At 43.1% G+C, this 71,544-nt stretch overlaps 3 protein-coding genes across 4 annotated transcripts; 2 read left to right on the top strand and 1 right to left on the bottom strand.

The window, feature by feature from the left end:
- The first annotated feature begins 16,334 nt into the window (after positions 1-16,334).
- On the top strand, positions 16,335-20,497 carry LOC116835510 (tubulin beta-2 chain). Its single transcript, XM_032798390.2, has 4 exons — positions 16,335-16,443; positions 18,352-18,460; positions 18,805-18,915; positions 19,210-20,497. The coding sequence occupies exons 1-4, from the start codon at positions 16,387-16,389 to the stop codon at positions 20,268-20,270; spliced, it is 1,338 nt and encodes a 445-aa protein (XP_032654281.1). The 5' UTR covers positions 16,335-16,386; the 3' UTR covers positions 20,271-20,497.
- Positions 20,498-40,178: 19,681 nt separating this feature from the next.
- LOC116835511 (tubulin beta-1 chain-like) lies at positions 40,179-43,429 on the top strand. Its single transcript, XM_032798392.2, has 4 exons — positions 40,179-40,388; positions 41,272-41,380; positions 41,666-41,776; positions 42,156-43,429. The coding sequence occupies exons 1-4, from the start codon at positions 40,332-40,334 to the stop codon at positions 43,214-43,216; spliced, it is 1,338 nt and encodes a 445-aa protein (XP_032654283.1). The 5' UTR covers positions 40,179-40,331; the 3' UTR covers positions 43,217-43,429.
- Positions 43,348-71,048, bottom strand: BPHL (biphenyl hydrolase like). Of its 2 annotated transcripts, XM_032798393.2 has the most exons (7): positions 70,875-71,048; positions 60,010-60,113; positions 57,751-57,917; positions 52,628-52,781; positions 50,063-50,194; positions 46,459-46,582; positions 43,348-43,921 (listed from the first exon to the last, which is right to left on the bottom strand). In XM_032798393.2, exons 1-7 carry the CDS (start codon positions 71,009-71,011, stop codon positions 43,834-43,836), a joined length of 906 nt encoding a protein of 301 aa, XP_032654284.1. In that variant the 5' UTR covers positions 71,012-71,048; the 3' UTR covers positions 43,348-43,833. The 2 variants fall into 2 exon arrangements, with proteins under 2 accessions (XP_032654284.1, XP_032654285.1); XM_032798394.2 differs by lacking the exon at positions 50,063-50,194.
- Between the last annotated feature and the right edge of the window lie 496 nt (positions 71,049-71,544).

Here is a 71,544-nt window from a genome sequence, read left to right as displayed (position 1 = left end):
ACCTTCCCAGAGCCTGTACCCCAAACACCATACCACTCCCAAAATCCCTCCCAGAGCCTTAGGCAAGTGTGGTGGGGGAGAGGACTTGGGCCTATACTCGGCACCACCAAGAATTATACCAACCTACCACCCCGTCTGCTTGGGGATTCAGTGTTCCCATTGTATAGAAGGCTATGGACTTTTAAAATCTGAGAGTAGTAGTATGCTAGTATAAACTGACTGATAACCTCACCAGAGTTAGCTGGCAACCAATGTTCCATTATAATGCTCATTTTCACCCTCCAACCCCACCATGTGTCTCTGGAAATCCACAGCTCTGTGTTTCTACATTTTAAAAGTTAACTTCCAGGTTGAGGCAGAATTTTTTTCATCATTACATTTAAGGAAAATTCATAAAAGACTTTGAAAGTTTTCAGAGTAGCAGCCGTATTTGTCTTGTAACCCTTCTGCCCGTCTGAGTTGGCAGCAACAAGGGCTGGGTTCAGTATCTAGGGGTTCTGTTTCAATAAGGCAACGGAAAACTGGCTCGAGCCCCCACCTAGTGATCTGGGACACTTACATACTACTCCCCGGGTGCTTCTAAGAGGCAATACTTCCCCTCTCACAAGCTCAGAGTCTGAGTGTAGCAAAATGCTTTTAATAAAGGAGGGAAACAATGCGGCGCTATGTTGGGGAAACACCACAAACAGGCTTCATAATACAAACCATGAGCAAAACACCCCCCTCCCAGTAAGTTTGACAGTGTTTTTTTCCCCTCAGGGTCTTAAGTCCAGCAACCCAAAAAAAAATCACCCAAAGTCCAACACCCCAACAGTCTCTTGAGTCCAGCAACCCAAAAATCACCCAGAAGTCTAACAACCCAAAAGTCTCTGTCCCTGGTCAGTGCAGCCCCAGAGTTCAAAAGTCTATCTGCAGAGTTTTACCTCCTGGGTGGGGGGCAGCAGCACAGCAGTGTTAAGGGGCACATTACGTGGTCTGAGGCCAACTGCCCTGCCTCTCCATGGTGTTCTGCTGCAGCTTTCACAGTGAACCACTCCACCAGCAAGCTGCTCCAGTCGTCCTGCAAACTGCTGTGCTCCACCAGCTCCGCAGCATATCTTCAGGCCCCCACCCCAGCACTCAGTGATTTCAGCTCTCAGTAATTTCAGCTCTTTAGTGATTACAGTTTGTACAAGGGTAGTCTCAGTGCTGGTGCACTAATGGCTCAAAGTGAAGTCACCTGAGCAGCCTGCAACTAGACTCCTAATGAAATTAAAATTAGCTTTGATATTCTACAGTAGAGAGAGGAACAGGTACAATTAGTATTTCAGACCCTGAAAAACAGCCTATGCCCTCAGGTACACATACCTGTTTTCCCCCCTTCACTGGGTTTTGGAACCCAAGTCGCTTGTCTAGCGAGTGTTACTTAGTTGATGGAGAGTCCCCCTGTCATAAAACAGTTTCATTGTCCTTGATTCACATAATCAGGGTAACAACACTTCATTCTTCCTGCCCCAAAAACAAAGAAACTGGGGCTCCCACAGCAGCCAAAGTGATGATTTTGGGCTGCTGTGGGCTCATGCTAGGCGAGGTGAGTGTGCCTATGCAAACAAGATCAGCCCCTGAAGTTCTTTTCCACAGCTTGCCACAATTCACCACCAGATGTCAGGGTAGAGCTCATCCTGACTCTGCTTACATCCTGTATCCACCCTTAGAAATAATTTATTTTTTAGAACCAGATCCTCAGCCCTGCTACATTATTGTTCTGCTACAGCATGGCTGAGTGTATCCATGCGTGGGAATCCTCAGCTTCTGTAAAGCTGAGATAGCTGACCCTGTCTCACAATCCCCAACCTCAGCATTAGGAGGAGCAGCAAAGGCAAGGCCAAGCATGATGTTTCCTTGGATGTCTCCACCAGCATAATGGCCCATAGCGGCCCATTACAACCTGACTCTGAACCAGTCCATGGCAGCTACGGGGATAAGGAAAGTGGAAAGGTGGCAAAAAGCCACCTTTGCCCTCCCTCCTAAGTGCATTTAACTCTGGCTCAGCCTGCCTGAGGATCTGGCTCAAAATGGGTAACATTTCTTTGTATCCTTCTGTATTATTAATGTGATCACATTAACAAACTCTGAATTTAGTGGGGGGGTTTAGTGTCAAAAGATTTATCCAAAACCAGGGGAAATAAATTGTTTTGCAAGGTTGTTTCAGGATAGTACAGAGACAAGGTGTGGGAGGTAATACCTTTTATTAGACTAACTCGGTTCAGAAGTTGGTCCCATAAAATATATTACCTTGCCCACCTTCTCGCTTCATCTTCTAGGGATGAATTCATCACTAATGCATTAGTATCTGTCACTGATGCAGAAAGAAAAACTGTGACAGATCAATTTCCACCTAACGGCAACCGTACAAATGTACGACTAGAGTGTCCATTGCATCTGAGTAGAATCTGGATGCAGTGGAATGAGGTGAATGTGGTGGAGTGCAGCTTTGGTCCCCAGTTGAGGATCTGACATAGCAAAGCTGCACTCCACCACACCCCTCCCACCTCTGACATGCCACCTTACGCTGAGATGGATGGACATAAGGACTACTGATATGCTGGCTGGGGGCCAGAGTCCTCAGCACCTTGCAGGACTGAGCCCTAGATCTTCCAATGGCTCTCCCTGTTTCACTGCATCAAGTTCAAACTTCTTATCCTCGCTTCACAGGCCCTTTACTATTCTGCCCCTCCCTACTTGTCTGCTCTTATCTCCAGGGATGCTGGAACAATTGGTAGAGTGGGGGTGCTGAGAGCCATTGAACCAAACTGTAAACCCTGGGTATGATAGAAACCATTTCAAGCCAGGGGTGTGGCAGCACTCTCAGCACTTCTCGTTCCAGCACCTATGCTTATCTCTGATTGTGTTGTCCTCATCGCCTTTGCTCCACCAACCGTAACAGCCTGCTACACCCATTTGCCACTGTCTCATACACGTACTATCTTTTGTAGGACTCCTTAAATATGAAATACCCTTCTTGAACTGATTTATAAGGTCCTGTAACCTGCTGCTTCCTATCACTCCACAATACCCACTTCTGCTGCACTTACCATATATATAAAAAGCAACAAAGGGTCCTGTGGCACCTTATAGACTAAAAGACGTATTGGGGTATGAGCTTTCGTGGGTGAATACCCACTTTGTCAGACGCATGACATTTACTCACGAAAGCTTATGCTCCAAAACATCTGTTAGTCTACAAGGTGCCACAGGATTCTTTGTTGCTTTTTACAGATCCAGACTAACACTGCTACCCCTCTGATACTTGTTACCATATTTAGTTATAATAAAGCAATTGCAAGTGTGTATGTATTAAATCTTGTATCCCTCTCCCCGTGCCCTTCATATTGCAGCTGTCTCCTTAAGCTGTAGGTCTGTCAGGGTTGGGTTCATGTCTTTATGTGTTTGTACTGTGCCTATGGAGACCTGATTCAATACAAGTGACAATAAACCAATAGGGAAATTTAGTAATGAATCCTAGGCTCTAAAGATGGAGATCCCATTACGCATGTTCATCTCCTACAACAGTGTTATATTCTCTGAACGTTTCCCTGTCTCATTTTCATTTTAATCTAATTCGGTGTTGCCCTCTCTCCTATGTGAGCACCTTCAAAGAAAGCTCACTCGCTTGGAACTGCGCCTATCTCATCATGTTGAGACATGTTACTCTTCAGCCCATCCAAGATTTGATTTTCTTTCAAAGCTGCTGAGCACTGAGCACCTATTGACATTCATTGGCATTACAGGTGTTCAGCTCTGAAATTCAGGGTCATAACAATCCGCACAATGAAAAATCGGGCACAGAAATTATATATTCTGCCCAACCACAGGTGTCTATCTCAATACATCAGACTTCTGTCTATAGACGGTTCTGCATATTTAAAACATCACTTGGCATACAGCTGCTCTATGTGGAACATTGCACACTCCTCTTTAAGACTGAAAGAGAAAAACACCCATCCAGAGAAATGGAGGTAATTGTTGCAGTGGGTTGGAAATGCAGCTATGAAACATGCTGCAGAGTGAGTGGACCTGTCTTGGGGCAGATCATTTGGTGTGAAATGAACATGTCCTTGACAGTGCTGTAGAGGTATAAGAGTCAGAACACAAACAGAGAGAAAAACTAACTATATAACAACCTACACCACCCATTACCTTTTTAACAATCTCATCTTTATTATATGGCAATGAAAGTTTAATGTAATTTATTATGTTATGTCACAGTTCTGATTTATGAGACTGCAATTAGTAGGAGCTGTGGTGTAAAGTTGGCTATCACAATACCAATACAATAGATATAATGAAGAGTATACACTACTTGTGAGAGTGAATACGATGCTTGCGTAGTACTTAGGCCATGTCTACACTAGCACCGTTACACCACTGTAGTGAACATTGACAGAAGGTGGTTTTCCATCAATGTAGTTGCTCTCTCTTTCCAAGAGGCAGTAGCTAGGACATCAGAAGAATTCTAATGTGAACAGCGTAAAGTATCATCATCTTTCCAAAAAAAAAATCTTCTTTGATGCAGTTTGTAACTCAATTGTTCAAATTTCTCTCAGTAGCTTGGCAGGGAGTCTATGTAGTGAGCAGATTCTCTGCCTCCCACAATGCCATTCTGCCAACATGTTCTGTATGCACCACATTGCTGTGAATTATTTTTAACAGAGCTCAGCTGATGACCAGTGTGGTCCAATGATCAGCACACAAATCAAGACTTCTAGATTTCATTCAGGACTCTTCTACTGCCCCGTTACGTGACCTTGTGCAAATCACTTATGCTCTTTGTGCCTTATTTCATCTGTCTGTAAAATGGGATAATTAAATAATACTGACCTAGTTCCCAAGGCTTTAATGAGGATTAAGGGGTGGATAACACATTTCATGTCAGTGCCTCTATATTTGCAAAGTAATAACATTTTCCCGTTGTAGAATGAGACATTCTTTTCCTGTTATGTGAGTCATTGGATTAGCTTGTCTTTGATCTGGCAGAATATTCACAATGTCCAAATTCATACACAGGAAGTGCAATGTTCAGTGACTCCCTCATTCTCCACAGTGGTTAGAAGAGGTTTTCCCTACTAGGTTCATTTAATAGTATTTTGCATGGATATAGCTCCTTCCACTGTAAAGGATCTCAAAGCAGCTTGCAAAGTTTGGCTCTAATGCCCCCATTTTGTGCATTAAAGTGTCTATTGAGACTCATAGTGTCAAGAAGTGCACTAGGTTACATACCTGTGACCCACCTTGTAAGGCTTTTGGGAAAACAGGCAGGAAATGGGGGTGTCAAATGGAAATGAACATTGGAAAGGGTGAGAAAATCTAGGAAGATAATGTGTGAGTAAGTAAAAAGAGAGGGAGGAGAATATAGTAGGGAATTTCTCACTCACCGTATTTTAAAATTATGTCCCTGGCCTCAATATAATATATGGCAGGGATGATGTATCCTGCTATATTTTGTGTCAAAAATAGCTCTGTGTAGCCCACTTTGTAAACGTGTGTTCTTTGTCTCCATCTACAGAGGATGAGAGTTAATACAGCCCCCAGCTACAAAGACTAGCTCTTTTGCTCAAGTTGCAAAGATTTGTGCTTTCTAACTTAGAGGTCACTTATTCAGTCCGTGCTGTTGACCAAGATGGTGGCCATCACATATATGGGGGCTTGACTAGGATTCAAATTGCATCTCAGATGCTTGGGATGAGCTTCCTTTGTCCAGAATAAAATATGTAACCCACTGGTAAGATATGTGTGTTATTGTTGTGATTACAGAGTTAGGGGCACCTCCGTCACCTACCTGGTCTTGCTGACTTCATCTTTTCAGGTTCAGCTTTGTGCATTTACCTCTCCTAGGGCAGAATTCTGCCATTCTCCCACTCTTAGACGGGGCCCTGGGCACCAGCACTCTGGGTAACAATCATGCTTATCCAGTACAGGTCGGACTGAGTTCTGGTCCCACATTTCTTTCCTTCAGGAGTCTGTGACCAGTGGTATCCAGTGACAAAACAGCCCTCTTAAAACAAGGTATTGTTTGTTTTGCAGTAGGAACAAAGCATAAGAGGTTAAAAAAGATTTTAAAACAAAAACAGCCTCCATGCATGTCTACCTTTCCTAAAGGCTTAACATCCCCCAGTGGTAACTTAGGCAGGCCTAGCTTCTTCAGACGCAACAGGACGTGGCTGCCCATCGGTCTGGGTCCCCCAGACAAACCTCCCGTTCTGGAGAGGGAGAGACCTTTCTTAGATTGGCAGAGTTCCTTTGTTCTGTGTTCCCAGGCTTCGGCCATTATGATTATCAGGGGAGGAGAAGGTAAAATTTTCAAATATTCTTAGCTTTTTCCCTTAACAACTCTCAAGTGTTTATGATGGGATTATCTTGAGCCATTCATATATATTCATGCAGTAAACATCCCAGTAATCAGGTCAACCTACAGCAGTCGTAATTTGTTCCAGGGCAGCACCACATCTGTCACAGTTTTGTGTTTCCCTCTGCATGCCTGATCAACAAAGGACATGGCTCTTTAGCTCAAGCTCTGGAGGTTCCTGGTTCAGTGCCTCATCATCTAATCAGTGTATCTGCAAAGTGTACATCACTCATTATTACCAGAGGATGCTTTCCAGAGCCATCACTTATGGACCATGTTCCCAAATCTAAGGTTAATTGATAGTAAACAGTGCAAAATAATGTTTAGCACTCTGGAGTAAATCCATAGAAGTCAAGGGAGTTGCTATCTATTTAAGCCAGCATAATGAGAGAAGAATTTGGTCTTTAGGCTATCTCCTTTAAATGATTAATGGGCAAAAATCAAACAGGTTTAGTATGGCTGCATGTCTCACGTCAAAAATCTTGAGTCACATCATTGAACTCTTTGCTGATAAATATGATTTTCCCTTTTGCTGCACAGAAAATGCCAGAAATCACCCTCCCTCCCCTTTTCAGCTTGTCTTCTTGTCTGCAAAGGGTGATGCAGCAAGCTGCTGCCATAGCTATGGAATCACAGAAGCAGCTCTGCTCAGCAGGAATTTTAATGCATGTGCATGCACTGAGTTCCATGTGACATGCATCTGTTAAGCATTTTTCATGGAGCAGACACAAATAAGGCAGAAATTGTTCTGAAATACAGTAGTGAATGACAAATAGAAAAATCACGATAAGAGGTATTCACTGCATTTGGGAATTCAGGACCCAATCCAACGTCCATTGAAATCAATAGAAAAATGCCCATTTACTTCACTGGGCTTTGGATCAGGCCCTTAATAAGTAACTATGCACATTAATTGTACAGAGGGAACAGGAAACACTGCAAATTTGGACTCATGAGTTTCTGCCTGATGGATCATTCAGTTACACAGAACCGCACCAATGGGAAGACAAGTCTCCAAAATTCAGTCTCCTACTGAGACTCAAATCTATCACAGCAAAGGCCAGTCACATATAGAGGCCCTGTGTCTCCACCCTCCTCCCTGCCTCCTTCTATTTCACCCCAACCCTCCTGGAAGACCTGCTCCTACAGCATAAAGAGATGGTCTGGAGATGACTCTTCAGATCTGCTAGCAGTTTGAGGCTATGCCTACACTAGAAGTGCTATAGTGGCACAGCTACAGCACTGCATCATGCCGCTGTACCATAGCCACTTGCTACAGTGCTGGAAGGGTTTTTCTCTGTTCTCTGTAGTAAATCCACCCCCTCGCCAGGTGCTAGCTAGGTCCACAGAAGAATTTTCCATCAATCTAGCAGTGATTACACACACACACACACCTGCATGGTATCAACTTACCTAGGTCAACCTAAGTTTTAGGTACATACCAAGCCTCAGTTTGATTAGGACTCTGCCAGCTTCTATAAATCAATCCCAGGTAATGGAAGACCTAGCTAATACCCTGGGGCTGTGGTGGCATGAGACTGCTATGCTCAGTACAGCAACACCTGCTCAGTGGCCCCTGAATTCTTGCCTTTCTCAGCTGCAGCCAGCCTGCTCCCAGATCTGCTTCCTGCTGCCTCAGGCTGAGTGACAGGTGGTAAAACAGAGCTGGGGAGCCTTCTCTCTATGTGACTAGGAATATGGGTCAGTTCCAGGAGAGGAAGGGGAAGCTGTGGTATTGTTAGGGGTGAGGGAGGACATTGGAGAACTGTGGAGGCAGAAAAAGGAACCACAGGGATAAAGGGAAGATCATGGAAGAATCATGGGTAGAAAAGAAGGAACTGTGGGGCAAAGGGAGAAGCTAAATGTTTTTAATAGATGATTTCTTTTTAATAAGCTGGAGGGTTATGTGTGTATGCTAGTGAATTGAAGGTTAGTTTTCACCTCCTTATCAACATCACCAGCATGTCCACACATTCTTCTGCTGGATGCACCTCATCAGCAGAAGTGTCCCCTTGCAAAACTGCTAACATGTGGCTGTGGTGGGTTGGATCACAGAAACCCCTTTGGGGCTGCTAACTGATGTGCCAAGACTACTTCTGCCCCTGCTTTCCTGCCCTGGCAGCTTAGGACTTCAGTGCCCTGCCTGGTTTGAGCCAGACCCGCTAGCCTGCTGCTAACCAAGACCTGGGGTCTGAACCATGGCCCCTAACAGCTGCAGGCTTGACTGAAAGCAACTTACAGAAGTGTTTTTGTCTTTAACACTCAGATGTCCAATTCCCAATGGGGTCTAAAACCCAAATAAATCATTTTACCCTGTATAAAGCTTATACAGGGTAAACTCAGAAATTGTTTGTCCTCTATAACACTGATAGAGAGAGATGCACAGCTGTTTGACCCCCCCCCCCTCAGGTATTAATGCATACTCTGGGTTAATTAATAAGTAAAAAGTGATTTTATTAAATACAGAAAGTAGGATTTAAGTGGTTCCAAGTAGTGACAGATAGAACAAAGTGAATTACCAAATAAAATAAAATAGAACATGCAAGCCTATGTCTAAGAAACTGAATACAAATAAAATACCTAGTAAGCTTCCTTTTACAGACTAATCTCCTTCTAGTCTGGGTCCAGCAATCACTCACACCCCCTGTAGTTACTGTCCTTTGTTCCAGTTTCTTTCAGGTATCCTTGAGGGTGGAGAGGCTCTCTCTTTAGCGAGCTGAAGACAAAATGGAGGGGTCTCCCATGGGCTTAAATAGACTTTCTCTTGTGGGTGAAGACCCTCTCCTCTCTCCTATGCAATGTCCAGCTCCAAGATGGAGTTCTGGAGTCACCTGGTCAAGTCACATGTCCATGCATGACTCACAGTTTTTACAGGCAGAAGCCATTGCCCGCATGATATCTTGAATGGCTCCAGAAAGATGTCTTATGTGGATTGGAGCATTCCAAGATGCATTGTTCCTTAAGTGCTTCTTGCCTGGGCACTTAACTTTGCAAACTCCTTTCTTCAGGAACTGATCAAATGCTCTACTAAGGTTATTTAGAAATCAAGCCAATACACAGCCAATATTCATAACTTTGAATAAAAAAATAATACATGCATACAAAGAGGATTAATAGATTCAGTAGATCATAACCTTTACATAGATATGTTACCCGGCATGTGTAGCATAGAACATATTTCAGTTATGTCATATGTATTCATAAGTATATTTCCATAAAGCCTTATGGGGGTCACCATCACAGTGGATAGCTATACTCTTCCTGCAGCTAGCTGAAGCCACCCAGGGCTGGTGCAAGGATGTTTTGTGCCCTAGGCGAAACTTCCACCTTGTGCCCTCCCCCCCAGGGCCCCCCCCCCCCCCCCCCCCCCCCCCCCCCCCCCCCCCCCCGAGCATGCCATCACTGCTTCATTTCCCCCGCCTCCCAGGCTTGTGGCGCCAATCAGTTTAGGTGCCACAAGCCTGGGAGATGGGAGAATTGAAGTGGTGACGGCGTGCTTGGGGAGAAGGCAAGCCAGGAGTGAGCTGGGGCGGAGAGTTCCCCTGCGTGCTGCCCCCACCCCCCCTTACTTGCTGCAGGCAGCCCTCCGCACGCTCCTCTGCCCCAGTTCCCTCCGCCTCAATGCCGGCTGTGACTGGGGTGGCCGAAGATCCGGCCGTCGCAGTCACTGCCAAAGAAAATGGTGCCCCCAAATCCTAGCACCCTAGGTGACCACCTAGGTCACCTAAATGGTTGCACTGGCCCTGAAGCCACCCCATGCAACAAGCAAAAGAAAAGGGAGGAACTTCAGAAAACTGAAAAATGCTTCATTCAGCTCAGTTACAAAGATGAGTGTTTCAATAGTATTCCTAGCTCCTGCTGGCCCAGGGAGCAATGGACCAAAAGTAGCCCTGAACTTGAATGCCCAGTATCACAGTATTCTGCCCATGTTGGACTTCTTGAGCATTTTGCATATGAAGAGAATCCTTGGGTCAGAGAGAAATGAGGTCAAGGCCAGAAGGCTCCAATCACAAAGAGTATTTTTCTTGTGCCCAAGCATTCTGCACCATTATGACCACATGCTTTGACCTGATGAATTCAGTCCATGTCTCCTGTTCCTAAAGTAGTTTTATCCAATTTCTCAAGCCATGCAGAGAAGGATCAGATTTGCCCAGTCTCATTTAAATTACAAACAAATACCTGATCATGAGATATAGCACCAAGAATAACCCAGAATAGCAGGTGAATGTTGTTATTACTTATGCCTTGCTTTTTTGCACACAGCAAATTTGTTCCACAGGAATCTAGAAACAGCTGTATCAGCAGCTCATGTTGTATTGATACTGGAACCTTAATCATATTTATACCAGAAGAGCACTGCACAAATAGGAATAAAAAAATTGCATTTCTTCTATAGACTGGTACACCACACCATCCATACAGCTCCTCACTGTGCTTCATGGTAAATTAGGCTACGGGATTTATTACAGCAAAGAGTCATTTGTCAATGGGAGGCCTAGGGGAAACCATGGAAACTCTGCCCCTAAACTGTCTGCTTTCTGACTCAACTGTTCAATAACTGCCTAGCCAGGGAAAGCATTTCCAATCGCTCCTAAACATTTTTCTGTGGCTCACTGTATGTTCTCATTTGCTAAATATAGACTGAGCCATTATTGGACCCTTGCATTATCACCTGCCCAAGTAAGGGCACTTATTTGACACTTAGTAAATAATGGATAAACAAGTCGATAAATAACAATCCTGTGTTGGACTCAGCACATTCTGGACAGTACTGCGTTCACTCTGTGATCACATCCTGGGCGATGCAGAGTGCCCCTGTGAACCCCAATTGGCTTCTGCTGCACACCTAAATCTTCCCAGTGACATCTGTGTGTTCTGCTTCTATTGACAAGGAGACACATGAGAGCTTTTCAAGTGAGATTGGGGATGCCCACCTCAATGGATATTGGATGGGGTTTTAGCTCAGAGCTTTGGCTGGGCATTGGCAAGGGAGAGAAATTCTGTATTGTTATCTTAATGCAAAAATTTAGTGAGCAGAGGTGTAATAGCTGGAGCAAAAGGTTGTGTTTATTTGTAAAAGTAAAGTAATTAATATATTGTAAACATTAATAGGTAGAAATTAGGCACAGAGTGACAGTAAAACCTATAATTTCACAAGGTGTAAGTTAAGGTTAATTTATATGTATTTAAATTTTAAACCTAAAATCACCCTAATGACTTAAGCTCTGCAATTTGATCCACATGGGCAGACCATTATTCACTCATGTAGTCCCATTGAAGTCAATGGGGAATTTGCACAGACACAGAAGATCAGATTTCAGAAGTGGGGTCTACGCTTGCATGTTTTGGACCATTCCCCCATCTGTCGTATGTCATACATGTTTGAACAGTAAGATTCTGGGAATACAGGCTGTTTGTTTGGGGCAGGTCAATGTTGGTGGCCTAGCTCAATGGGCTCCTGATCCTCCTGACTTTGGGCATTCCCTTAGTACAAATGTTAAGAAATAAGTTTTTTTAAAAAACAATATGCGGTAACTCAGGACTGTTCCCTATATTAAAACACACAGTCCACAGCCCGGGGACCTTTGTGTCAGCTCCCTCCTTTGAAGAATTTCAGGAATGCATCATGGCATAAGAGGACAGAAATATATTTTCCCCAGTAGAGGGAAATGGAGCTGTTTCTGACTGACACTGCAACATGCACCACAAACTGTGCTGCTGTGTGAGGCATGGATTATTTATTTACTATGAAGTAAGATTGGTGATCTCTCCTGAGCTTTTATTACCTGGACCAAAAGGGCCTTTGCAACTCTCTCAGAATCTGGAAGGGACAGTCAAGTGTCTCTCTCTCAACAGCGAACATTTCAAGAGATGAAGGAACAGGGTCAGAAAGGGATCACATCCAGCCTATCTCAGCTGGAAGGATAGTAGCCATGGAAGAGAAGGGTAGGGGAAAGGGTAAAGTGGATAAAACCAAGTTGATCCTCTGAGCTTCATTAGGTAGACACTCAAGTGACATCATCTTAGTCCTCCTTTCATGAGTACAGTGGGGATAAAAGTATAACCCCATGGCCAGCCCTTTGCTTTATACTGCAGCAATTTTTCCACTCCTGCAGTTGCAATGCTTTTAAATGATGGGAAAAGAACGACATGAGTGAAAATGTTGCAGAGGTTTTTTTTTGTTCCCTTCCTTTTTGTGCGGGCTGCTTCTAAGGCTATGTTGGTTGCCTAGGAAACTGCAGTAGGAGGAATTTGATTGAATGTGTGGCCAGACTGAACGTCAGAGCTGTGGGAAGAGTTTCGATTGAGAGAGAAACGAAGTCAATGGAAAGATTCTCATTCACTTCAATGGGTTTCAAATACAGCCCTTACATAGAAGGTTGTAATATCTGGTATTTATTTCCCTCCCGTCCAATAATCCGAGTTTATTCTTATTGTTCATTTTTAGGAGTAAATATCGGAGTGGTTCCCCCCCCCCCTTCCAGTATTTACTAAATTGTTGTCTTGGATTAGCTCAAAATTTGGCCTCTGGCTGTTGGGGGATGAACTCAAAGTAGGTGTGGGGGATCTTAAAGGTCAGCATTTCCCTTTGGAATTTTTAGCTCAGAATTTTTAGCTCAGAAATACTTGTATTTGGCTGTATTTTTTATGAAAACCTAGGCAAAAATGTGTGATTCAGTAGGGTTGTAAATAATCAGTTTGACCGTAATACCGAAAACCTGTTAATGTGTCTATGCATACACATAATTATGCATACACTAATAGAATGTATATACTGTACACACTTCTGCACATTCAAATGTGGATAGTTCTGCCAGTAGCTAGCCAATATGCCATTTATGGGATAAAAGCATAACGTTTAGCTTTGGTAACACAAATACTGCAAACTCAACCCAATTATTCAATTACATTTGCACTAATTTTGCTGCAAGGTACAGTCTTTTTTAGTACACTATACATAGCTACAATGCAGTGTTTACTGTGAATAATCTATGTAAACATCATTCTGAATCCTCACCTGAAGCATCTAGTGGTCTGGTGAAAATAAGCTTAATAAAATGGAAATTATTTTTAGGAATGTATTTATAAGAATTAGATTTAGATTATATGCTTAACCTGACACAAAAATGTTTGCTTGGAATTAAAACTACGCATAGTTTGGTAAGTGTAGTCAACCAGATAATTAAATTGCTGCTAGTTTAGACTAGTAAAAGCAGATTTTACAGGGAATGGAAGTGATCTAATTGTCCTGGAAATCACTTATTAAAGGTAAAACCTTACTCAGCAGCTTTCAAGCAGACCAGTTGGGAAGTTGAATGGCTTTTAAAGGAAAGGATGCCAAAAGAAACAAGTGGATATCCTAACAATGCTCTGCAGCACACTACTTCTGATCTGCAATATTCAATATTTAGGCGTACTGAACTAAACTGTGTAAGGGAGGTTAGGAAGGATTCGTAGTTGACAATGATTGGAGAGCAGAACAAAGAAAAGAAAAAAGATCTAGCAAAAAGCTAGTGTGAATTCTGGACTCTGCTGCATTTTGTTTATTCCCGTGGAATATCTGGCAGATTTATTAATATAAAGATTTGCTAAAATCTGAGAGAAAAGGCTATTCCTAATCCTACAATATTTAAACAGTGTATGCGTTTGGGCTCTGGGTTTATTTAACCTCTAAAATGGCAATTCACAGCAAAATAACTATACATGTAGACATCAAACGAAATGCAAAGTGAAATAGACCATATCGTTGGTATCCTAAATGATTTGCTGAGCAAAGAAAAACATTCCTAGTGCAGCTGCAGCATAAAGAATACTGCTCCCACACGCTTTCATAGGTTCGATGTCTGTCTTCCATTATCACTTTGCTCATCCTGACATATTTGGAGTTGTCCGAGTAATCAGGATATTGGTGTACTGTGATAAAAAATAAAAGCAAGCAATCTGATGAAACAATTATAGATCACAGTATCACACACATTCGACTTCCCACCTTCTTCGGCCCCTCATGCTCTGATAACATAGTGTAAATCTGCAGCAACATGACAAACCGCTACAGCTTTGGTATAGTTTGATCAGTTTTGCTGCAGAGGTCAGATAAAGCTATGCAACAAGAAAATGTAGTCTATGTTTTGTGCACGACGATCGCAAATAGCTGCATGGCATGTGGACAGAGGTCAATGTTACACTGCTAGGGAGCAGCTAGGAGGATTAAATGCAGACTCTGTTGTTGGAATATGAAAAGCTGAGCTCATCACCTAGAAAACATCAGGCACCATTACTCATGGAATATCTGGAAATAAGGCCAAGGTTTGCAAAGGAAAATAAAATAAAAAGTAAAGCCTTTAGCAACATAGCCTCTGCGGAGGAAAAAAATCCTGCTTCGTATAAATGAACCGGTTTAAAGTCTCACAGCGGTTGATCCTATTTTCTGCAGGCTGTTTCAAAGTGATCCAATGTCTCATTCCATTAAGGAAGGTCTAATAAAAAAAGTATATTGCTGTTAATATTTTTAAATTGATTGTATGCAGATCAGTTTGCGAAGTTTTTTGTTAAGTTTAGGTACAAGAATCGGTACTGACAATGGTCTCTGATCTCCTTGCAGATCCCTTAGCTCCTCCTTGGACACACCTATCGGCAAACAGTTAATTGCATATATGGTGTATGTGTGTATTTGTGGGGACGGATATGTTAATAAGCAGCAATGTTTCTTTCTAGTATCCTTTTTAATCGTTCTTTTGTTCCACGAAACTGACGAGCTTATTTAAACTCCCTTAATCTGCTCTCCTCTCCAGCAAAAATCAAATAATCAAGTAATAGTAGAGTTTACATTTAAACAAAGTCATTGAAAAACAGGCTGGGTATCACACAACCGCATGCAGCCTATCCAGCCTGAGCCATGTCTCAGGAAGAGCCCATTTTCCTGTATTGATCTTGGAGCGGTCCCTGTTTTCCACTGGGTAGGAGAATGGGTCCCTCAAGAATACAGGATTTATATTACAAACCACTTGTAACCCTCACACTGTATCTACCGGCTCTTGAAGGGTCCGAGTTTGGTGATCACCCCCACGGGACTACGAAGGACATTAGGGGATCTGGTGTTCCACAGCCATTATTCTGTAAACGCGTTAGGCTCTCCGACGTGGAAGGGGTGTGTGGAATTGCAGCAAACTTGTCTCCTTCCCCCTCCCCCAGCACCTTGCAATGTTTGATGCTGCAGCAAATGGAGCTGCTTAAGAAACAAAAGGCTGAGGAAGGTGGCTGCGGATGGATCGATCTATGTATGAAACAGGCTTACGTCTTCCATTCGCACAGCCTGACTTAAATTCACTCTTTTGTGTAAGCGCCAGCAAAGCGCTTACGCTAAAAAAGGCTTCTCTTGTACCGCAAGGGAGAGATTTCCCTCCGTCCAGTTTGCCTTGAGCTACCTGCCCGCAGGGTGCCCTTTGATCCCCGTGTTACATAGTGTCAGTGACTGTTACTAGGTGGAAGGTGCAGAGGGTGGGGCTGTCTCGCTCGCTGCACTTAGCCAGGGCTGGGGGAGAGCAGGGCGCTGCTCCTCACCCTGCTCCTACAGCGCTAGTCTTGCTCTGCACAGGGGCCCTGCGGGGCTCGGGGAGCAGGAGACGCTCGCTGCCCTCACGCTGTGACAAGCCCCCTCCCTGCTGCTGAAGCTGCAGCTCCCCACTCTGCCCCCCGCAACAGCTCCCTCCTGGTCCCCCTGCGCGGCAGACAATGCAGCACCCGCCCCCCCCAATCCCGCGCGCACTGCTAGGCCCAGCCCCGACATTACATCACCCGCCAGAGAAGGGCTGCGGGGAGCCGGAGAGCACTGGAGGGGGCGGGGCTCCGTGGCGCGAGGGGCGGGGCCAGCAGCCCCCTCTATAAAAGGAGGACCAGGGGGGCCGTCCCGCTCAGAGCTCATTGCTGCAGGTGTGGGAGCGGGTCGAGGAGGAGCAACCAGCCGGGGACAGACGTGTTTGTTGTCGTGTGACTCGGGCGCCATGCGTGAGATCGTGCACATCCAGGCTGGCCAGTGCGGGAACCAGATCGGAGCCAAGGTAAAGAGCGGGGCCCCCGCTTGTTGTGTCCCTCGCCCTGTGGCTGGGAGGGGGCAGCTCAGTTCTGCGCACGCGGGGGCTGGAGTTAATTTAATGCTCCACTAGTGTTCGTGCCTGCGCTGTGTTATGTCTGGCTATTGACTGTCCTTGGCAGCGTCTCCAGAAAGCGGAGCCTCCTTCCCAAAGGCGGCTGCTTTAGTACTTGGTTGGTGTCCAAACAATGTGACGCTTTAGGGCTGACCTGGGTATTCTGCTCGCTGTCTTCATGAGAGCCACAAAGAACAGAGGCGATTCCGGTAGTGTGCGGGCGGGCTGGGGGAGGGGGGGATAGTCCTGGCTGTTGTGCTCTGAATCACAATTCCTCTCGCTGGCGCAGCCGCAAGCTAGCAGCGGGTGCCTCCCTGCAGGCTCCAGCCGCCTCGCCCTTTGCACAAGGGGATGCGCCTTCTCCGGAGTGAATCCGATCCTCCGAATGCTCGCCACGCCCTCCTTGTCAGTGTCAAAGCAGTCGGACAATCCGCATAGCGAGGGCATTGCAGCCCACCAGCCCCATCTGCCCTTGACATCCTGCAGCTGTGTTCTGCGCCGCCCAAGCCCGGGGTTCTGCCCTTAGTCTGGATAAATGGCACTCGCGCTTGCTCATGACTGTTAAAAAATCAGTTGCCACGTTGCTGCTGTTCTTTCCCATCACTGAGGCGCTATCATTGTAGCTCTGCACCTTCTGGCGGGGAAACGCCTTGTCTGCTGTGTCCCTCATCCTGCTGCAGTTATTGATTAGGTGACTCCACTGGCAACTCTGCAGGAAGGGCTGCAGAGAAGGGCTCAAACTTGAGCAACCTGAGGATCCCCATTATGATTTAAAAATTTTCAGAGACCCCCAAGCCTCCCTGCTCAGCTCTTGCCAGGTCCCCTTCCCCACACCTTCTGAGGCCCTGCCCCACTCACTCTATCCTCCCCCACCCTTAGTCACTTTCACCAGGCTGGGGGAGGGGTTGGGGTGTGGGCTCTGGGAGGGAGCTTGGGTGCAGGAGGGGGTGAGTGATGCAGGCTCTGGGCTGGGGCAGGGGATTGGGGTATGGGAGGGGGTACAGGCTCAGGAGGGAGTTTGGGTGCAGACTCTAGGCTGGGGCAGGGAGTTGTGGTGTGGGAGAGGGTGCAAATTCTGGGAGGGAGTTTGGGTGTGGAAGGGGGTGCGGGGCTTACCTCAGGCAGTTCCCAAAAGCAACTGGCACATCCCTCTAGTGGGTGGGGGAAGGGATGGTCTCCATGCGCTGCCCCTGCCTGCAGGCACCACCCCCACAGCTCCTATTATCTGCAGTTCCTGGCCAATGGGAGCTGTAGACTTGGTGCTCGAGGAGCAGGCAGCATGTGGAGACCCCCTGGCATTCAAGAAATGGGGGGGAGCCAGGACAAGTGAGCCTGTTCCTTGGCATGCTGGAAGTGTGCCAGGGAGGAGATCTCAGTGGGGCCTGCAGACCCTCTGGAGTCCCTTTGAAGACCCCAGTTTGAGAAATGCTGCTGTAAAGCATTAAAAGGCCTGTTGGCAGCAGGGCCGGCTCTAGCAATTTCGCCACCCCAAGCACGGCGGCACGCCTCGGGGGCGCTCTGCTGCTCGCCAGTCCTGCGGCTCTGGTGGAGCTGCCACAGGCGTGTCTGCGGGAGGTTCACCGGAGCCATGGGACCAGCAGACTGTCTGCAGAAACGCCTGCGGCAGGTCCACTGGAGCTGTCTGCCACCCTCCCAGCAACTGGCAGAGCGCCACCCACGGTGTGCTGCCCCAAGCATGTGCTTGGCATGCTGTGGTCTGGAGCCAGCCCTGGTTGGCAGCATGTGGAGGGGGGAGGGGAAGGTCACACTGCTGACAGCTTAATACAATAACTAACTGCCCTTTTCAAAACCGCATTTCAGTTCTGGGAGGTCATCAGTGATGAGCATGGCATTGACCCCACTGGCAGCTACCATGGTGACAGTGACTTGCAGCTAGAAAGGATCAACGTTTACTACAATGAAGCCTCTGGTAACTATTTTTTATTTTGGCTGGGTGTCCTCCTGAAATCAAAACTAAATGTTCTAAAGCATATACATGCATCAGAGGTATATGTAATTAACTTCAGTTCATTCTATACTTGGTAAAACACTCCCTCTGAATTACTATTAAATCCTTAGCAAAGCCTTAACACCTACTTGAAATTCAAGTCATAACTTCACTCAAGGCTGTTCTTTTTAAATACCATTTCTTCACTTGTCTGGGCAGCAGCAGTCTGTCTTCAGTGAATTGTGATGAGGTGGCTCCAAGCACAGTAGCCCACTTGTTAAATAGCTGACTGCAAGTCTGTAATCTGGCTTTTGTTCCTCCCACAGGTAATAAGTATGTACCCCGTGCAATCCTTGTTGACTTGGAGCCTGGCACAATGGACTCTGTCAGATCTGGGCCATTTGGCCAGATCTTCAGACCTGACAACTTTGTCTTTGGTATGTAATTGTGTGTGTGTGTGTATATATGGTTTACTATTGTCATAAAGCTTTAAACTGAACACCCACTCTGTGCCTAACACTAACACAAAATAGACTTCGCTCCATGAAACTAGAGACTTAAGTAGGTAACTGAGGTTTGCATTCCATAGTACTTAGCATAATGGGGCCCTGATCCTTGCTAGGAGTTCCTAGCATTGCTGTAATATAAATACTGTTCTGTCCTAAACAGAGCATGTGAAACATCTTCATATTCTGGTGATTAAATCATCATCTTTCCGCCCCACCTTTCAGGTCAGAGTGGTGCTGGAAACAACTGGGCAAAAGGCCACTACACGGAGGGAGCTGAGCTAGTGGACTCTGTCCTGGATGTGGTAAGGAAGGAATCAGAAAGCTGTGACTGTCTACAGGGTTTCCAGCTGACCCATTCTCTAGGTGGTGGCACAGGGTCTGGGATGGGAACTCTCCTCATCAGCAAAATTAGGGAGGAGTACCCAGACCGTATCATGAACACCTTCAGTGTAATGCCATCTCCAAAGGTGTCAGACACAGTAGTTGAACCCTACAATGCCACCCTTTCTGTCCACCAGTTGGTGGAGAATACAGATGAAACCTACTGTATTGACAACGAAGCCTTGTATGACATTTGCTTCCGCACACTGAAACTCACAACCCCTACCTATGGGGACCTCAACCACCTGGTCTCCGCCACCATGAGTGGTGTGACAACCTGCCTCCGGTTTCCTGGACAGCTGAATGCTGATCTTCGCAAGCTGGCAGTCAATATGGTGCCTTTCCCCCGTCTGCATTTCTTCATGCCAGGGTTTGCCCCTCTAACTAGCCGTGGAAGCCAGCAGTACCGGGCTCTGACGGTGCCAGAGCTAACACAGCAGATGTTTGATTCTAAAAACATGATGGCAGCCTGTGATCCCCGCCATGGCCGCTACCTGACTGTGGCAGCAATATTCCGTGGCCGAATGTCCATGAAGGAGGTGGATGAGCAGATGCTCAATGTCCAGAACAAAAACAGCAGCTACTTTGTCGAATGGATCCCCAATAATGTCAAGACGGCTGTCTGTGACATTCCCCCCCGTGGCCTCAAAATGTCTGCCACTTTCATTGGGAACAGCACAGCCATTCAGGAGCTGTTCAAGAGAATCTCTGAGCAGTTCACGGCCATGTTCCGGCGTAAGGCTTTCTTGCACTGGTACACTGGTGAGGGCATGGATGAGATGGAGTTCACTGAAGCAGAGAGCAACATGAATGACCTGGTCTCAGAATATCAGCAATACCAAGATGCCACTGCTGATGAGCAGGGAGAATTTGAAGAGGAAGGCGAGGAGGATGAGGCTTAAGATTAAAAAAGGTTTAGGAAAATCTTTAGTAAAGGCAGGCAAGTGCTCTGACTGAAGTCTGTTCACAGTTGTGGTGAAGCATGCTTTATTATGTCCTTTGGTGCCCTCCACTGTTGCCTCTGTCAGCAGTTTTGTAACCTTGACAATGTAACAGTAGTTGCAAAAATAACTCAATCTTCTGTTTAAATGGCTAACTTCTCAAATATAAAAGGCATCTGTGTTCTAAATGGTGTCTTAGACTTATTTCTCTCCTCTCAGACCAAGAAAATCAGAGCTGGAACTAGCTCCCTACTTGCAGTCTCACATTAAATTATGGGTGACTGGCAAATAGCCTGAGAAGTTATGTACCAGTAAACAAGGGATCGAATCACTTTCCCTGACATTCTAGTAAGTAAGCTAGTTAATCATTTTTTGGAGATCATATTAGTAAAAAATACTGTACCCTGGTGTAGAAGTCAAACCACCAATCTATTGTTGGGGAAAAGTTCCTTTGACCGAAACAAGACACTTCACTCAAGGATCTTGTAACTTCTATATATGGGAATACATGATAGTGAGGTCAGCTAGGCAGTATTAGCTTGTTAAAACTGATTTCAGTGTGACTGCAGCCTTCTCTTGTCATTCAAGAGCTCTTCTTAATGGACTTGTTACAGGGCTTCCAGCATGCTGGGCAGCTTCACCTCCCCATGACTCCAATGATCCTGAGCAACCCAGTTCCCATTTGTGAAATGGGAAAACTGTATGCAGAGAGGCAGGAGGTTAGAATTGCATTAGCAATATTGTAGTCATGGTTGAGAGGGTATGTTATGCCCAAAGAGCTGTTCAGGCAATTAATTCTTATTGTCAAAGGTGAACACTTTCCAAAATAGCAGCTAAGCCAACTCACCAACATGCTACGCTTCTGGCCAAACTGGATCAATCTAGTATGACTTGCTTGAAGGTTAAACAAACATCAAAACGGAGAACTTAACTACCCTCTTGCAGCAGACTTTTTTTATTTTTAAAGAACTCTACAACTGACTGTCCCACACTAGATCTAGGCCTCTGCAGAATTCCTGCTGGCTGTAACTTTAATAGTAAATGCCAAAAAGAATGCAGCTTGACTCTCGCAGGAAGGTCAGAGGAGCCAGGAGCCTTCTAAATTATTCTCCACTTGGGGATGTGTATAGCGAGGAAGAGTTAAAAGGCATTTGCTCCCAAAGGCCATAACTAACCTGAGGATGAAAATTTTATTCCCTTGCAAGGGGACCAGTGACCCTATAACACATCTTAAGGCTCTCCAGTTAGAGGGCCTTAGGGGGGTTCCCTAAATGAGAGTAAATCTACCCTAGCACAGTAGGATGGTGGAGAGAAATAGCCACTCTGGGCAGGTTCTGACTTCATCTGTGATGCCCTGGCCTATCTGATATTACTGCAGGCAGCAGCTCTTTTACACATTAAAACTTTTCATGTCTAATTCTCACTAATGTAAGTACAACAGTGCACTCATGTTTTGTTTCATTGTTTCTCTTTATTCAAACTTAACTTGACACGGCCTTTCTCCTCAGGGAGAAAGTCAAAATAACAGTGGTAAAAAAGTGGGCAATAACAGAAACACTAACTGTGGCTTAAGGTTGAGCTCAACCTCTGCTGAACTTAGAGCACATACACAAAGGCCTGCTTTCTGGCCTTTAGGTGAAATGATTGGTCAAGTTAATATTGCTTGACTGAGTGAGCCCACTATGTGTATTTAATATTTATTTTACCCCAGCTTGTCTGCACACAGCTCTATTGTGTTGTGCTGATTTATACCCTAGGTTATAGTGCCTCAAGTCCTAATCACATTAAAAAAAAAAAAAAAAAAGTAGGCTGCTGTGGTTGTCAAAGTAACTGTCCTTTTGAATTTCCTGATGGGGCTGCACTGAAAATCTTGTCCGCTTTCATGCCTGTTCTAACAGTGCTAATGTACGGTGCTCGAAATTGGGGGTGGTGTAGCAGGTCCACCAAATTCCTTTTTAGGCACAGTTGCCTTGTGGAAGTTAGAGAGCATAAGTATGCAATGGGGGCAGACTATTCCTCCAATCATGCACAGTCTAATCTCAAACATCCGTGTCACTCATATATAGGTGATAGTACAGTGCTGCTTACAGCAGTCATGACTGTTGCATCTCCCATTCACCCTCAGGATGTTTCATCTCCTACTCTGTTTTAGCATCATCAATACATCCATGAGATGAGGCTTATGGAGAATTAACTCACTAAGTACTTTCAGTATTGCTCATTTGCTGGAAAGCAGGATGCCTTCCTACCCCTTTGACGGTTTGCTGTCTGTTCAGGTTTTGTCAGACCTCCCAAAGAAGAGAAGCATTAAGATATATAATAGGATAGTTTTGGGTAAAGTATTTTCTACAAAGCTTAGTAACCTGTCAATCAATCCATGCAAATATAAGGTTACAGTCTAGGAAAAATAATCTCTGGGCCTGAGGTGGGAGAAAAATTGGATTTGTAGGGGTGCAGGAAAAATAAATCATAAGCTACAGAAAGAAGATGGGTCTCACATTGGGAATAGGTACAGGGCTTCTTAAGCTTCATTGCACCGCAACCCCTTTCTGACAATAAAAATTACCATGTGACCTCAGGAGGGGGAACGGAACGCAGCCTACCTGAGCTCTGCTGCCCCAGGTGGTGGGGCCAAAGCCCATAGGCTTCAGCCCCAGCTTAGGGGGCTTGTAACCTGAGCCCCACTGCACAGGGCTAGGGCTGAAGGCAAAGCTTGAGCCCTGTGTCCAGGGCTGAAGCTCTTGCGCTTGGGCTTTGACCCTGGGTGGTGGGGTTCAGGCTTGCACTTTGGCTCCCGGGTGGTGGGGCTCAGCCTTTGGCTTCTGCCCCAGGCCCAGCAAGTCTAACTTCAGCCCTGGTGACCCCATTAAAATGGGGTCCTGACCCACAGTTTGAGAACTGGTGGGATAGGAAGATCAATGTCATCTTATACCTAGAACACTAGACTCCAACTGAACCTTTAATACCCTGGAGACAGCCAATTACACAAATCTAAGGATGACAGCCTCCATGTACGTAATGAGCAGATAATAAGCAGATGTGCCCTTCACTCCCTTACTGTGGTTACACCTCTCCCTCACAAAGAAAATTTATGCTTCTGATCAGGATTCCAGAATAGAATCTGCCAGCCCCTCACTGCTGTAAACAATCATTTGACAGAGGCATCATAAATGTCTAGTTGGAGTGTATCATCTGGAGCCTTGCTTTCAGATTCAACTGTGATAAGTGTAGAAGGCTTATGCATTCTAAATACCTCAGATAGTCTCTATTTAGCAATAGTTATGGGTGCAATAGAAAAGATTTTGGCAAGAACTATACAACTGAGACTTAATGCCAACCCTTATTGGTGGTTTCCAGTAAGGCCTCACACATTAATAGTCAGAACCAATGCACTCAAAAATAAGGAAATGAGCTCCTAGCATGTAATTGTACCAGGTGGATATTTGCAGAATGTACCTAGAGGATATGAATATGTACAGAATATGCTTCATAATTCATGCAAACAGCACTGGCAAGAAAGCTCACCTTTAATGGTGTGTAGATACTACACTACTGTGACAGGGCTGGATAATCCCTACATAGCTATGTAAGGTTGATTTATTTAAAAAAACCCTCAAAACCCAAGCCCCAGAGGTGAGGGTCTGGTATTGGTGAGATTGCCCCCTCTTTTCCTTTTGTTAATTACATCTGGGTCTCTAGCCTTTCCTTGTGCTGACACTATACCTGGGGAAAGCTGGACTAGCTCAGAAAGGATCAGTCACTGGTTACAATGCTAGCCGTATTCTTGGAAAAACCAGGTTCAGTTCCCCGTTCTACCATCAACTTTCTGTGTGACCTTGGGGAAGTTAGTAAGGCCCAGAACCTCAAAGCAATGTAACTGGAAAAATAAGGAGATTTACACAAGAATGAAGGCAAAGTTATCCAATATCATTGTGATATGCTTCTGAAACTTGGCAAATGCTAGAAACTCACAACAGGAAACTTAAAGCATTCCAGCAGAGATGCTTGCAAAGAGTAGTTGGTGTCCACTAGCGGAACAAAGTAACCAATGCTGATGTTACACAAAGGTCTGGCCAGCAGACTGTACAGACAATGATTTGAGAAAGAAGGCTGATGTGGTTTGGACATGTTATATGGGAATATAAAAAAACAGCATTCCTAGCCAAGCTCTTCACCGGATATAACCTGGGGGAAGATGGAAAAGAAGAGGACAACGTATAAGAAAACCATTGGAAAAGATGTTGCTGTTATGCAAACAGACTATAAGGGACCAAGAAATGTGGCATTAGATAGAGGTGGAAAGACTGGGTTACCTGATGTCACAAGGCATGAGAGCATCTAATAATATAATAATAGATCCTCATAGATATTTAGGAGCCTAGTTATGTGCCTACATACCTTTGAGGTTCTGGGCCCAAGTCTTTCTGAGCTAAATCCACAAAGGGACTTTAGTGTTACAGTGCCTAACTCCTAGGTGCCCTGCCATGTAATTGAATCCATAGCCAGGGATTAGGTGCCTAGGCTCCCTATACAATGCATGGGGAGAGTTAGGCACTTAAGAATGGGATTCAAAGAAGCCAGCAAGCTGAGTGGGTGGCTGCCTAAGCTAGCCAGTAGGAAATCCAGAGAAGAGTGTGGCCTAAGCCCTCTCACGGAGTTAAGTGCCTAATTCTGGGCCAAATGGATTTTCACCTGTGATCCGTTAAGTCAGGTCAACCCTTTCTTGTGAAAAACAGTGGAGCGGGGAAGGTGTTGGTGGTGATGCTGTTGCTGTTACTCCCTTCCTCTTTCTATCCAATAACACCATGGTTAGAGTACTCACCCCAGGTATGCGAGACCAAGATTCAAATCTCCTCTCTGCTTGATCTGGCTTGGACCCAGGTCTTCCATCTTCCAGGTTAGTGCCTCAGCTGTTGGATATAAAGGTGGTGCCTCTCCCTCCTTGATTGCCTTTTATGTGGGCTCAGTGTGCTCTGTGAACACCTACAACCGTGCCCCACAGAGGCACCCAGGTGGGGCAACACCTCGTTTGAGAATTCAACCAGGGCTGAGGCATTAGCTAAGCATCAAGCAGCTCAGTGATGTCAAAACTTAGGTGGCTGTGCACATGTTTCAAGCAGAAATTTAGGGGAATTTACCAGTGGAGACTTGGGTGTCTAGGGATTTTAAGCATCTACAGAATTTTTTTTGAAGCCCTTAATAGTGCCTAAATGTTAAAGTTACACACCTAAGATGGCAGTTAGGTGCTTCAGGGCCTTTGTGGATCTAGCCCTCTGTAAAATAGGTGTGTGATGGGTTGGATCACAGAAACCCCCTTGGGAGCTGCCAACTGATGTGCCAAGACTACTTCTGCCTTTGCTTTCCCTGCCAGCTCGGGACCCCAGCACTGTCTTGCTGAGCCAGACATGCCCATCTGCTCCAACACAGACCCAGGGTCTGAATTACTTGCCCCAAACAGCTGCAGGCTTGACTGAAAGCAACTTACAGAAGCGTTCTTGTCTTTAACAAACACTCAGCTGTCCAACTCCCAATGGGGTCTAAACCCAAATAAATCTGTTTTACCCTGTATAAAGCTTATTAAAAGGTATTAATACATACTCTGGGTTAATTAATAAGTAAAAAGTGATTTTATTAAATCCAGAAAGAAGGATTTAAGTGGTTCCAGGTAGTAACAGAACAAAGTGAATTACCAAACAAAATAAAATAAAACATGCAAATCTAAGCCTAATACAGTAGTACAACTGAGTACAGGTAAAAATCTCACCCTGAGAGATGTTTTCATAAGTCTGTTTCACAGACTGGATGCCTTCCTAGTCTGGGCACAATCCTTTCCTCTGGTACAGCCATTGTTCCAGCTCAGGTGATAGCTAGGGGAGTCCTCATGATAGCTCTTCCTTTGTTCTGTTCCACCCACTTATATACCTTTTGCATAAGGCGGGAATCCTTTGTCCCTCTGGGTTCCCATCTCTCCTCACTGGAAAAGCACAAGGTTAAAGACAGGAGTACTTGTGGCACTTTCGAAAACTTATGCTCACATAAATTTGTTAGTCTCTAAGGTGCCACAAGTACTCCTGTTCTTTTTGCAGATACAGACTAACACGGCTGCTACTCTGAAACAGGTTAAAGATGGATTCCAGTTCAGGTGCCATGATCACATGTCACTGTGAGACTTCATTACCCCTTGCCAGCACACACATATACAGGGAGACTTACAGGTAAAACAGAGCCCTCTCCAGTCAATTGTCCTGGTTAATGGGAGTCATCAAGATTCCAAACCACCATTAATGGCGCATACTTTGCATAATTACAATAGGGCCTCAGAGTTATATTTCATATTTCTAGTTTCAGCTACAAGAGTGATACATTTATACAAATAGGATGAGCACACTCAGTAGATTATAAGCTTTGTAATGATACCTTATAAGAGACCTTTTGCATGAAGGATATTCCAGTTACATTAGCAACGTTACAGGGGGTACTGGTGAGGATCAACACATTAAAGAGCATGGGATGCTCAGATACTATGGGAATGGGGGGAGGACTGCAAAAGCACCTCAGATAGACTATAGCGCTGGTGCTATGTATGTCCTCCAGGACTCAAACCCACATGGCCTATTCCATTGAAGTCAGTATCAATCTTTCTAATGGTTGTTAAACTGGTGTCACAGAGAATGAAAATGGCAATGTGGGTTAGCAACATGGAGAAGGAAAGGAGGGAACTCATAATCTTCAGCTCCTCTCTACAAGGGTGTTGTCAAACCCATACCTTTTATTCAAGTGAGGTCCGAAGCTAGATCTAAGTCTCCCAGATTATGTGCTGGAGGAGAGGTGTACAGCATGCAGGTAGCCTGCCCGTCTGAGTATCTATCTGATTATCACGTGGTTGGAAAAAAAACATAGCCAGCATGGGGGACTGAACACCAAAGCACTCATTTAGTTTAATGGACAGAAACACTTTCTCCATTGTTGTTCAGCTCCCACTGCAGAGCTGTGGGAGAGCAGTGTCAAGAGAGGCAGTCAGTTTAGAATTCTCAGGGAAGAAGTAAAGGGATGTGTTGGGGTGTCTGGTGATGTGAGGCAGGTAGAGGAAAACTTTCCCATTTTCCTCTCCCTGCCCAAACCCTGGAGGGTTAGGGGTGAGGACAAATCCCAGTGCTATGTGCCTGTATGGCATGCTCTAGGAATACTGTATAGCATTGACTTTTCCATAAGAAAGGTAATTTCAGGGGCCTAAATAGATTTGTACTAGTATTTGCATACCCAATGCTGTTGTAAACTGTTCTAGCCTCTAATTAAACAACTAGTGTTGTCTCGGCTGCTACATGATTTTTTGCTTTAATGAGCCCTGGCTTTTTTGTTTGCCCCAATTGCCAGGAGACGAAACATTCCCTTAGGGATTCCAGGACTTTCACTTGTATTTGGCTCATACCTTTTCTCCTCAAGGGACTCTTTTTATTTTCCTCTTCCATCTGTATTTGTGGCTCACAGCTTGAGGGTCTGCTTGTATTTTTCTGGCTCACCTTGTCCCTCTGAATTCACCCTATATAGGGGAGGCACTGATTTCTTATTTAGAAACACAAACCCCACCACACACACTTTCTATGTGATATTCCCTGGTTCTCTCTAAATATGTGCTTTGTTTTGTAGGAACCAATTATGATGCATTCCAGTTAGTACTAGTTGATGTCAGTCCAGCCAGTTAAGGCCATTTTCACCCACTGGTCCAATTCTGCAGCATTTAAACAATTAAAAAAAATATATGGAGCCAGCTCTGCACCTGGTTATATCAAAAGTTTCTTTCTGCAGTATGTCCCTGATATAAGATTCAATTACAGTTAAGGACCCTGGCAATCCATCCATCACAATCTGTGCTATGCGTTCTCCTTGTACAAGTGGGAGTGGCTGCACCTGGACTTAGCTGCTTCTGTGTTGAGCCTCAGACACCTCCACTTTGGATTCTTTCAAGCACAGTCCAAGTGTACAGCATGCTCAACTGTATGAAAATTCAAAAGAGAGGCACCTGGGCTGCAGCATGGGGATAGGAAGGTGCTATAGGACCCAGTGCATTTTGGGAAAGGAAGGAGATTAATTAGACCCCTACCCCATGGGACACTACTGCAAATGGAGCCCCTGGAATGCTAATTTGAATACAAGCCGGTGGGGGTTATGGGAGAGTTCTGAAAGGACTACCTCCCAGAGACTAGGCAATCAGGTGGTAACCTTTCTGTATCCTCAAGCAGTTTAACAAGGAAATTGGTTTCTCACCATTAGTTTCAATCTGATGCAAACTAATTCACTTTCCATAAAACCATGCTAGTAGAAAGGGAATTGATAGCTATTAAAACACATCAAAAGGTTACCAGTTTACATTCTCCAAGCAAGTAAAACACAGTTTAAGGTTAGCCTATTCTCCTCACCTTCCCCTCCTCAAAACCTTTAAATGTGGGTGTGACATTACTGACATAACCTGTGACTGTATAGACCATTGTTGCAACCCGTTATATTTTTGCAGCAAATATTGTAAAAAGGTTGTTGTGTAAGGTGCCTATGGAAAGGTTATGATTTATTGGTTACGATTATGCTATCTGTATGGGTGTATCATTTTTATAGTTGAAGTTATGAGTATTGGCTACGTACTTGTATATCAATGTTTTGATTCTAAATAGCCTAAGTGAAGCATTTGATCGGTTTCTTGAGAAGGGAATATTCTCAGTAAGTGCCCAATCAAGAAACACTTAACTGACAATGGAGTTTGGGAGATGCCAATCCACATCTGAGCTTTCAAACTCACATGTAAACAATAGCATGGGCCTGTAAAGAGCTGAGTCATGCATCGACATGTGGCTTGCCCATGTGACTCCAGGCTCCATCTTGCTGCTGTGATTATCCACAGGGCAGAGGATTTAAAAAGGCTGCTGCATCTCCTCCACTTTGTCTTCAGTCCTGCTTCTTGCCTCTGGAGGAAGTTTGCTACAGACTGAAGCGCTGAATAAAGGACTGAATGACCCATCCCAGCTGTGGATGTTCTCCAGAGACTTAATTTGAACCTGCAGTTTATTCCGTCACTGCTACAAGCCTGAACCAAGAACTTTGTTGTTATTGTATGTAATTGATTCCATGTAACCAATTCTAGCTCTCATCTCTATCTTTTTCCTTTTATGAATAAACCTTAAGATATTAGATTCTAAAGGATTGGCAACAGGGTGATTTGTGGGTAAGATCTGAGGGGTATATTGACCTGGGTCTGGGGCTTGGTCCTTTGGGATCGAGAGAACCTTTTCCTTTTACTGGGGTATTGGTTTTCATAACCATTCATCCCCAAGATGGGTGGCACTGGTGGTGATACTGGGAAACTGGACTGTCTAAGGGAATTGCTTGTGTGACTTAGGTTAGTTAGTGGGGTAAAACCAAAGTCCTCTCTGGCTGGCTGGTTTGGTTTGCCTTAGTATGCAAAGGAACCCCAGCATTGGGCTGTAACTGCCCTGCTTTAAGCAATTTGTCCTGAACTGCTACTTTCAGTACGGTCCCACCAAAGGCAGCATCATTACAGTGGGATTCTGAATTCAAGGAAAGGAGAACTGAGTTAGTCCTTCTTATTTAGTATTTGATTTTTGTGCAGTAGCTAACCCTTTCCTAATTTATCTCAATTTATCAATATTACATCATTTTATGGCCAGACTGTGTTTTTGCACTTGGCTTCCTGGATTATTTTTTCTTTTGGCCATAATTCATCTATACTTGAAGTGATGGAAGTGTTAACAATACTCCATCCCAAATGGACTATGAACACACTTACTTTGAAAGCTGAGACAGATGTTTTAGCCACCATCCTATGCCATCTTTGCTGAGTGCCCATGGATGTTTGTGTTGTTTTGGATTCAAGCAGGTTCTCACATTTTTCTATTTATACAATCACAGTATATTGCCTATCCCTAAAATTAATAATGAAAAGATCCAAGTGGAGTTAATAAGGTCAAACTAAGACCTGCATACGTAGAATGGAATTCTGGCTTATTGATCTGTTAAGTTTTGCTTCTTTGCTAAATACATATTCTCTGTCTTATACTTACTATCTGTATTGCAGCAGCATCTATATGTCTCTTGTACTAGGTACTGTACATGCATATAGTAAGAGCCAATCCCTGCCCTAAGAGCTTTGAACTAAATAGACAAGACAGACAAAAGGTTTAAGGGAAACAAGGCACTGAAAGGTGAAATGACTTGCCGGGTCACACAGCAAATTAATGATAGAGCCAAAAAAATACCCATTTCTCCTGAGTCTCAGTCCAGCATCCTATCTACTGGATTACACATCCTCTCATCCAGATTGAGCATAAACTTTAAAGAAACTAAATATTATAACAAAAAAATATCAGTAATTATGATGCTCAGTAAAGCAGGCTTGGATTAAGCAGTTGCAGGGCAGTGAGAAAAATGGGAACTCATGTAAGATTCTACTGGAGAGAACACAAAAATATTTTAATTGAGAGTAATACTAAATGAAAACCAGAGAAATTTTCCCCCAAGGCATTACTTTGGTTCTGAACTCAGGGTGTAGCAGTAATTTCTACCTGCAGACCCATTATAATTAGCAATGTCTGAAAGTTTATTTGGAAAAAAGAAATTTGTCACCCAGTCAAAATGGTACTTTTTATAGCTGTGTTCTTATACTACAAGTTAGAACCAACTTCTCAAGCCAACAGATATGGCTTTGGGTTTGCCCAATCTATAGTCAACTTGCAAGTAACTATCTAATTGCAAGATAAAGCACTGAGACTAAGGAACAAGAGCAACTCTGACTGGCAGGTGATTGTTACAATTCATACCTTGCTGTTGCTGACATATAACACATTTGTTCTGCTAGAAATAGCTGTATCAGCATCTCATGTATATTGTTATTGGAACCTTATTAATATTTATATAAAAAGAGCACTGCTCACAGGAATAACCTAAACATTTTCATCAATTGGATAGCACCCCATCAGTATCATTATTTGCTGAGTCCAATATTCATGGCATAATATGCATTTATCATCAGGGGCACCATTTGCTATGGGGTAGGAGGGCACTTGCTCCCCCCATAGCCTTGGGTTGGATCCCCCAGACTTCTGGGCAGCTACCTAGTGTGGCACACTTGGCCCGGCTGCCTCTCTATCATGACAGAGGGGCAGCTGGGTCAAACCTGCCATCCTAGGCCTCTGAGGAAGAGGTCAGCACACTGAAGTTTTGCCTAAGTGGCAGATTTTCTTAAGCAGCCTCTGGCGCTGCTCTCCTCTCCCTGATGGTTGGACAGGAAGCAGCAGCAGTGGCCTGGGCAAGAGGTGAATGTGGAGTGCGCTAGGCCCTGATCCTGCCCCAGGCCAGTCATAGTTGAGACACATGACCCCCAGATTGCCCCCCTTGCTCCCTGGGATAGGACTGGCACACCACCTTCCACCTTGCTCCACCTATGAGCAGCCATGGCTTCAGCAGGGAAGTGGACGCAGGGATGTTGACATAACTCCGCCCTCCACCCCCACCCTCAATTTTTCTGAAATGATGCTCCTGTTTATGATGTTTATTGCAGTACTGCCTAGAAGCCAAATGAGAATGAAGCCCCATTGTGCTAGGCACTGTACAAATATAGAATAAGAGAAACAGTCCCTGCCCAAAGAGCTTACAATCTAAATAGATAACAGAGACACAGGGTCCAGGAAAAACAAGAGTTTCATTCAAAGACAGATGTTCCCATTGAAGGAAAGTGGATCTTTGTAGAAATAACATTGCCCCATGCCCCACAAATTGTTGTGCTGCATGGCATGTGTGCGCGCGCATGCATACATGCACACACACCTTTTTACTTATGAACAAATCAGCATCAAACACACAAAGTGTATGAAAGACTGGTGCCCTAGCCAGAGTGACCACAAGTGATGGCATCACAGCAGGCATTGTGTAGCTAAATTACCAGATCTGGCTCAATCCTGTTAATCTACAAATCCAGGGGGTAGCCTCAGGGCTGGCACCAGGTAGGGTAAAGGCATGCACCCCTTTGTGCGCCAATGGAAAGAGCACTGTGCTGAGGTGTTTTTGTCTATCCTGGTGACATGGCCAAAGAGCATGCAACACAGCTTTTACAATAATGCGTGCCTGGAGGAAGGCCAGATCACTGTGAGATTATGACATTTCGCACAGAGTAAAACCATTTTGTACTCGGGATTTGGCACTGACTATGCACATGGAATGCCTCTAGCTGCTCCAAGTCTGCCTGTAAGATGGTCCAGGTTTCTAACTCATAGAAATACAGGTAGTACACAGGTTTGATAGATCCTGAACTCTGTCTCAGCACAAAGGTGTTATGAACAAAGAAGTTTATTTAATCAGTCTATACATTGCTCATCACTGTAGTGTCTGATTACAGCCCACTGTGTGCCTAGATAGGTAATTAGGAGGTAGGGATATTGATTCTTCTTATGAACTTTTATTACATGACGTAAAAGCACCTTCACAAGTTTCCCAGCTCCCTGCTGAGCGGAACAGTCTTGTGTTTCTCAACAGTGCATACAGTACTTCACTTGCAGCAAGTCCAAAAGGTGATCTCAGGCAACCTTTATCAGCTGGAAGAATGGTAGCCATGGGATAAAAGGTGAAAGACAAAGTGAATAAAAATAGATTGATCATGAGTGGGGCCCTACCAAATTCATGGCCATGAAAAACACGTCACAGACCATGAAAACTGGTCTTTTGTGTGTTCTTACCCTATACCATACAGATTTCACAGGGGGATAACAACATTTCTCAGATTAGGAGTCCCAACCAAAAGGGAATTGCAGGAGGGTCACAAGGTTATTTGGGAGGGCAGGGGGCACAGTATTGCCTTCAGATCTGAGTGTCTGGAGAGTGGCAGCTGTTAGCTGGGCACCCAGCTCTGAAAGCAGCACCCTACCACCAGAACAGGGAAGTAAGGGTGGTAATACAATACCATGCCACCCTTACTTTTGTGCTGCTGCCTTCAGAGCTGGGTGGCTGGAGAGCGGCGGCTGCTGACTGAGGGTCTGCAGGCAGCAGCACAGAAGTAAGGGTGGCAATACTATACCATGCCATCCTTACTTCTGTGCTGCTGCTGGTGGCAGCTCTGCCTTCAGAGCTGGGCTCCCTATAATAACCTTGCAATGCCCACCCCCCCTCCACACCCCCCAACTCCTTTATGGGTCAGGACCCCTAAAATTACAACACTGGGAAATTTCAGATTTAAATATCTGAAATAATGAAATGTACTATTTTAAAAATCCTATGACCATGAAATTGACCAAAATGGACATGAACTTGGTATGGCCCTAATCATGAGGATTCCAATAGGAAAAATCTCAAGTGAGTCATGTAGTCTGTCTTCTACATGTACCCCAGTGAGATTAAAACCATGGCCAGATATTTGGTCCTTGTTTATGCTGCAGCAATTTCCATACTCATATATTTGCAATCTTTTCAAACTACGGGGGATTATTGACAAGAATGAAAATGTTACAAGGGTTTTGGTTTGCTTCTTCCTTGTGCAGACTGTTTCTGAGGTTGTGTTGGTTGCCTAGGAAACTGCTGAAGAAGGAATTCAATTGAATGTGTTCCCAGACTGAACATCAGCATTGTGGGCAGAGTGTCAATTGATAGACATGTATGTGTGCACACCCACAAAATGTATACACTGAATGCTTTGGCCCAGATCCACAAAGGTATTTAGGCTCCTAACTTCCAGTGATTTCAAGGTTTTTGTGGATCTGGGTCTAATTTTTTTTTTTATCTGTAATATCCAAGAATCCTGAGTAGTCATGATGTTATGTTAGCTGTGGTAATTCCCTATTATATTTTTCTTTCTAAACATGGTCTGTTGCCAAGATTTAAAAAAACGGGTGCTTACAATTAGGCTCCTATAGCCACATTTAGATACCTAAACGATTTAAAAAAGTGTTCCACTATGGATGCTGCTGGGGGCTAGGCACTTTTGAAAATCAGGCCACATTTTCAGGCATCTAAATAAATTTTTAAAACACCTGGCTACTATCCTCAGTTTATATATATGAAGGAACAGGTGAAAAAAGGTTACAGTAAGAAGACTGCTCAAGATTACAAAAGCCTGTGTCTAGCCAATTTGGAAATATAATGAAGATTTCTTGACTCACCGTTCCATGCTCTAACTATTGCAGAATCATATCTCCTTAAAGAGATTTTTTTTTTGTAAACATCCAGTCCTCATAGGACCAAGATCGTTATCTTGGCAACATAAAGCAAACACTCTAGCTGTAGGTGTAACCACACAATTAGAATATGCTGAATTCACAGGTATTAAATTAGCTATCGCAGAGGTAACAAGCCAATATTGTTAAGTACCACAGTATTTTAAGTACCACAGAAATATATTGAACATTATCAGGAAAAATTAATAATACAAACTTGAATGTATAAAGGCTTCAGCATTCAAAAACAGCATTCAAAAAGTTGGTTCTCAAGCTGATGCAAAGATCTCTGAGCAATCCTTTGATAATAACCTATGTTTTGCTACTGCAAATGTTGTAATAACAATAGCGTGGCAAAGACTGTGGGGCAGATCCATGATAATTTACACCAGCTGAGGATCTACCCAGGAGCCTCCTAGAAGATTCCCAACTTGCAAGGAGGAAGCTCCACTAGAGCAAACTGAGAGACTCAAAATTAGTGGCCACTTTTGAAAATTTGTGCCTAAGTGATATACCCAAGGTCAGAGCAAGCCAGTGTCAGAGACAAGGACAAAACTCAGAAGTCTTGACTCACAGTTTTATTCTCCAACCAGTAGGCAATGCTCCCTCCTTTAGGTGTAAACACCAAAACAAGATTTGAAGTGAAGTCAGCTACTTTACAACACATTTTATATTATTGTTTTAAACAAACAAAACACATTATTGTTCACTGGCCCCATCGGACAGCTCTGTAATTACTACATTTGTAACTTGATCATTACTCATAATATAGTGATACTGTGACCAACAGGCCATCAATCTGATGATACAGTTACAAGCACATCTAGCCCCAGATTCCTATTTCCTTTCCCCCAAGCACTACTTTCAGCACTGTGAATCTGTCATCAATTTTATAAGTGGTCTTGATGGTTTCTGCACCATTCATTTTAGACTTATTAAACTGAAAATCATTTCATGTTTCTTAGAGCAGTTGGAGGAAATATTGGGTCAGTATCTCTGGGGTGCTTGAAACAAATCTGAGGCTCCCTATCAAGTCTTTAAATTGCCCCAAATCTTGAGCCATGTCTGCTGGTGGGTTTAGTTCCACAAGGAGTGAGGGGATAGGTAGGGGAGGATCTGTGATATGGTTAGAACAGGAGCACATGCTTGGCTGGGTGGGGGCTAACTGTGGATAGAATCTGTGTTGTGCCCCAACTAGTGCTAACATACAAAGAGAGAAATCCTGATATCCCAGGGGACTAAAGTATCATCATCACAGGAACACCTCTGAGCACAGATCAGCTCTACGCTTCTATATCCCACAGCACAGGTAGCAAATCTCATGCTAGCATTTCTACTTTTCCTGTGTGTGGTCAGTCTCCATGATTCAAAGGCCTCATGTCTGCAGGATTTGGCAGCTATTGGCGCTGCCATTAGCAAGAAGCAGATTCATCCTACTTGTGGTTGAAATAGGAAAAACTAGTCTTTTCACCTAAGCAAGCATCAACCAACATTAATCACGTAAGAACTGGAAACAGATGTGGGTGGAACAATTGAAGAAAAAAAAAGGGCAATACATGCTCTACTGCTATGCAGCAGTTTTCAACAGTAGCAGCGGCAGTATGACATATTCCCTTGTAAGGCTTTCTCCACATCTAGGTCACTTGATCCCTCCCCAATCACCTGGCCATGCAAAATGAGGTCATTTCTACACAACTCCATATCAATAACATTGTTTGTTTTTTAAGTGCAACTTGAACTATTTATATTATTTCTACGTTAAACAAATTACCTGTTCTTGTAATAGCTTTTTTTATTTTCAAAGAAATGTAAGCCTTTAGTTTATTAATTTGCTAAGGCAGGAAACCATAAATCACTAAAAAGCACAATTTAACAATTGGAAAGATTATATTTTGCATAAAAAATAATAGATTAAGTAATTTATTCAGGAAAGCAATGTGCACGTGAGTTCCTAAGACTGATGTTTTCAACCTACTGGTCTTGGCCATCCACTCTGGGAGATGTGATAGCTTTCTTGTGAGTTCTCAAAATGCCTGAATTTTCCTTTTAAAATTTATGCATATATAAACAATTGTGATCATTTGCAGCAAGTGCTAAGCATATCACCCAAGTTCAGTGGTTCCCAATGCTGTGTACAGATTATATATTGGATGTGAAATGGGAGCCTGACTGCAGAATTCCAGATGACAATGGATCCGTGAGTTTAAATTATAAGAAAACTATTCCAGTACAGAAGGCCTAGCTGCAACATATCTTCAATTAATTAGGATCAAGAGAGGTCTAAATCCAGCGCCTCAAAGGTTATTTACGTGATTTCAGTGATTTCAAATGAAAATGAGCACCTGAGTATATTTGAGGGTGTGGGAACTGCTGGTTAGAGTACCGGATGGGGAGTCAGGAGACCCGGGTTCTAGTTCTGAGTCTAGTACTTGCTCATTGTGTGGTACTGGGCAAGTTCATTGCATGATTTCAATTTCCCCATCTATAAAATGGGGATAAAAACATGTCAATTTTTGTATGAAAAGTGCTGTATCAATGAAAAATCTGTCAATCATTAAATAGGTACAGATAAGAAACAAGTTCAATATTTTTAGACTCAATTTAGTAATAATGCAGCAAGTTGGAGGTTTTCTGTTCCTTAAATGTTTCCCAAGGGTTCAAATGGTATCAATATTCTGGCTGATTTTTCTGGTCCAAAAATACACAACCCCCTCCCATCCCCCAATGTGCGTGCACACACACACATACAACCTGCTTTTAGAGTCCCTTCCTTAATAAAAAGCACAAGAAAAAGAAAAGTTGAAAATAAAATTTAGGACAAACAACTGGGTGATTCAAAGGCATTATCCTGCCTCTGAATTAGGAGATTGTAGTGAATAGAGGAATATGGTGATATAAAGACTTTCTAGTCCCAGTCCCCCTCCCCCATTACCCTGCAGTGTTTAGTCGTGATACAAAAGAAGAAACAAAGGGCATTACTCTTATTTCCCTAATAATCTCTGTGATGTATTCCCCGCGGACTGCCACCTGGAACTGCAGTACCACTGAGACCCCCAACCCACTACCCTGGGCTCCCTTTACACTGTACTGCTGGGACCAGCTTACACTTTCACCAGCACACATACAGGTAGGGACACACCCTGCTGTAGTTACATGCGGACGCAGTGATCAGCTCTGCATGGGAGGGATTCAGCTAAGGAACTTCCCAGCTACTCAGACATCCCCCTCCCCCCTACCAGAGTGTAAACCAAAAGTTATACTGTCTTGCACTGCACAGGAAACTGTACAGCACCAGCTCATGAAATCCACCCCTTCTCTCAATGTGGAGAGAAATATACAACAGCTTTCTGTCTCAAGTTATGACTCCCACACACAGTTTTAGACAAAAGCAAAAATAAGTTTATTAACTACAAAAGACAGATTTTAAGTGATAGCAAACAGATCAAAGCAGATTATCTAGCAAATACACAAAACATGCAAAGTAAGCCTAATTTACTACATATATAGGATATGAATAGCAAATCCTCACCCTAAGTGATGATACAAGCAGGCTGGCAGATTCTTAAGGGGCAAGCTGCACTTGCTTACAGTTTAGAATCCGCAGATGTTCCATTCACAGACTAAAAACCCATTTAGCCTGGATCCAGCACTTCCCCCGGCTCAGTCTTTGTTTCTCAGGTGTTTCTAGGAGTCTCTTTGGGTGTGGAGTCAGTGAAGAAGCGCATCGATGTCACTCCCCTGCCTTACATAGCTTTTGCATAGGGCAGGAACCCTTTGTTTAAAAGCTTAGTTCCCATGCCAGTCAGTGGAAAAAACCTGATATCCCAAGATAGAGACCAGTACCAGGTGACCTGGTCACATGTCCCTGTAGTGTCACAGCAGCCATGTGTTGAAGGCTGCCTGCTGCATCCTCAGGAAGGCCCCGGTTAGGAGATATGTTTCTTCTGAGGCCTATTGTTTTCTCTAATGGCCCCTCAACCTGAATGGGCCCTTCCCAGCCAGACATCTAGACCAGGGGTGGGCAAACTACAGCCTGCGGTCCACTTCTGGACCATCAGATGTACGGGGACCTGCCGGGGACGGAGGTCGGAGGCTTGCGCCACTCTGCCTGCCCAGTGTTCCCGCTGGGGAGTGGGGTTGGGGGCTTGCCCTACTCCTCCCACCCGGCGCTCCCCAGGCCCTGACTCACAATTTTCTTGATGAGCACCATCTTCTAGCACGCCGCAGAGCCACACTGCGCAGGCATGACTTCACCACATTGTTTCTCGGATCGGAACCCTGCCCCTTCACGGCAGCCTCCCCCAGGCGGCAGCGCACCCAATCCACTCCGTCTCCTATGGCCCCAACCTTGAGAGCCTCGAAATCGCTCAGCAGCCGCACTCGTCCCAGCTAGGATGCCACCACCTATGGCAGTGCCTGGTATGGCTGCCTTGGTGTCAATGCCGGCAAGGCCCCTAGGAGTTCCTGGTACCGCCCCTGTAGAGCCCCCCCATGCCACACCCCATAGAGTCCTCCTCCCTGACCGGGCATTCAAGGCCCACCACACAATTTCCATATCCAAATGTGGACAGGAGGCCAAAAAGTTTGCCCACCCCTGATCTAGACTGAGATCCTTTTGCCTAGTAGGTGTAAAAGGTGTAAACACATTTGTAATACAGATATATAGTCAATTTTCCTAACTTCAGAAACAAAAATGATACATGCACACAAATAGGATAATCATATTCAGTAAATCCTAACGTTTCAAATGACATCTCATATGACTTATCTTGCATAAAATAATCATATCATAATAATATCACCACGATGAATATGGGTTGCAGTTAGGGTGACCAGATGTCCCAATATTTGGGTGGTTGTCTCACATCCCGCCCGATCTTTGGTCGGGATGCAATTTGTCCTGATATTTCGCTCTGCCAGCGGAGCAAAAGAAAAAAGCCAAATGCTGCCCCCCCATAGGTTCCTATATTTTCTTCATCTCATCTGCTCACCCTACTTGCAGTGTCACACTCCCCTCTACTTTTAACACATTATACGTAAGAGCCCTGTAGCGCTAGAAAGCTTGTCTCTTTCACCAACAGAAGTTGGTCCAGTAAACGATGTTACATCCCTCCCACCTTATCTACACACACACACACACACACACAGAGGCACTCAGCTCATATAAGGCATGTCACTTAGCTGGCACAGCTTGTTACAGAAAGGACATCTTTCCTCCTTCAGTTCTAATTTTTGAATATAGCTGGATCCTTCTTTTTTTTTATGCCCCCCCCCCCCCGGACTCACCGTGGAGGGTGCAGAGGGTGGCAGGGTGGGGCTGTCTCGCTCGCTGCACTTAGCCAGGGCTGGGGGAGAGCAGGGCGCTGCTCCTCACCCTGCCCCTACAGCGCTAGTCTTGCTCTGCACAGGGGCGCTGCGGGGCTCGGGGAGCAGGAGACGCTCGCTGCCCTCACGCTGTGACAAGCCCCCTCCCTGCTGCTGAGGCTGCAGCTCCCCACTCTGCCCCCCCCAACAGCTCCCTCCTGGTCCCCCTGCGCGGCAGACAATGCAGCACCCGCCCCCCCCAATCCCGCGCGCACTGCTAGGCCCAGCCCCGACATTACATCACCCGCCCGAGAAGGGCTGCGGGGAGCCGGAGAGCACTGGAGGGGGCGGGGCCCCGTGGCGCGAGGGGCGGGGCCAGCAGCCCCCTCTATAAAAGGAGGACCAGGGGGGCCGCCCGCTTCAGAGCTCATTGCTGCAGGTGCGGGAGCGGGTCGAGGAGAAGCAACCAGCCGGGGGCAGAGGGTGTTTGTTGGCGTGTGATTCGGGCGCCATGCGTGAGATCGTGCACATCCAGGCTGGCCAGTGCGGGAACCAGATCGGAGCCAAGGTAAAGAGCGGGGCCCCCGCTTGTTGTGTCCCTCGCCCTGTGGCTGGGAGGGGGCAGCAGCAGCGCGCGGTGGCTGAACAGATGCTGCTGCGGTGTAAAGGCGAGGTCACTAAGTGGAGGTGCTGCTGGAGATTTGGGAACAACTAATATTTACCTAAAATAATTTTCAGCTGGCCCCTTTGAATCAGTGCATCAAAGCACCTGTTTCAGTTCCCCGTTGAGACTCCAGCTCCACTCCATACAAGATAATGGCACTAAAGGGGAGACCGGGTATTGTCTTGCCCGGGTGGGGGGAAGAGTATGGTTGCCGTGCTCTGAATTCACAATGGCGCTCATTTCCTCGCTGATGCAGCAGACAACTCCCTGCAGGCCAGATGCCTCGCCCCTTTACACGGGGAGGTAACCGTGCTTTGAGCAGCGTCAGAGATGCTTCAAGGGTGTCACATCTATGTGGGTTCTTTCCGGTAGTATCTAACTGGATTCCCAATTGGGGAAATCTCCTTTATAGTGTCAAGCAACCTAAATCACTTTGAAGACTACAACTGGTTAGAGATACTGTAATTCTTAAAGCCTATGGTAGCAGTTCTGGAAGTGTTACAATTAGGTTAAGGTATCTAGCCATTTGTTTACTGTCTGATGCTGCAGTTTCCTGCTATTCCTTCTCACTTAATCATCATAATTGTAGCTCTACCAGTTCTCAAGTGCTTGGGGGGCAGGGGGTAAATGCCTTGTCTGTGTTTGTCTCATCAAGGTTCAGTTATTTGTTAGGGCCCTTGGCAGGGCCTAGGTCCATGGAACTACACTAGGCATGTTGGGAGCATGTTGGATTGCTCCTGACAACCTAATGCAATTACTAACTGCCCTTTTCAAAACCCTATTTCAGTTCTGGGAGGTCATCAGTGATGAGCATGGCATTGACCCCACTGGCAGCTACCATGGCGACAGTGACTTGCAGCTAGAAAGGATCAACGTTTACTACAATGAAGCTGCTGGTAACTACACACCACTTACTACTTCAGACTGTCATAATTTCGCTAAGTAAACAAAAGCAAAAGTCGGTGTATAGATGTACAGTTCATTATAGTTGGGACAGCTACTGTAAAGGAATTTGCTATTGACCCTTTGTTTAAGGACTGAGTCTTTCCAAGATGGCTTTACTTAATACTCTTTGCCTTCTGTCACTGCAGCAGTCTTTCCAGTGAGCTGTGTTGAGGCTGCTCAGGGCAAAGCAGCCTGCTGACTGCAAGTCTGTTATACTGGTTTTGTTCCTTTTACAGGTAATAAGTATGTACCCCGTGCAATCCTTGTCGATTTGGAGCCTGGTACAATGGACTCTGTCCGATCTGGACCATTTGGCCAAATCTTCAGACCTGACAACTTTGTCTTTGGTATGTAACATTATGTATAGCTGCAGTTTCTGTAGCCTTTGGCTCCTGTGTTGAGACAATGAATTTGAAACATCCCTGTAGAACTGCTTACATTCAGTGTATCCTCCATGTTTTGGAGTTGTTTGCATGAAACTTAAATGGAATAATTTAGCTCTTAACTAGTGGACTTGAAAAGTCCAAACATAAATGGAATCATAGTATAAACAATAGTCAGTTAATTGTAGTAAATTGATATAGCTTAGTAAAACTATTCCCTTTTGTCCATAAATTAGGATTTAATAGTGTTTGTGCCTTGCACACAATATACTAAACAGAGCATGTGAAACTTTTCCTTCATATTCTGGTGATTAAATCATCATCTTTCCACCCCACCTTTCAGGTCAGAGTGGTGCTGGAAACAACTGGGCAAAAGGCCACTACACGGAGGGAGCTGAGCTAGTGGACTCTGTCCTGGATGTGGTAAGGAAGGAATCAGAAAGCTGTGACTGTCTACAGGGTTTCCAGCTGACCCATTCTCTAGGTGGTGGCACAGGGTCTGGGATGGGAACTCTCCTCATCAGCAAAATTAGGGAGGAGTACCCAGACCGTATCATGAACACCTTCAGTGTAATGCCATCTCCAAAGGTGTCAGACACAGTAGTTGAACCCTACAATGCCACCCTGTCTGTCCACCAGTTGGTGGAGAATACAGATGAAACCTACTGTATTGACAACGAAGCCTTGTATGACATTTGCTTCCGCACACTGAAACTCACAACCCCTACCTATGGGGACCTCAATCACTTGGTCTCCATTACTATGAGTGGTGTGACAACCTGCCTCCGGTTTCCCGGACAGCTGAATGCTGATCTTCGCAAGCTGGCAGTCAATATGGTGCCTTTCCCCCGTCTGCATTTCTTCATGCCAGGGTTTGCCCCTCTAACTAGCCGTGGAAGCCAGCAGTACCGGGCTCTGACGGTGCCAGAGCTAACACAGCAGATGTTTGATTCTAAAAACATGATGGCAGCCTGTGATCCCCGCCATGGCCGCTACCTGACTGTGGCAGCAATATTCCGTGGCCGAATGTCCATGAAGGAGGTGGATGAGCAGATGCTCAATGTCCAGAACAAAAACAGCAGCTACTTTGTCGAATGGATCCCCAATAATGTCAAGACGGCTGTCTGTGACATTCCCCCCCGTGGCCTCAAAATGTCTGCCACTTTCATTGGGAACAGCACAGCCATTCAGGAGCTGTTCAAGAGAATCTCTGAGCAGTTCACGGCCATGTTCCGGCGTAAGGCTTTCTTGCACTGGTACACTGGTGAGGGCATGGATGAGATGGAGTTCACTGAAGCAGAGAGCAACATGAATGACCTGGTCTCAGAATATCAGCAATACCAAGATGCCACTGCTGATGAGCAGGGAGAATTTGAAGAGGAAGGCGAGGAGGATGAGGCTTAAGGCAGTTCGTACCAGAGGAACTCTACTAAGGCAGGCATGTGGTCAGAATGAATTCTGATAATGGTGATAAAGTACATGGCAAAGAACATGCTTGATTATCCTCTCGGCATTATGTAACTTTAACAAAGATCTCTATGTAATAATTGTCAAGTCAAGTTTATTGACAGCATTGATCTTAAAGTTTAAGACACATAAAGGCATGTGTTCAAAATGTCTCATGGTTTGTTTCTTTAAAATAGGTCTCCACTTCTCATCCAGCATACCTTTTTTCTATATAGTCTTTTTAACTTCACATTCAATGTTTCTTGATACAGAGTTAAGTACTTGCTACATAACGATCTTGATCTAGTCAGATTTAATGCTGCTTCACTAGTTACTTTTTTTTACAGACAAATTAATCTCTGCCATGCATTACTTGTTTACCAAGCGAGATACAGTAAGGATCTTAATCTACCTCTAACTGGCATAAATGCAAATAATTTCCTTTTACAGTTTCTTATAATGGAGACTCGAACTGCCAATAAAATCAGTGACATGATTGGGGGATGGGCCACAGGGGGGGAATATAATCATTAACTATACTGATATAACCTTACATACACTTAATTTTTTAAACTCTATTGTAGGAAATCTTCTACTAATCTGTTGAATTCTTCTGCAAAGCGTAAATGTAGATTGTGCTTTCCTTCTGGCATCAGAAGCAACCTAAGAAAGAGAGTCATGTAAACTCTAAACATACACTAGTATATACAACACACAGGGCCACTGCATAACCATGGTAACCAAGTGCAAAATTTGAAGTGTTGTGAGGTTTTTTCTTTTTATACCCAAGGAAATCTGAAGTGTTTAAAGTCAGAATCTGACTCCTCATGTTAATAATTAGCTGAATTATTCTTAAAATTGATGCCTTGACAGTACCACTAGTGCCTACAAATCTAAATGCTATCTCGGGGGGGCAAATTGTGCTAGATCAGGGTAAAATGTTACATGAGCTGTAATTGTGAATCTCTGGGAAACTGTCTCTAAGTCAGCTACTTGCCAGAAGCCAGATACTTGGTTTCCACTAGCAGGTGTAGAGGGTTAACATTCCAGAGGTAGCATGAGATGTTACAACATCTCACTGATGCCTCCTATGAGGCAACACTGGAATAGAGTGTACAGTACTTGCCTTCATGGAAAAGAGCAGGGTGATGGTCATGAGTTGAAGTGATCCCCTTTTTCAGAGAAGGGAGTAGCAATGCTGGAGTGGATGGAAGATTCATGGTGAGGGCAGCATGACACTAAGTGTGCCAGCTAAGTAATGGGTTGGGCTGGGTATTTCCTAAATTTTTACTAATCAAGTAAACCTGTATAAATTCTGTATGAATAGGGAAGCATGTAAAGCAAACTCTAGCTTTCATTTTAACAGAGGTTATACTAGCTAACTAAATAGAACTTGCCTGTTTTGCTTCATAAAAATGGCTTCTGTTTTCCTAACCCTACTCTACTGCTAGTCTGCACTGTCTGTTGGAAACAGTAATAAAATGGAGCTCTAGCTGACTGACCACAGCTAGGAAGAGAATGAAAAGCTGTATTCCACATGCTCAGAGGATGCATTTCCACAGTTTCTGGATGAGGTGAGCACTACAAGATTTTGGGTAAAGGGGTTGAGAGTAACCTCTCTGGACATACTTGTAGTCTGTACAGTTTATTTATTATGTCAAAAATACTGATGCACTTGAGCAAAATAGTTGACTGTAACTTCATGTATATTATGAGACCAGTGCCCAGTAGTAAAATCTCAGTAAATGTGTAGATAGACCAGCTATGATATTAGCATTCAGTGTTACTTGATATAACTGGCTTCCTGCTCCAGCCCTAGTATTTCAGTGCTTTGTTAGCTGCTGTTAGCTCTGCTGAAGGGGATAGCTATTGGATATCATATGGCACAAGGAGTGCAGTGGCAGTAATTCAGATGGGTGTAAGTGGTCTTAACTACACAATTTCACTTTTAGATTAATAGATTCCAAGGTGAGAAGGCACCATAGTGTATAGCTCACAGGCCACAGACCTTTCCTAAAACTAATTCTTAGAGCATATATCCTTTTATTAAAAAAAATAAATAAATAAAAATTAGTACTGATTTAAAAATTTCTAGTGATCGAGAACGCACCATAACCCCTGGAACACTAGTCCAGTGGTTAAGTACCCTCACGGTTAAAAATTTCACACCTTTATTTCCAGTCTAAATTTGTCTTGCTTCAATGTCCAGCCACTGGATCATGTTATACCTTTCTCTGCTGGATTGAACAGCCCACTATTAAATATTATTCCCTATATATGTACTTAGACTGTAATTAATTCACTCCTTAACCTTCTCTTTGAGCTCCTTGAGTCTATTCATCTTAAACAATTTCACTATAAGGCATGTTTTCTAATCCTTTAATCATTCTTGTGGCTCTTCTCTGAACACTCCAATTTATCAATATCCTTCTTGAATGATGGGTATTAGAACTGGACACAGTATTCCAGCAGCAGTTGCACCAGTGCCAAATCAGAAGTAAAATATTCTCTCTTCCTATTCAAGATTCTCCTATTTATACACCCAAGGATAGCACTAGTCTTTTTGGCCATGGTGTTACACTGTAAGCTCGTTATCAGCTGATTATCCACTACCAACTCTCTTTCAAAGTGACTGCTTCCCAGGATATAGTCCCCATCTTGCTTCCCAGGATATAGTCCCCATCTTGTAAGTATGACCTGCCTCCTTTGTTCCTAGATATACACCTTTACATTTAGCCACATTAAAATAGGTATTGTTTGTGCCCAGACTGACAGTGACCCATCCTCTTTATTATTTACCACTCCTCAGATCCTTGTGTCATTGCAAACTTTATCAGTAGTGATTTTGTTCTCTTCCAGGCTATTGATAAAAATATTCATAGCATAGGGCTAAGAACCAATCCCTGTGGGATGCACTAGAAATGCATTTGCTTGATGATGATTCCCCATTCTCAGACATCTTGAGACCTATCAAATTAGCCAGCTTTTAATCCTTTTAGCTCCTTAGTACTGTTTTTAAAAAGGAGTATAATGTAAAAAGGGTAGTCTGCACTGCTCTCAATGTACCTTTCTGGGGATGCTTAGAAACAACCCTATCAGTGTCTGAGAAATTCTGCCTAAAGATTTTCAATTTCCATATTGTGTGTTCACTTCTTCCCTTCCTGAAAGGTGCCTCAAAACTGTGCTGAAGATATACTCACCGTGACTCTTTGATGTGCTTGTGAAGATATTCAGCGTGAAACTGTGGTACCAAAGGGTCTTTCCCACCATGTATAATAAATGTTGGACACTTTATGTGAGGCAGTAAATGTTGACAAATGTTACCTGAAAAACATAGGTTAAGGTTATGCTCTTTCATATTTTAAAATAAAGACTAAAATGGAAAAAATTGTTAGAAACTAGAAACTTCTATTGTAGCTCTTACCACTAGCACCCACTGGCATGTACGACGTAGTCACCCTACCACAGAGGGATAAGCAAGTGCCAAACTTGCGCTGTCTAGCATCAGTACAAAAGCATCTTTTTCCCCAAAGATGAAATACATAATGTACTCTTACTTGTGTGATGGGCTGTTGACTAATGAGCCATCAATACGTAGCAAAGCCAGGGCATGAAATGTTTGTGGCACCCACTTTTCTTAACGTTCTAACTGCACGTAACTAGACATGCATGGATTTCTTGGCTATAATTTATCTCTTCAGTCTCTTACATTTGCCATCTCATATTTATGCTGCTGTTGGTTATTCTAGGTCAGGGATTGGCAACCTTTGGCACACAGCTCACCAGGGTAAGCACCTTGGCGGGCCAGGCTGGTTTACCTGCTGCAGGTTTGGCCAATTGCATCTCCCACTAACTGCAGTTTGCCGCTCCAGGCCAGTGGAAGTGGCGGATGTGCTAGTCACCGCTTCCCCTCAGCCCGTGCTGCTTCCCGCAGCTCCCATTGGCCTGGAACAGTGAACCGCAGCCAGTGGGAGCTGCGATCGGCTGAACCTGTGGACATGACAGGTAAACAAACTGGCCCACCAGGGTACTTACCCTGGTGAGCCACATGTCTAAGGTTGCTGGTCCCTGTTCTAGGTTATCAAGCTGCAGGTTACCAGACAATTTTTATACTGTAGGTTTAAAAAATGTGTATATAAATATACAGTAATACCTACTCATAATGGACATTTCTCTTTGAAATAGGTGTACACCTAATATAGAATTAACCAAACCAGTCAAAGGTTTTTTCTGTACTTTCATTTAATGTAAATATGAATATAATGTGCCTTCTGCTTCCCTTTTCCACCCACCCCCATTATGCTACCACACAGCAATACAGTTTATGCACTCTTTGGCCAACTTTCCATTCTTGGCTTTGTCGCCTGCTTTCTTGAGTGAGTTTCTGGGTAAATCAAGGTGGGGAGAAACTTTCATTTGATATTCTAGACCTTCTCAAACAATCTTTACTTTCAACTTGCAAAGCTTTCCTCACAGATATCAGCAGCCTTAGAAGCCAGTGCAAGTGTCTATACTCATGCTGTCCCAGCTCTCAAATCCCTCAGTGCTAGTTTTAAATAATGCTGCCTTCCCCACCCCTATTGCGTTATTTTTTCAATTATTGCACAGTAATCGTTTTCACTTGGTGCTTTTCATTCCAAGGATCTTAAAGCAGTTTTTCAATGTTTAAGCATCAGAACAGCAAATACAGAAAGGTGAAGTTGCTTGCCTAAGGTTACACAGACAGGAAATAGACCCAACTGTCCTCTGTTTTAATCACCGGATCGTACTTCCTCCCTTAGCACAGTTGGTATGCTTTGCAGGAACATTCTTCAGTTTTGCAGCTTTAAACCACTTGTGCAGCATCTCCTTAAATGTTACCATCCTCTGAGTTTATAATTTATTTTTTAGAGTTGCTTGTGCCATCAGCTTTCCTACCTATTCATGGCAAATAGTCCTGAGACGTTAAGAAACAGGCTGTGTTTGAGTACAAGTTTTTGCTGTTCTACTTAAGTCATGTTTGTGCATGATTTTCTTTCATTCAAACTGGAGTTAATCTAGTACTTGTATTTGTCCCTTTTCTTGATTTCATACACTGGTACCTTGATGCATAACTGGCTCTCAGTAGAAAAGTAGCTAATTGCCTTGCACAGATGACCTAAAGTATCAGAAGAGTAGCCGTGTTAGTCTGGATCTGTAAAAAGCAACAGAGTCCTGGGGCACTCTATAGATGTATTGGAACATGAGCTTTCGTACGGGAATACCCACTTCGTCAGATGCACGTAATGGAAATTTCCAGAGGCAGGTATAAATATGCAGGCCAGAATTAATCTGGAGATAACGAGATTAGTTCAATCAGGGAGGAAGAGGCCCTCTTCTAGCAGTTGAGATGTGAACACCAAGGGAGGAGAAACTGCAGAAAGCAATTTCTCAACTGCTAGAGAAAGGCCTCATCCTCCCTGATTGAACTAACCTCGTTATCTCCAGACTAATTCTGGCCTGCATATTTATACCTGCCTCTGGAAATTTCCATTACGTGCATCTGACGAAGTGGGTATTCCCCCACGAAAGTTCATGCTCCAATACGTCTTATGTCTATAGGGTACCCCAGGACTCTGTTGCTTTTTACAGATGACCTAGTGTACACTCGATCAGATCATGCAGGATGCTGATGGCTGAGTGCTGCCAACTATTGCAGACTTCAGAGGGAGCTGAGAATGCTCAGCACCTTCCAGTGCTTGGTCCAATCACAGCATCTGGGCAAGTCAGCTAGTTAAATGGTTCCAGGTGGTCTTTTTCCAGGGATACTTAATTTCACAGGTGCTGAAAACTGTGGCCACTAAAATATGTGACTATGGCTGTCCACCAAGATTTCACTGCATATATGTCCCAGACTTATGCTTACCCCTATCTAAGGGGGTGCTATAAAAAAAAAAAAATGACAAGACTAGAATACAACTTGTTAAAATGCCTCCCTACTGGGAGAAATTATGGTATAAGTTGACTGGCATCTCTCTTACAAGTCTGTCTCTGGATCTGAAGTAGTAAAATGTAAGGAAACACTTTCCTTGTCATATGATGCCTACTGTCTATTCAGAATCATTGTCAGATATTTATTATTTTGGTTAGAGCTAAAGGAAAATGTACATAAGGGAATCTTGGGTGCTTTGCCTTGTGTGCACCATATGTACTGTATATATTTGCACTCAGCAATTTTAAAAGCATATTTGCTTTGAATTAAAACAGAAAATTGCTGTTTAGCATTTAGGGTCCATCTTGTTGGCAAAGTTCTCTATAGTAAGAGTTTATTCCTAAAGATTTTTAAAAGTCAAGCTTAAAAATAACATGGCTGGTACTGCATTATAACTGACTTATTTTAGATGCTGTATCTTTGGCTGTATTTTAACTATGCTTTGTTAAATCTGAACTACAAATCTTTGAAAACCAAACTTCCCTGCCCTGCTTTCAATACCTACTGCTACTTGTAGCCCAAAAAGCATTCGTTTTATGGTTTTTATCTCGTATCTCTAGAGTAGAAAATATTCCCTCATTGAAAGAATTGAAAATGAACCTGAGAAGAAACTCTCCAGCTACATCTATTTAAAAATATTTTAGTTAACCTAAGCGGGTGGCAAAGCAAAGGCAGGGAAAATTATCTGACAATTTCCAAAAACTTTTTCCCCCTGTTCATCACTTAAATTCTGTGAAGTGTCTGCTGTGTTCATGAGGTGTGTGCATCCAGTTCTTCCTTTGTTGGCTACTAAGAGCAATGTTGAGAGATTTTTATCTGCAGCTTTTCTGCTGCTGCAATTGCAAGAATCTTACCATCTGGCTTGTCAGCAAACTGAGATATTCCATCCACCCAGGCCTCACATGTTTTTGCAAAATATTCATGTCCATACATTTCTTCCATTTGTTTCCTGATCTTTTCACTCCATTTTGAAACATCTCTGATAGCTATGTAAAATGGCATTGAATACATTAAATCCTTTTCAATAAACAACTAGCATCCACATAACTATGCGAGTGTGCATTTTAAGAGCCACTTACAAATATACATTTCAGATGCAAAATTCTGTTAGTTTTTTAAAAAAACTATTCCTGGAGGGAGGAAAAACAACATTTAATTTCAATGTCTATATCAGAGTCCTTTCTGAGTTCAAGTTGCAAATTAATTGTTGCTACTGTGTTTGCAAGGGGTGGACAAACATGTGCTCTCCCTGCAGAGGGAGCAAGGAGAGCTTGCAACATGAGACACCAAAGCATGTACGGTCTCTTAGGTGCAGTTGGGGCGGAAAAGCATGTTTATCTACAGTCAAAGTTCAAATTTTATCTATTTTTATAGGGAAAAAGGAGGGTTTAAATGCCCTGCTCTAGGACAGCTTTTTGCTCTGGCCTCTAGATTGCAGCTGGCAGATGGTTATTCACCAGTGTTCAATGTCAGGAAGTCTTTACTAAGACATTCCAGTAGGCTGACATCAGGGTACATTTGCCACATTCTTAGAGGAAATCCAGGACCTGCCTACTCAGTGAAGTCCTGCTGACTCACTGCATTTTATGCAAAGCTGTACAAATAATCTGGAATTCTACTTTACTCACCTGTTTGACAGGTTTAGACATGTATATCTCCAGCTGTCAATAATACCCATAAAGCAAGTGTCCCCAAGAGTGACAACTACCTTACAGTCTTGCACTAGAGAAGCAAAGACTCATGCTGTCACAACAGAAAAGGAGAGAGAACTGAAAGCACCTGAGTCACCAGACAGCAATGGCAATTGCTAACAGAGAGCTCTTAAAATGGCTTCTGATAGCATGGGAAGGACTAAAGAGTTCAGTAAATAATATGAAATACGACCTGTTTGACCAATCACAAGGCTGTAGTGACTAAAAGATGTTCACTGATTGTATGGGAAATGAGATTGGTCATCCCAGTCCACTTGTTACTGAACAGATGTCTCCTTCACAAAATCTACCATTGTATTTGCTTAGTAAAGAAGCCAAAAGTTGAGAAGGCATGGAGACCAGATAACCCTTGTCCACCCCTTCACGCTTCTCTTTTTTTTTATGTTTAAAAAAAAGGGGGGGGGCATTTCTGAGCTCACTGGTGCCATTAGCTATTTTGCAGAGGAGTGCCAAATGGTCTTATCCTGCACCAGTTAAATCCATCATAATACCACCATTGAATTCAGTGGTGCAGGACTGAGCCCACAGATTTGAGATCAACAATATGAGAGACCCTGTAAAGACAGTGAAGTAGTATTTATGCAGTTGTAATAGTGGGTAATCAGAACTACGTTTCATACTGGCTTCATATTGGTGCACAAACGCTTTGTTCTGATATAGTCCCTTCACTGTTCTCTTACTACCACTATGACAAATGATGTCCCTTTTCAACAAAATGGCAGTAGCTTCATTAACAGTAATTGTAAATAGGTATTTGATTTTCAAATGAAATGTAGAACTTATTACCTGAGAAGTACTTATTCATGTGAGCTCTTTGCTTAAGGCAAAAAAACTCTGTACAGCCTTTTCTTTTCAACATTTTTTGACAACCTAACTCCTTTTTTCCAAAAATAACCATAGCTGTAGGAAGAGACTTTTCTATATACCTGGAGAAATGTGCCCTTGATTCTAAACTAGGCTCTGTCTGCTCGTTGGACTTTGGTAATCAGAACCACATCAAATTTGGATACAAAGCAAATTATGAATAATTTTCAATAAGCAGCAATATGCAATTTCTAGAAGAAATAATTTCCCCTGACATTTCTCAGGTCACTAGAAATCAGCTTTTTTTTTTTTTCTTTTATTTCTTTAGGTTTTTCAGCCTTTTTTATTGTGCTAGAAAAATTGCAGTTAGTCAGAAATCCAAAATCCAGGGTCTCTTTACAAAGTATTTTTTGTCAATAAAGCAAAGAATTTCAAGGGAATTAAAGTGAGAAAGGAAACATGAGTGAGACATTTTTTCCTGCACACAAATGAACTTTGTCATTTTCTGATTGTGTATTGTGACCTCAAGAAGGGGTGGGGGAGAGTTCTTGCTCATTATCTGCTAGAGTACTAGATATTACACACTTTTAAAAAAAGTTTTGCTGTTGTTCCTGAAGAAAGTTTTTCCTTATTCTATCTGATTGCACCTAAGTTGTGTGGGGGTTTTTGTTTGTTATTTTTTTGGGGGGGGGGGGAGAATGTCTCACTAAAATTTTTAATCTATTCCTGTATTTACTAAAATAGGGAATTTTGTGATCTGCATTATTTCGTTTAACTTGTTACATGTTTGTAATTACTTTAAAAGATCAACACAAAGATAACTGAAGAGACCTTAGTATGATACAAGAAGAGACTAAGTTATTTGCCATCAGACGTTTCTCCATTCACGCAATTAATACTTACCATTGTAAAGCTTCAGATCCTCCTGAGTAACAACGGCATTTGCTCCCCAAACAACTAACTTGTGGATGAGGGTTGGATATTTTGCAGCTGCTATCAGAGCTGTAATCCCACCATCACTCCATCCCAGCATAGAGAAGTTCTTAAACTTCAGTGCCTTGATTGGTGTGAGAAAATTACAGTAAAAATCATGGGCCTTCATTACTAAATGGTTGTATCTACCTACAGTCAAATGTTTCTTGAAAACGAATAACTTCAACCAAAATCTCAAGGTTAGTTAAATTACAACTAACGCACACAACTAAAAATACATAGCGCCTCCTTTGTCGAATGGTGGAAGACTTAAGGACAAGTTCAAATATCTAGAAATTATGTTTCCTCCACTATGGTTTGGGCTAGTTAATGAAGCAAAGGCTAATTATATTGACAGTAGATTTTACATTAAAACAGACAGCACTTAAAAAAACTATATGAAGTAAAAGTGTGATGCTGCTAGGTTTTTGGATTGTCTTCCTGTAGATCTGAAGAATCTGTATGGCAGTGGGTGACTGCATCTTAGAAGAGACTGCACCCTGGTCTATACTAAGATTTTACATCGGTATAGTACGTCTCTCGGGTGAGAAAAATCCACACATCTGAGAGATGTAGCTGTACTGAGCTAGTCCCCAGTTTAGACAGCAGTAGTCAGAGGGAAGAACAACTTCGTTACTGCCTCTTGGGGAAGTGGATTACCAATACCAATGGGATTGTCATAGGTAGTGTCTACACTGTAGCCTTTTAAGTGTAGACAAGCCCTGAGAAGCAGTTACTAAAGAGTCTTAAAAAATATAAAGGTTAACAAAATCTGGGAAGACAAGAGCCGGCTTGCTGACACTTGTTGTTAAATATCAGTTGTGGGTTTTAGAGAGTGTACGTCTGGGCGAACTACCTACACTGGCCAAACTTTTTAAAAGCATCCACTAATTTAGAATGCTTCAAATTTTGGGTGTCCAACTTGAAACAGCTAGGGTCTGATTTTATGAGGTGCATTTCACCACTGAAAACTAGGCTTAGAGGGTTCAAGTTTTTAAAAGTAACCACAAGTTAGCTCCTGCAATTGTGTGCATCCAAAATCTGAGTACTTCAATATCTAAGCAGTTTGGTACAAATCCACCTTTTTGTGTGCTTAGAGGCAAGGTTTTGGCATGTGTTAAATGTGAAGCTGGATTGAAGCCACTTGGAAAACTTGATCTGAAGTAACCAAGAACAGTTCAAATAGCAGTATACTTTAAATACTGCTTCATGTTGAGTTTCAATTAAAAATGTTTTATGTTGAAATGACTGCATTCTCCTAAGGGAGCAAGATTGTATCCCAAAAATACCTTAATTCATCCTGTGTACTCCCCCCCTAGGACTTGGTGCAGCAGAGAATGTGACCTAGAATCTACCAAGATCCACTAACAGCAGGAGGAGGGTGAGAGGGTGGTGGGGACAATCAGGGAGCCAATTCTGGCTCCCTGTTTCTGTAGGCTATCTTGTGCTGGCTCTGGTCCTGTAGTATGACTGCATTTCACTTACAGTTACCTCTGTCCAGGGTCCCATACGTAGTATGGCCATGTACGGTATGACATTAAAACAATCTGCAATTAAGTTGCTATATAGCATAAGCTTTCATTTGAGTCAAACGTAAATCAACACAAGGGAGTCTGCAGTCAGCCTGAAACAATAGTTCAGACATATGTTTGGCTCAATGGGATGTTAAAATTGAAGTATCAGAAGGTTTTAAATATCAATATTAACAATCTCACTGCTGAAAATTGTAGATGGAATGCTAATGTGCTCATTGGTCTTTGTTGGATGTAGTGGTAGTGTCGTAGCTTCCTACTCAGATTTGAACCTTAGCATTCATAAACTGAGAAGCTAGCATGAACCCTCTAAGCTTAATTACCAGCTTAGATCTGATATCGCTGCCACCAGCCAAGGATTCCAGGGCTTGGCCCCCTCTGGTCTCCCAAAACCTTCTCTGGGGGACCCCAAGACTCAGAAGCCCTGAGCCTCACACCAAAGGGAAAACAACCTCCTCCCCTTGTCTCCTCTTTATCTCATCCCCAGCTCCCCCTCCCTGGGTTATCCTGGGCGATACTGTACTTAAACTCCTTGAATGCAAAACAGAGAGGGCAATTTACCCCCCCCCCTCCTTCTTCCCCTGAGGCTGCACAGATTCACCCTCCGTAAATCTAACACAAAGAGAATTTCCCTTCCCTTCGTTCCTTAGCCTACCCAGAGAAAACTCAAACAGGTCTTAAAAAGAAAGCTTTATATAAAAAGAAAGAAAAACACATAAACATAGTCTCTGTATCAGGTTGACAATACAGGGTCAATTGCTTAAAAGAAAAAATGAATAAACAACCTTATTCAAAAAAGAAATACAATTTAAACATTCCAGCAACTACACACATGTAAATACAAAAACAATATAAAAACCTATATTGTCTTATACCTGTACTTACAACTAGGAAACAGAAGATTAGAAGCTTGAAGATAGAAAGATCCCTCTCATAGCCGAGAGACAGACAAAAGACACACACCCCAAATTCCCTCTCTGAGCTTTTGAAAAATCCGGTTTTCTGATTGGTCCTCTGATCAGGTGTTTGGTTCCCTTTGTTAACCCTTTACAGGTAAAAGAAACATTAACCCTTAGCTATCTGTTTATGACAGGTAGGCATTGGAGCAGGATGCAGTGAAGCAGGCTTAAAAAGTTCTTTTTCCATATTAAATTCTGCTAGTAGTCTTTATAAAGAGGTTTTCATTTAAAAAAGGATCTAATTCAGATGGTAGATGGTAATATAAAGTACTGACACCTGTCTTAAGCTGTTATATTGTTTCTGAATCCCAGTTTTCATTTTATTAAGAAAAACGTATAGCAGTGAGTTGGGAAGAAAATTTCAAAAAATATGAACCAAGTCTAACAGACACAGATTCTAGAGGTTTAGTCTACCCTACAAAGTTTTGCCAGCCTAACTATAACAGCTAGGAATGTGGACAAATATCACACCCCCTAGCTAACAAATCTATGCCTGAAAAAACCCCAGGCTGGACACAACTATGTTGGCAGAAGAATGCTTCTGTTGGCATAGCTAATGTCATTTGGGGAGATGGTGTAGCTGTGCCAGCACAACTCTGTCTGTTGGCTTATACTGCATCTCCACAAGGGAGCTCTGTCAGCATAGCTAAACCACTATATGGCAAAGGACTTGTAATGTAGTCAATACCAGTCTGTATAAAGCCAGTAGTTCTGAGGGCTTGTCCACACAGGACAGTTATACTGCTATAAGCTAAGATGAGAATTTAAACTGATATACCCAGCTCCTCATGTGGACACACTTATTCTGGAAATCCTACTCTTCATTACTAGGGCTGATTCTTTAGCTACTGTGCTATTATACAGTATTTGTGAGAATGTATAAACAAGTTAATCCATGCTTCATAAGGAGGCTTGGCAGAATTTGATTTTTTTTAAAATAATTTCAGTGGATAATTTATTTTAAGCATTTTTTATTTTTATCAATTTAAATGTTCAGTTATGGGAAATTATAGGGGGGTCAGACAATTATTTAATGACAGTGGATGTTGATATTCAAAAAGATAAAATTTTATAGCCATTAAAACACAAATTTGTCAAAATATACAAAGTAAAGAGCCTTAATTCAAACTCTAGTAAGTTCTCAACCAGCATTTTTTCTTTGCCTATATGTAAGTTTCTATTGATGAAAAAAATTTTTTTCATCAGTTTGTATAAAGTGAAATCAATGTCTGACATTTAATAAAAATCCTTCCAAGCCTATTCATACATGAGATTTCAATAATCCTTTAATATGTGTACTTATAAACATAAAAATCTTCAAAAGCTACACTGTTTTCTGTTGCCAAAATCTCTAGTCAATTATACTCTTAACTTTTTAGCATGATTAAATGTGGATGGGATGCTGCCCTGCTTTCTATCAGTGACTACAAAGCATCTGATTATGTACTCCTTTTAAAGATAGCATCTTTTTTCTGTCATGCATTCATCAAGTGTTTGAAGAGAAGCAGGTAAAAGAGGAGTTCCAAGCTTTCATATTTGGAAGCCTGTCACATGTTCATCACAGCATTTTTGTTCTGGTTGGCCAGAGTGGTACTGGCTTTGTATGTTAATCTACATATACTGCAAAGTGAGGGGCAGCTGGATTTCATGACTAGGGAAAAACATTTCTCCTGTGTTTCCTGTCAGACTTATTCTCATTCAACTAATCTCCTTATTCAGCATACTTTAGGAAGGCTGCATTTTCAATTTCCCATGGTTCTGCAAAGTTGCTGCTGTTAAAAGAAACAATTAGCTTTGCCGTCCAAACCCTATCTGATATTTTTGGAACATATTACATTGTCGGGTTTCTTAACATGGCCACATATTCTGTATAGTTTAACATAAGGAATTCCATTCACAAGTTGCCAATATGGTAGTTAACACTTCATTGTCAGACTTTCCTTTAACATTAATTTGGCATAGTCATTATAAAAACAGAACAAAACACCAACACAACATTTTTCACTTTGATTCTGTAACTTAGATTTAAAAAGCAAGAGGAACAAAGAAAGACGAGTCATGTTCTTTGTATTCACAATAAGCGTGTAAATTATATTCTGTGTGGATTTAGGAAGCCTATGACTCCCCCTTCTAACTATTTCAGGAATAGACCTTACAATGGAAATGTGTCAGTTTAGTTTGCAGGATCAGATGCTAAACCTCTTAGGTTCTTGCGAAATGTCTTAACTATCATCTACTAAAGAACTTGTCCGCTACAATTATTAACCATAGGTCTTGTTTTTCATATATAGTTTTCCTGGACTTCATGTAACTATAAAGATACAAACATTCTGGGGCAAAATATTCTGGAATAAGAATGTGTTTTCCATGGCTAAATCATCTGTGTGATAAAAGAAAGATGGAAGAAAAAATAGGCTTCCCAAGCAGAATGTATCTCCATCCATTTTAAGCACTTTCACATAATTTAATATCACCAGTTACTACTGTAAAAAATATACTCTTTGACTTTGCCCCTCCCCACCATCATTAAAGAAAACCAGACTTTATCTCAGAGCAGATTTACCTGCATCAGATCCACAGCATCTCTTGCATCTCTTTCAAAGAAATCTGGAGGAAAATCTCGAGCTGGAGGGATGGAATGTCCATAGCCCCGAGGATCCCAGGCAACTATTGTGAACAGCTGCTTGTTCATAGATTTGAGCTGTGGTCCAAAATCAGTTTGACTACTCCCTAAAAACATCATGTCCTGATAAATTAATGACCACATTACAGCTACCCTATACATGCTACAAATAGACTTCATAAATTCACTTAGTTGGGACACCTAGCAGTGAAGAGATTTAGATAAATGGTGTGGACCATGATCACTGCTTAATCACAACCGTGTGAATAAAAATTTTGCTGAACAAACATGTTTTCTTCTAATGGTATCAATGGGTAAGTGTTGGTTAACCAGATAATATACCTATTTTAAAAGTTTTCTGTAGCACCCACTACTGTAGGATCTAAGGCCTTGATTTGGCAATATTTTTCAGACATTTTTTAAATTGTAGTGTCAGGAAATCAGTTGGGCTGTCTGAGTGTAGAGGATTCTATTGGACTGTAATCTCTATGAACACAAGGGCTGAGATAGTTTTGTGATCAAACTTATTTAGCCCTAGTATAATGTATTGAAAGGATGTAAATCAAAATCTCATCCTAAATGGCTCTACTCTTCTAGAATTTAAAAGTGGCTGTTGAAATAATTTTAACATTCCAATCAGAATACCCCCAAATACCTCTTTTACATCAGTAATAGTAACTGGAGACATGACAAACCAGTGGAAGTTTATGGGAGCACATGGGTTCTGAAAAAGAATCCCATTACCTCCACCAGCTATAGCATGGTGCAATTAGCTGAGTATATTAATGGATGACTTTTCTTCCCTTGCAATAACATTTAATGTGTAGAACCAGAAGCAGAATACCAGGCTAGATGGAGAAGAATTGGACTGCCCTGGTATTATAAATCAGCTACTAATTTTATTAGTAGATAGTGCTGTGATCCAAGTGCTTGATATCATTAAACAGTGAGTTATTTTATTTTTAAGGGCATCTTATGAATAGTCTATAAAGGATAAATGTAACCACTCATTAAAACAACTATTAATCAATTGACTCCATGGGTCAATAGGTTGCTTATAACCATCTATAACACAAAGTCTCATGTCTCTAATATGCTATTAATCATTTAACATTTTATAAAATGACACCAAAAAGTATGCCACTTATTTTTTTACTGAATATTAAAACATATCTGCATTAACACATTATACACCAAGCTTCAGCCCAAAGACATTTAAAATAGGTAAGACGACAGAATCTGGCAGCTAGTGTTTTAGTGGTAATAATTAAACTATAGCAAGTACATTTCAAAATAAAACTATGTATACATGGCAAAAAATCAATTTTGAATTCATACATGTGCCTTTCTTAACTTCTCTCAGAAACAGGATCAATATCAGTAATGAACAATTTAAGAATTATTTCCCCTACACCACTAGAATTAGATATTCCCTTTTCTTCCTATTTTTTTTTTTGCCACCATCTCTCCAGAAATGTCTCCAAAGGGAGAGGTTGCAACCCTAGACAAACATTTCTGGCCATTGGTGCACTCTGAGTCTTCAAAAGTAGCTGAGAATCGAATATAACTGATGCATTATGAAACTGAATAACCAAAAGGTGCACATACACTCTTATTAAAAAAAAACAACATCACCTCTTCTATTTTCCCCCTTCATGAGAAAGCTATTGTTTAAACAAGATGTAAACGCTGCCATTAGTGTTGTTCATTATTATAGCTGGAATTGGAAGGCACTTATACTCTTTTTAGAGATGATCATTCATTCAGTCCTTATAGACTAAAATATAGAACACAATGGACCTGACTTTCCATTGTTTGTACCTTGCGCAGTTATTTGCACCTGTGCAAAGTGAATGTACAACATTACTAAATCAAAATGGTAGCATTTTACATCCACTTTGTGCTGGTGTGAGTGACTACAGACGCTGCAAGGCAATGGAGATTCAGGCCTAGAATGTTTGCATTTAGAAGGTTTCTGGTGTTCTAAATAAGAGTAACTTTGTAAAACTGGTAACTGTTTAAAATAACTTTGATTTTTCCTAACTCTATTACATGTACCAAATTCTAGTTTTTAAAAGGTAATGCATAAAAAAGTAAAAAGTTGCTGAAAAAGATCTTACAAAAAGAGTACAAAATAGCTTTAGAAAAATCAAGAAAGAAGTACTGATATCAAGTCCTAATATGACAAACGATCCTGACCTAACATCCCAGGAAGAAGCAGAACTGCATGATCCCCTTGTCCTGTCTGTTTATAATGCAGGGGCACTCCATTCACTTTGATTTTAGCAGATGTTATTGAAGTACTAGAAGAAAAGAAAATTATTCAACAAGTTAATATCTCATTACAGTGCAGTCATTCAGTGGACTATGCAGTAATTACTAATGCTAGACACTGACAACACAGCCATATTTAAAGGGTTCTGTTTGCCTTTGTGAGGGAGGAGGTGTGAGAGAAAGAAAGAATCAAACACAGATTGCTACTGGAAAATGGAGGCAGATTACATGGGAGGTCAGGCATGTGACATTTTTACTTTATAATACTGTGCAGTTCTGCAAAGTGTCATTTTAAAATAAATTGTATCTTTTAAAATAAATTGCAAACCCGCATAACATTATAAAAATAAACCTCTTACTGAACACCTCCACCACCCAAAAAATCTCCGAAGTAATACTGCCTACCCTCCCCAGCACAGAGGATGACAGGACATTGCTTGGAGCAGAAGCCATTACTCTGTGGCAAGATGGAACATTGGGAGATCCAAAAAAGAAAAGAGGTAAGTTCTAAGTTCTGAATGAATCTCTCAGCCCGGCTATTGGAGGTGTGCAGCACATTACTAAAGTTATTGGAATGTTGTTAAAATCCTTGGTATATCACTTTTCAGTACTTCGTCTATACAGTACCCAAATGAAGTGACAGATACAGTAGAAATAAAAGCAGAAAAAAGGTTAAGTCTAGTTTGTGAGGTGGACTGCGCATCCACACAGGGAAGCAAATAGGGAATAAGGCATTCCCCTTGCTGCCCTGAGCAGACTACCTGATTGCAGGCATGCAGGTTAAAGGGGCACTGCATTCCTGTTTAGTACCCTGCCTTGCCCCTTGAGTAGGTGTGTCTGGAGACTAGGTAGAGAGCCTTGGCTTTGCACCTCCTAGGAACTGGCGAGTACAGGTAAGCCAGCATCCTAGGGATAGGAATACATTATTTCCCCTAAGTGCAAGGAGGTAACACCTCCACTTGGTTCCTGTGTAGCCCTTGCTGCTGGCATTTTTTTAACTACTGTATCATAATCATGTTAAACTATGGTGGCTTCGTATGTCACATGATACTGATGGTAGCGCAATAGTAGGAGATTTCAAGAAACAATCAGTGTAACTACAGGTTTAAGTGCCTACAGAAGTGTGTTAAAAATAAACAAACAAACGTTAAAAGGAAGTATCACTATGGCCTGGTCTACACTACATGTTTAAATCGATTTAAACAGCGTTAAATCGATTTAACGCTGTACCCGTCCACACTACAACGCTCTTTATATCGATATAAAGAGCACTTTATATCAATTTCTGTACTCCTCCCAGACGAGAGGAGTAGCGCTAAAATCGATATAAACATATTGGATTAGGGTTAGTAGTGTGGACGGAAATCGACGTTATTGGCCTCCGGGCGGTATCCCACAGTGCACCACTGACCGCTCTGGACAGCAATCTGAACTCGGATGCAGCGGGCAGGTAAACCGGAAAAGCCCCGCGAACTTTTGAATTACATTTCCTGTTTGCCAGCGTGGAGCTCTGATCAGCACGGTGGCGATGCAGTCCCAAATACCAAAAAGAGCTCCAGCATGGACGTACGGAGATACTGGATCTGATCGCTTGTATGGGGAGACAAATCTGTTGTATCAGAGCTCCGTTACAGAAGACGAAATGCAAAGCGTTTGAAAAAAATCTCCAGGCTACACAGTGCTGCATGACAAGTGTACGGGAAGCCAAAGAATCAAATGGACGCTCATGGAGGGAGGAGGGGGTACTGAGGACTCCAGCTATCCCACAGTCCACAGCAGTCTCTGAAAAAGTATTTGCATTCTTGGCTGAGCTCCCAATGTCTGTAGGTTCAACACAGTGTCTGGCGTGGGTTCAGGGAATAGCTCCTCAGTTCCCCTCCCCCCCACCATGTGAAAGAAAAGGGAAAAGAAATCATTTCTTGACTTCTTTCAATGTCACCCTATGTGTACTGAATGCTGCTGGTAGACGCGATGCTGCAGCAGTGAAGAGCCGTATCCGCTCCTCCCCTCCCCCGTAGTGGTAGACGGTACAATATGACTGATATCCATCGTCGCCATCAGCCGTGAGTGCTCTGGCTGGCCTTAGGTGAGGCTGGCCGGGGGCGCCTGGGTAAAAATGGGAATGACTCCCAGTTATTCCCAGTAGATGGTACAGAACGGCTGGTAACCGTCTTCTCATAGCAACTGGGGCTGACTGCTTCAATCAGCCCCCTCCTTTCCTGTGTAAAGAAAAGATTCTGTCTGCCCTGGACTGTCCATAGCAGCAGCATGCTGGGCTCTCTCCGCCCCGCCCCATTGTCCTGCCTGGACTGTCATATCCTGGGAGGCTAGCTCCCTCATTTTTATCTCACTAACAAGTCTCTGTTTCTTATCCTGCATTCTTTATAACTTCATGACACAAATGGGGGGGGGACACTGCCACGGTAGCCAGGAAGGTTGGGGAGGAGGGAAGCAACGGGTGGGGTTGTTGCACGGGCAGACCCCCTGTGAAAATACTGACACGGAGGCAGCTGTGCTCTGATACACTAGGTCCTCTAGTACACTTGCCCCTAATTCCTAGGCAGGACTGACTCTATTTTTTAGAAACCATAAAGGAGGGATTGACTCGGGGAGTCATTCCCAAGTTTTGCTTTTGCGCCCCCGGCCGATCTCAGCCAGGGGCACTCATGATAGCAGTGGACAGTACAGAGGGGGAAGAGATAACCATCATCTCATTGCCAGTTTACTCCGGCAGTAGACGGTACAGACGACTGGTAACCATCTCTGCTATCATGCAAAAGCAAATGAATGCTGCTGTGTAGCGCTGGAGTATCGCCTCTGTCCGCGGCATCCAGTACACATACGTGCCGGAAAAAAAAAAGCTGAAACGGGCTCCATGGTTGCCGTGCTATGGCGTCTGCCAGGCGCAATCCAGGGAAAAACGGCGCGAAAGGATTGTCAGCTGTTGTTTTCCGGAGGAAGGAAATGACTGAAAAAAAACCGACATCTACCCAGAACCACCGTCGACAATGATTCACAACCAGAATTCCAAGGGGCGGGGGGAGACTGCGGGAACTATGGGATAGCTTACGGAATAGCTACCCACAATGCAACGCTTCAGAAATGACGCGCAGCCTCGGAGCCATGGAGGACGCACACCGCCGAATTACTGTGCCTAGTGTGGCCACGTGAAATCGAATTTATAATATCAGTTTTATTAAACCGATTTTAGCTAATTCGATATTATCGTGTAGTGTAGACGTGGCCTATATTACTGAACTGCTTCCAAATGGCTGCTGCTGTTGCTCTGAACGTCATCCTCTGTTGCTACATAACAGAATGTGGTTTATGGTTACTTATGATCCACAAGTTGTGTAATGAAAAAACCTACAACTGGGGGTAGGGGGAATCTCATCATACAATTCAATTCAATGTAATCTGAGCAGAGGGTATTGTTCAATTAGAAAATACATTACTGTGTAAAATGTTCCAACAGGAAGAAGTACAAAGTAAATCTTCAAGATTACAAAGGTCAGTCACAAGCCTAGGAAAATTAACAGTATCAAAAAATTCTAAAGCATGAAGATACTTGTATTTACATAGTTTGGAATTCTGACACCATCATCATATAATTCTTAGAGAGATCACTGTTACATTGACTGTTAGGCCTTTGCTAACCCGCTACATATTTATAGTATGGAAATTAATTTGATTTTTAATATATATTACTACTTGGAATATTAGGTGGGTTTAGACCCTAAATGTTTCCAAAATGTAATCCATGAATGCAGGAACATGGTGCAGTAGAATCTGACTTATCCAGAAAAGTGATTATTTTTTACCCCTTGAGTCTCTTTCAACTGACTGTTGAAGCCTGTCTGTTTCAAGTGGCTGGAGCAGAGAAAGGAGGTATTAGCGCCATTTTCAGTCATGACCTCTTTTTTTGCTCTGAATAGCAAAATTCTTGCTGGATATTGAGGAAATAAAGTACAAACCCATTTCCCATTGAAGAGGCAAGATAACTTGATTACTTTACTTTTGTGTTAACTTCTGTTCCAGCCACATGAGAACTCAAATATGCAAGTGTGGGAGTATTCTTCTGTTCTACTCTCTGTACGTTCTTATGCAGCTCTCATCACTGTAGTACCTGAGCCCCTTATAGTACTGCATTAAGTGGCATGAGTAACATTGGTCACTTGTTTTTTCTCTCTCCCCCATCCTCTCCTCAGGGGGAGGATTATGTGTGCAGGGTAGTAGATTTTCTTTTTCTTTATTGTATCACTATATGTTGTATTTGAAGAAGGCAAGACCAAAGAGGTGCACCTTGCACTTGGAGTGGAAGGTGATGAGGTTTATGATAGTGCTTAGTTCCTGTGGGAGTTCTTTCCACAGTATCGGACCAGTCCCTGAGAAAGCGCTGCACAGATGAGCTTTAACCTTCCAGGTTATATCCTCACTGCAGGAAGAGGTGTGTTTTTACATTGAGAGAGCTAACCCAGATTAGCTATGTCAATTTAAAATCTAGTGGAGATAAGGCACAAGTAGTCTTTTATCTCAACTAACTACCTCAAGGTAACACTTACCTGTGCCATGCCTCTACTAGGATTTTACATCTAGAAAGCTAATTCAAGTTAGCTAGCTCCATATAATATCACACCTATTATTTTGCAGTGAAGACACAGTCCTACTCTCTACCCTATGCTACTATTCTCAATCCTGGCCAGTCAAGGGAGCACTTGCTACTGGCAAAAGTGCTTTTTTTAGGAAAGCATTCAAGCATGTGCTTAAATCCATCCCTATTCAGGAAAGCACTTACGCACATGGTTAACTTTAAGCATGTGCGTAAGTCCCATTGACTCCAGTGGCTTAAATATTTGTTTAAGTACTTTTCTGACTAGTGTGAGTGTTGGTCCTGGACTTCTGAGCCCTCTTTTCACCCCTGTGTAATTTCCTGTTCCAGGCCAAAGAACAGTCACCCCAAACTACAAAGGACAGCTTCCTCAGTGACATGTATGAAATATAGATGCTCTGCTCTTCTTGCTTTTTCTCCACAAGCTTCCTAGTGCTCCATAGCCCATGAGATATACCTAATTGTACTTCTGTTAGTTAACACATGTAAAGTTGGAATTGTACATTAGGGTATGATAGCACCAGATCTGTATTGCACACAGGAATATTTGGATCCAAGGGCAAGCTGCCAATAATCCCACAAAAAGTCCGCAATTTAACCTGGCATTAATACTGTGTACTGGAAGGTGAGGAGAGGGCACAGCGTGTTTGCAAAGAGATGGGGTGACAGACTGAGATATTTATTCATTTTCCCATTTAAGCAAAAATGTTTTTTCTAAGCCATAATCAAGGAGGGAGATAACACCATTGGGCAAACAAACTTCTATTAGTGTATGTGCAGTTTGTTATTTAAAAGGTTACTGAGTATATTTACACCCTAACGTTGTTGTAAACTTTGAGGTGAACCTTCATCAGGAAATGTTTTTTTGAAAACACCTGCCATTTGGTGCAATCTGGGGCATTCCAAAAGCCAATTCCTGTAAAAAATCTGCTTTTCAGAAGTATTTTATGAGCCTCAAGGATGTAGTCTACAATGTTTCTAGCAGTGCCCATAGAAGGATGAATGCCACCAAAAGCAAAGACATCACTTCAACCATTCATTCAACTACTTAAATTTGAACAAAGGGCAGTTTTAACACAGTCACCATGTGGATGACTGAGAGAGCACTTTAGAAATAGTGACAGATCAGACATGAGGTATTAACCTAAGTAGGAAAGGACAGTTGACTGAAAGTGAGAGATTATTGTAATTCCATATTTTATCCATTATGAAATGATGTCAATGGATATAATTAAAATGAGCTGCGAGAATAGTCCTGGCAACTGGAATTTTAAAATTTTTTAAAAGGCTTTAGTTTTTTGGCAGTAAGTCATGTCATGCTCAAGAGGACAAAAGACCAGTTTCTAAGTCTTAGTTTAATACCATCCTTTTAACTGCACCAAATATGAAACATCAGTGAAACAAATGTTTTTCTACACTGTTTTCATTACAGAATGTTATACTTTGATGTTGCTAATTATCTTTAAGTACAATACTATTCTATGATTTCACTATATGGTTCTTATCTTCTGGCATAGCTCTGTATTACACACTTACCTCATTCAAAAATAGACATACAAGTTTGCATTTTGTCTTCCAATTAATTTATATCCTAATAGTTGCAGTTCTCTTTGGCTAACCTATCTCACTTTAAAAAACAAAAAAACCCACATATGGACGTCTCACCATTTGGTTACCTAATGGTTAACCTTTATTCATTTTACTACTTTATCTGCCTTAAATATCGTGGGTGAAATCTTTGCTCCACTGAAGTCAATGAGAGTTTTATTTGTTTTTTTGTAGAAATGTTATTTTAAAACATTAAAGGTTGAGAGAAACTTTCTTTCTATGCCACTCACAAAACAACTTCATGATTTACTGAGACTGTTCTGTCATTTATTAAGCTTGACATTATGCTTACCTCTGTTCTAAATACAGAGGCTGGCATAACCCCCGCCACATAGTTTACATTCAGGACTGAATTACTTTTACTTTAAATCATTTTTCTTAAAGCAACCCAAAATGAACAAACAATGGCTGTGCAGACTCCTATTCCTAATTCATGGTAGTGGAATTAAATTGCAGCCCTTTGTTCACAAGAAGGCAGCCCAGATTGTACATAAACTAAGTGTTTATATATCACAATACTGTAGTTGGTAATGGCACTGACCAAACTAAGGCTCTGATCCTGCAATTAGATCTATATGCTCCACTTACACAGATCCTTTGAAGATTGGCATGCAAGTCCAGAACTGGTTTTCATGACTATGGCTCCAGCTGGAAGAGTCATTATGCCATTTATAACTTAATGAATTTTGATTACCCGTTACGGGAATATGTTTTAACAAATTAATTTGACTATTAAAACTGATCAACCAAGCTTTTTTGTACCTACTGCAAATATCTATACATATAAACCGAGTTTCATAACCAACTATGATGCAGCTAAATGTTTGAGCTTAGGGTAAGAAGTGTGGCATGTCCTTCACCCACTTTTTGAACAACACTTAATAACAGAAAGCACAGTTATATTAAAAAAAAAATAGTAAAACACAGCACTTGTCTTTTGATTTAAAAATTCCATTCCATGCAGGTTATTTGACTATATTCTTCACCATGGTAAATGAGCACCTGAACTCAATTTTAATTAATCCTTGTAGGAACATTTAATATCCCATTGCTTGAAACCATTTTAAAAGTTGCAAAAAACCCTGCCTAACTCTACTGACAAAACACAATCACTACCCTCCTGTTGCCTTTTTTAAAGTGGGCACTGAAGTGTTGTTTTTAAAAGACCTCTGGGGGAAAACTGTACTGCTTTCCTTTTTCATGTTGCACTTAACACATTCTGTAGCCTTTCCCTCTGACTAGTTATTAACTTCATGTGAAGTGACATGCTGCTGAATGTGTGATGCTGCCTCACACTTGCTCTTTAGGCAAGTAAAAAGAGACTGTTGGACTTTCATAGCCAATATACACAGAGCTTTTTATCTGGATGAAGACCAAGTGAGGGGCTGCACCACAAACTCAGCAAATCATCACATTACTGTGAAGTTAATGTGTAATCAGTTGTGAAAAAGACTAGAATCAGCAAATCAAAATGCTAATCTCAAAAAATTAACCACTTTTTTTTTTTCCAACAGGCCTGAGGTAGTCCATTTCACTCCCTACTTAGAACAGGTAACACTGGGAGTGCTACTGGTTTGTCAGAAAACATTAGGCATAGTATAAAAATGTTATTGAAGCATGTAAAAATAAAAGCAATTTTATTGCCTTTGCCAAACAATAAGCCCATGCATGTCTTTTATGACTTCCAAGATACAATTTGCACTTTTGTTTGTCCCATCTATGCATCTAAGAGATTCTCTGCTCCTTGTATCTTACTCCGAAATGGAAATTATTTGCCTCCGTGATAAGAGAGAGAGTGTGTGCACACTGGAAAAAAATAACTCCAACTAGACATACAATATGATGGGGGCTAATTTAGCTACAGTTAATCAGGAATGAGATCTTGGAGTCATCGTGGATAGTTCTCTGAAGATGTCCACGCAGTGTGCTGTGGCAATCAAAAAGCAAACAGGATGTCTAGGAATCATTAAAAAAGGACAGAGAATAAGACAGATATCTTATTGCCCTCATATAAATCCATGGTACACCCACATACAGATGTGGTCACCTCATCTCAAAAAAGTTATACTGGCAATAGAAAAAGTTCAGAAAAGGGCAACTAAAATGATTAGGGGTTTGGAACGGGTTCCATATGAGAAGAGTTAAAGAGGCTAGGACTTTTCAGCTTGGATATGACAGAGGTATATAAAATCATGAGTGGTGTGGAGAAAGTGAATAAGGAAGTTATTTACTTGTTCCCATAATATAAGAACTAGGGGGCACCAAATGAAATTAATGGGCAGCAGGTTTAAAACAAATAAAAGGAAGTTCTTCTTCACATGGTGCACAGTCAACCTGTGGAACTCCTTGCCTGAGGAGGTTGTGAAGGCTAGGACTATAACAGGGTTTTAAAAAGAACTAGATAAATTCATGGAGGTTAAGTCCATTAATGGCTATTGGCCAGGATGGCTAAGGAATGGTGTCAGAGAGTGGAGATGGATGGCAGGGAGCTAATGCGCAAGATCCCCTGGGAAAATAACAGAGGGAAAGGAGTCCAGGAGAGCTGGCTGTATGTTAAAGAATCCTTATTAGGTTGCATAGGAAAAAACCAATCCGCTGTGTAGGAAGAAATAGTAAATATGGACTTAACAGTTGAAATCCTGCAGATCTTAAACGCAAAGAAGAAGCTATTACAAGAAGTAGAAAGATTGGACAAATGATCAGGGAGGAGTATAAAAATAATTGCTCAGGCATGCAAAGTGAAATCAAGAAGGCCAAATCACACTTGGAGTTGTTACTGAGCAAGAGATGTTAAGTAAACAGAAAGTGTTTCTTCGGTATGTTAGCAACAAGAAGAAAGTCAAGGAAAGTGTGGGCCCCTTACTGAATTAGGGAGGCAACCTATGGACAGAAGATGTGAAAAGCTAAATTACTGATTTTTTTGCCTCTGTCTTCACAAAACAAGGTCAGTCTCCAAACTGCTGCACTGGGGGGGGGGTGCAGGCCACAGTATGGGGAGACAGTAACCAGCCTCCTGTGGAGAAAGAAGTGGTTCGGGAACTATTTAGAAAAAAACTGGACAAGCACAAGTTCCATGGGCCGGATGCCTGCTCCAGAGGTGCTAAAGAGTTGGCGATGTGACTGCAGAGCATTGCGCCATTATCTTTGAATTCACTGGTGAACCGGGGAAGGTCTCGGATATCTGGAAAAAGGCTACTGTGTCTGTAGTGCCCATCTTAAAAGGGAAGAGGAGGATCGCGGGAACTATAGGCCAGTCAGCCTCCCTCAGTCCCCACAAAATAAGGCGCAGGTCCTGCAAAGAATCATTCTAAGCACCTTAGGAGAGAAAAGTGATCAGGAACAGTCAGCAGGGATTCACCAAGGGCAAGTCATTGGCCTGACTAACCTAATTGCCTATAGTGAGGGATAACTGAGGTCTTGATGAGGGAAAGCAGTTGGATTGTTGTTATTCCTTGACTTTAGCAAAGCTTTTTTGATACCGTCTCCCACAGTATTCTTGCGCAAGTTAAATTGTATGGGCTGGATGGGCTGCAGTGGGGAGGTTTAGGTTGGATATTAGGAAAAACTTTTTCACTCAGAGAGTGGTGAAGCACTGGGATGGATTACCTAGGGAGGTGGTGGAATCTCCTTCCTTAGAGGTTTTCAAGGTCAGGCTTGATTTAGTTGGGAATTGGTCCTGCTTTGAGCAAGGGGTTGTACTAGATGACCTCCTGAGGTCCCTTTCAACACTGATATTCTATGATTCTAGGAGGGAGATCACTTGATCATTACCTGTTAGGTTCATTCCCTCCGGGACACCTGGCATTGGCCACTGTTGGTAGACAGGACACTGGGCTGGATGGACCTTTGGTCTGACCCAGTATGGCTGCTCTTATGTTCTTAAAGATGTCAGTAGGAGGGTTCCAGCACATTGGATGGAGAAACTGAGATCAGCAGTGTGTGGTCTGTGAAGTATGTTTTATGACTATACTCTGGAGAGGGTAAGTCTGCACAATATGGTTTTCAGAAAAATAAAATTTCAGTCCACGCTGGTCAGAAATTGTGCTAAAATCACACTAATACAAATTTGATCCTATTGACACCTCCACCCCCTCAACTTGCAGAGGCTGAGAAGCCAGTTGTCTGCCTGGTTATGTTGGCCAGCATATACAGGGCATTGGAACTAGACCTGAACAGTATCTGAAACCTGTTTTAAAGAAGGTATGCCTCATTTCACACCATTCAGCACACCTATATATGTATACAGCCCAGAGCTCAAAAAAGGGAGAACGGGGGTGGGGGTGGAGACTAGTGACAAGTCCTTACATCAGAAGAAGGAAGCTAAGGAAATAAAGCACCCTCCCCACAATATCCCATATAGCCTACTGCCAAAGCCCGACCCCCCAAATACCCACAGCCCAATCCCCTCAATGCCCCCAGCTTTCCCCAAAGCACTACACTGCCCCTTCCTCAAAACACCCCCCTTCCCGAGGCTCCCCAGCAGCAGCAGGGGGCTGAGACACCCTGGGAGACGGGGGCGGCTTCGCGCTGGGAGCGCCGCGGCCTGGCCGGGCAGAGCCGGGGCTGACTTTACCCGTAGGAGGCAGAGGCGGCGGCGGCAGCAGCAGCTCCCCGGAGTCCGAGCGGCGACGCCCCGCGCGCGGCCGGCGGGAGCTGGGAGAGGACTCGGAGACTCCGCAACAGCGCCCCGCCGGCGCCCGGCCGAGCCATTCCCGCTTCCCGCAGCTGCCAGCCGCTCCGCCTCGGGCACAGGGCGGGCCGCGGTGCTACAAAGACCCCGCCCCCTGACTCCCGCGTCGCCCCATACGGGCCACTCGCCACATGTTTTGACCCAGGGTGCCCATGGCGCCGCACCGCTTTTCGGGGTGGTGGCTGAGCGAGGCCTGCGGGAACAGAGGGGACTCGGGCTGCTGGAAGTGGGGGGAGCTCCGGTGCAGGAGCTGGTTGCAGTGGAGCAGCGTCCCCACGCCCCCTCCGCTGCCCCGTGTGCCCGCTCCTCCTGCAGAACGGGGCCACCAAAGCTGAGTGAATGGCATTGCGACCTGGTGCGGCGCCATGCACGTGCAGCTGGAGGGGCCCTGGGGCTTCCCCTGAGGGACCCCTACATGCTCCCCTTCATGGGTGCCCTTTGGAAGGCCCAGTGCAGGTGACTTGGCACCCCTGCCCGTTGGCAGAATGAGTGTACGGCCCCAGGGGCCACTGCCCCACATCTAAGGGCCTGTGATGAGTTTGGGGCCCATTGC

Source organism: Chelonoidis abingdonii, chromosome 2 (assembly GCF_003597395.2).
Source record: "Chelonoidis abingdonii isolate Lonesome George chromosome 2, CheloAbing_2.0, whole genome shotgun sequence".
NCBI lineage: Eukaryota > Metazoa > Chordata > Testudines > Testudinidae > Chelonoidis > Chelonoidis abingdonii.
Note: the sequence above shows the minus strand (reverse complement) of the source record. Positions and strands in the feature narration are given on the sequence as shown.

Coding starts and splice junctions, on each gene's coding strand:
- LOC116835510 (XM_032798390.2), top strand. CDS start 16,387: ATGCGTGAGATCGTGCACATCCAGGCTGGCCAGTGCGGGAACCAGATC. Junction 16,444..18,351: donor GGAACCAGATCGGAGCCAAG/GTAAAGAGCGGG, acceptor ACCGCATTTCAG/TTCTGGGAGGTCATCAGTGA. Junction 18,916..19,209: donor ACCTGACAACTTTGTCTTTG/GTATGTAATTGT, acceptor CCCACCTTTCAG/GTCAGAGTGGTGCTGGAAAC.
- LOC116835511 (XM_032798392.2), top strand. CDS start 40,332: ATGCGTGAGATCGTGCACATCCAGGCTGGCCAGTGCGGGAACCAGATC. Junction 40,389..41,271: donor GGAACCAGATCGGAGCCAAG/GTAAAGAGCGGG, acceptor ACCCTATTTCAG/TTCTGGGAGGTCATCAGTGA. Junction 41,777..42,155: donor ACCTGACAACTTTGTCTTTG/GTATGTAACATT, acceptor CCCACCTTTCAG/GTCAGAGTGGTGCTGGAAAC.
- BPHL (XM_032798393.2), bottom strand. CDS start 71,011: ATGGCTCGGCCGGGCGCCGGCGGGGCGCTGTTGCGGAGTCTCCGAGTC. Junction 60,114..70,874: donor GCCGCCTCTGCCTCCTACGG/GTAAAGTCAGCC, acceptor CTTTTCTTCTAG/TACTTCAATAACATCTGCTA. Junction 46,583..50,062: donor GTTTGCTGACAAGCCAGATG/GTAAGATTCTTG, acceptor TATGTTTTTCAG/GTAACATTTGTCAACATTTA.